General features: G+C 40.9%; 2 long non-coding RNA genes across 3 annotated transcripts; one reads left to right on the top strand and one right to left on the bottom strand.

Moving 5' to 3' along the window:
- Nucleotides 1–21,623: 21,623 nt before the first annotated feature.
- LOC308192087 lies at nucleotides 21,624–51,174 on the top strand. Its single transcript, XR_013948539.1, has 3 exons — nucleotides 21,624–23,018; nucleotides 23,590–23,708; nucleotides 51,062–51,174. It is a non-coding gene; the product is annotated as an uncharacterized lncRNA (long non-coding RNA).
- LOC308192086 lies at nucleotides 47,089–59,650 on the bottom strand. Of its 2 annotated transcripts, none has more exons than XR_013948537.1 (3): nucleotides 58,959–59,650; nucleotides 57,006–57,547; nucleotides 47,089–56,303 (listed from the first exon to the last, which is right to left on the bottom strand). It is a non-coding gene; the product is annotated as an uncharacterized lncRNA (long non-coding RNA). The 2 variants fall into 2 exon arrangements; XR_013948538.1 differs by having other exon boundaries at nucleotides 53,145–56,303; nucleotides 57,353–57,547; nucleotides 58,959–59,636.
- Nucleotides 59,651–72,089: the final 12,439 nt, after the last annotated feature.

The following is a 72,089-nucleotide window of genomic DNA, read 5'->3' as shown; positions in this document are numbered from 1 at the left end:
GGATTAATTACTTTAGACAGCTAAATAAATATTTATTTCCCCATAATAGTCTTCAAAAATATCTGTCACTGTTTCACTACCTAACAACGGCTGGTAGCGACAAGTGGGATCTTTTTCAATGGAAGCTGCTTTTTAATGAGTGTTTTTCTAGCAGGAGGTTTAATCTGATGATGCTTTTGGAGTGAGGCCTGGCCTATCCCAGTATAAACTCCATTTGATTAACAAAAGGCCTCATTTTTAAACTGACCTAGCTTAGCTGATGTTAGTTGATTCTTTTATTTGGCTCAGTCTTATTTCTGAGTCAATTAGCATTTAAACCAAGCTCCCACCCTTCATATAAACTCCCAACCACCCAAACCAAACAAAGCCACACTTTTGCCTGCTTTTAGGGGCCACTGAGCATCTATAAAACATCCTAATGTAAGATTCTTGTGTTGCCAGGTCTTATGACTTAGGAAATTCATCTAGTGAGTCTGGCTGATAATCATCTGGGCCATAATTAGATTAGGTATCTTCCTGACAATAGGTGCCTGCATTTCCACTTGTCCCCACTGCCTTCCCTGGGAAAGACCTCCTACTTGGAGAGAGGGGCAGGCAGCGAGCTACAGTACACCTGAAATAGCCTGAAAATGCAGAAATCAACCCAACCATGCACCTCTCTGAGGTAGCTCCTCTCTCTAGGATGTCAGGCAGCAAATTCCTTTTTATTTCCACTTGACTTCCCAGTACTCTTTCCCTTGGTTGCTGTCCCCTGGGATGCTGGGTCCCTCTTGGCTGGGTGAAGAACAGGGCATGGGATTTGCTTAGTCCTGAACCATCTGAGCTGGGGAAATATTGTCCTGCAGGCTGTCCCATGGCTGCCACTTATGATATATCTCTTCTGTCATCTCTCCCACGGCCATAAGTCATCTCCTGCTCTACGACTCCCTCACCTCCTGTGCTATCCGTATTGCTCCCCGTTCTTCCCTCAGGTCAGGTAATCACACACCTCCCATGAGGCACACTGGGCACCAGGGTGACATTGTGTGCATAACACCATGTGTTGAGCAATTCTGGCATGCGGGGCAGACACCATGCCTCGAAGAGAGACGCAAGTATCACTGCCATACCTTGAGGATGATGAGGTATGGCTCACGCTTTGCTGTGGTGTGAGCCTGGCAGCAGCTATAGTCATGGTCTTGGTGTGGAGGTGGTGGAAATGGAGCTAGCAACACAAAACAAATCAGGAAAGGTCTGAAATACCTATGCTATACCATACGGATGAATGCGGGGCAATATAGGTGTGTTTCTGTGTCTGGTCATCCAAATGCCGTTGCCTGGTGAGCAAAGATGCCACGCAGGCTTTTGAAGTTTTGTGTGAGGAGAAAGGAGAAGTAGATGAAACAGCTGACTGCCAAACACTATACATCTGAAACAGTACTATACATCTATTTCAGTCAGTTGAATCACACTCTTGAAGACCTGAAAAATGTGTGAGACTTTTAAAATGGTAGTAAGAAAATTATTGATTTGGTGTGTAGTTAATTAAATAGCAGCTGGTACTTTTTGCAGTTTTAGAGGATTAATAAAAAAAAAAAAGCTTTGATGACTGAAATGTTGGGCCATAATCAAAGAACATACACTAAACAAAAATTGTTTAAGATATTTTACAGTGAAAAAGAAGTTCTGCCTTTGTTATGAGGTGACATGAAGCAGTTGCTAGCAGCAGCTAGCAGCTGCAAAGGAGCAAGAACACAGGCTGTTCTTCTGACAGATGACGTGCCATCTTGTTCTCATGTATGTCTTTCGGAAATCTTTCAAATGCCTTGTTTCAAATTAGTGGTAGTGATTTGAAGAGACTTCGTCTAGCACTGGCAGTGATCCTGCTTTCAGAGGTGTTTCAACTCCATGACCTTTAGAGGTCCCTTCCAACCAACATCACTTTGGTAACATAAAACACTCAATATTTAATGCAGGTTTCCATTTCCACTGGTTTCCAGGTTGCTGCAGGCATTAATGGGCCAGCCTGTGTTTTTCAGGAAAATAAGGTTCTTCTTAGACCACGGAAAAAACTGAGCTGCTGAAGCTTCTTCAAGATCTAGTTTGTGCAAGTTTTCCCAACTGCATTAGTAGGAGAAAGAGATGCCAGTTTGAAACCTGCATAAAAGCTATGGTGTGGAAAGGGACCGCACCTTGTGCTACCACAAACAGCAGCAGTTTCTGCAGTAATGCCTGTACACCTCCTGCTTCTGGCAGAAGAACTAGCCCAGAGAGGGGAAGTTGTGGCTTGTCATCCCTGCCTTCACAGGGACAGGCCCAGGTCATGTCCTCCTGGGACAGAGGTGGAGCATGGAGATAGAAACGAAGGGAGCATGAGGAGTAGATGGACGTGTTGTGGAGGCTGGAGAGGGATGGCCTTGAAACATGTGAGAAAAACAGTCTCAGAGAGCCAAAGTCAAGGGGAGTCTGGGCTTGGGGAGGAATCGACACGTAGAAAAGCCGAGTGAGGATAAAAAGGAGAGTGAGAGAGGATGATGGTACATCCTTCCCCACCTTGGCCTTGAGGGAGGAAGCACGCTATGGACGTAAGATCTGCACATGCTGAAGGGATGGCAGACTACGCAGAGCCACCAGGCTGAGAGAGGAGGTGGGAGAATGGGGAATCCTCAGTGCAATGTGAAAGGGGGAGAGGGACCGATAGGTACCTTGTTGCATAATGCATGATGGGCAGCATCTCTGGCAGCCAGACTTTTTGGAACAGCAAAATGTGCAGCCCCCAGGGTGTTCCATGGAAAGCAGGATGGGACTATATTGTAGTGATGCAACCTGTCACCTCCCCTGGTTTTGGGCATGGGATAGAGAGAAAAGAGTTTTTTTCAGGAGAAAGGGTTCCAAGTCACCTCTCTTCATCTCCATTCCCTCCATTCTTTATGTTTGTTTGTGCTGTCACAAATAGATTTTGGTTGGTGTTTTAATATTCATTCTACGCATGTTAGGGTAACTCCATCCCTGATTGAACTCTCCTGAATTGAGATCATTATTAGAAAATTGCTTTAGATAAGCTCGGACTGAGAGATGCTTTCCATGTTAAATACAAAGCATCCCGCTTCTAAGCTGCTGCATGTTTTCTTGAAATGCAAACATAGGCAGCAGGCACATCGTTGTTAAACTAATTAAAGTTTAAAGAGAGACCTTTATACATACTAGTCTAGCTAATTTGTTGTCACAGGATCATAATTCATTAAATATATTTTCTATTGTTAGTTAAATTAATAATAAGCAAAACAGAGCATATGGAATGTGTCAGCTGATAAGTCAAGATGGAAGGAAACATTGCTGAGACTTTAAGTCGTGCCTTCTTCTATGCAGTTCCCTTTCTAGCTAGAAGGTTGCAATCTAAATAAACATGATGGACTTTGCCTGCAGATTCCTGTCTGGGCTGGCAACTGCTGCTTAATGGAAATTCAGACCTCTGTGTTAGAGAGAAAATTCAGAGCTGATGTAAACTGAGGAGAAGTTGACCAAATGTCTGGGAAAGAATAGTGTAACTTGCAACGGTTAGATTTAAAATAGATGCGTGAAATGATTCACCCCAGGACACCATATCTGTTTTCATTTCTACATGTCTGCCTCATCTCTCTTGCAGGGATGGCTCAGCTGCTCTGGTAACATCAGCTGAACTCCTATGTATTATAATACAGTATTTAGTGAAAATCCCAAACTGCTGCCAGCTGTGCTGCTCTACCTCAGGTACAACTTCGTGAGCCATAGGAGCCACTATGCTTCTATGCACTGGCAGTAGAAAAGTCTAAGAAAGAGGCAGATCATTGAGGTTAGGAGCCACAGTGCAGTAACAGGATTAGGTGCTCCCACAGGTGAATCAAAACTGTCCAATGTTGCATCCTGGAGCACTATGTTCATTTCTGGCAGTAGTTTTTAAGTTGTTTTTAGCACAGGGTAAATGCTGCCTGAAGCACAGTATCTGCTAATGTCCCCAGGAACTAGGTAGGCTTCTGTCCTGGGGCTGGCGAAAAATAGAAGTGATCATCCTGTGAGTACAGATTTTTGAAAGTGGTTTTTATTCCTACACAAAGTCAAGCCCTCAACAAAAAGCTATTTGATGGGTACTGGGTACCAGTCCTTCAGAGAACACTGATGTGTTGTGGGTTTGAAGGAAGCCAAAGCTCCAGAGCTTTCTTGTATTCCTATTTCACCTCTGGTCAATATATCACTATTTCCTTGGCATGAATAGTCCTCTGGATTCCTTCGTGGATTCTTGCTCTTGAGTTTCAATTTTTGATGTAGCAGGGAAGTGGACATTCAGAGTCCAAACACTATAGCTTCCAGCCAGCAAAGACTTATGATTTCCCTGTAAGTCAGACTGAATGAATCTAATTACACTCTTTTGGGTATTTTCTTGATAAGGGAGCTCTCCCTGAGCCATCATTTGGGAGCATGTAACTGCCTATCTCACCTCCTTTCCTTATCACGTTAAAACAAGTGGTTCCGTGATTGTGTTGCTAATCAAGATGAGGGTCCTTGTGGATTTGTGCTCAGCAGCTCACACTCTTTGCAACAGCCTTGGCTGTCCTTCCCATGCCCCTTCTGCTGCTGTTGCTGCAATAAGTGTTTCAGATCCTCCCAGCATCTCCTAATTCCCTTTGGCTCCTTTCCTCCCTCCCATGGTCTTAAGCAATCTCTCCTGTCCAGTCATCTGTGTTGTCTCCATTTCTACCCAATGTCAACCGTTGGGACTGTGCATGGTTTGAAAGCTCCCATGGCTGGGTTGCAGCAAGGTGCATGGGGTTTGCTCACAGCCTGGAGGGTGCTGCTGGACATACTGCCAAAGAAGATGACTAATGGACAAGCTCTGCCTATTTCTCCATCAATGGAAGTGTAGCAGTGATCTCTTTTCTTTCCCAACCTTGGAATTGCTCCAAAGTTGTAAAAATGTAATATATTGTTGTGGCAGCCTCTTTGTCAAATTTGGCTGGAATCAAGGACTTCCTTTCATATATCTCCCAGAAAGGTAGGCAGATGGGCAGACAGACAGCGTGCTTGTTTAAGCCTATATTGCTCTGGACTGCCAAAGACTATAGACTATGTAAGAGCATCACTTCTTTCCACTACAGTTATTTAGTATGTCCACTGGTATTTTGCCAGTGTCTGGGAATCCTGATCATGCCATAGAGGACTCAGTATTGTATTCCTGGGGTGTTCAAGAGTTTATATTTTTCCTCCCACTCCCTCCTCCTAATATTTTCCCACTGAAATGAGCTTGGCCAAATAAGTCTTTCTGTTTATAAAACACTTGTTTAAAATTTATAAAATAAAATAATTTATAAAGCCACCAAATAGGGTATTGTTTTCTCGGCCTGAATCATACTTTCTTTCCTCAGTGAATGGGCCTTTGTGTTTTAACTGAGACTAGACATTGGCCCCAAAATATCTGGTAACTCTTGGCATTTTGTGTTAAATGAAAGAAGTTGTTTAAAGGACTAGTAATAGTAGAACAAGTAAAGCAATGACTTCATTGTGTTGCAGCTTAGTTTCTAAAGTATAGTTAGAAATACAACATAGCTTATTAATAGCCAAAATTGTGGGTAATAAAAGTTGGAATAGAAACGATGACTCCTCTTCAAGGATCTGGGAGAGTGTACTATCAGAGCTGGAAGCTGTCAGTGAAAAGAATCTTTTTTTTGACTAAAAAGATGTAAAAAGTATACTAAAGAGAGTGTCTGATTCCTGATTCTGATAGCACTGTCACATGTGTACATGATGGATGTGATTAGCACTGTCAAATATAGACACCAGTTAATGTTCTCTTTAATTAGCATTGGAGTGTGGCTCACATTAATGTGAGTGAGAGCTCTGCCTTGTAGAGGGAGAGGAGCAGAAAATGACCAAATGGGGACTGTAAACATGTGTCCAGTAGCAAAAGAACAATCTCTCTGCTTTTAAGATACTTGAGCAATAACATGCCAGGGGATGAACTGTGGCAAGTGCATCTTAGTAGGACAGGGAAAAGGAAGAAAATACCTCCAGTCAGATGAAGGATACTATTATTTTGCATTGGTAAATTAGTCATTAGGAACAGGAAAGGTAGAGACACTCGGGTTTTAGCTTTACCTTGAAGAAGTAGGGATGAGTGTAAATTGTTAACAGAGGTTATAGTCCAAGTTTCACAGTCTTTATTCTTTTTTTCCGCATTAAGTCTATCAGTTTAGCCAACTTGAGTGACCTGAGACATCCAGCAGATTTTCTGTGGTCCCACAGCTCTAGCAGAGCTGTCATGGAGATGACTTGAGTGCCAGAGAGCACCTGCAGCATCTCTACGTCATGAGCACAGCTTACTGCTCTACTGTTGTTAGGGGGATTTTGTCTATCTGAGGATTACTCTCTGCCTCCCTCTAAGAGCCAGTGCCTTCTCCTGGGTGTGCAGCACCCATCTATCTTATTCCATGGGCTCTGGGTTAAAGCCAGCATCCAATGGAGCTAAAGGCTCCCATTCAATGGGAGCAGAGTTTGAGTATAGCTAAACTCTCTCAGCCACTGCCATCCTCACTACACCTCTCACTTTTTAGATAAAATTGATTTAAAAATGTTATTAAAAATATTTGTAATGATATTTAAAAGTAAACAAACACAGTCTGAATTTCAAGCTGAAGCAAAACAGGAAATGTATTTTGAAATTTAACTTACTGGCCTCTCAGACTTTGCCACTGAAAATTAAAAGAGAAAGTAATTGTTATATTTGCCCACAAAAAAGCATTTTCTGACAAAACCTCATTCTTTACAGAAAATGATTTTTCTCCCGACATTTTGACCAGCTGAAGTTTCAAAATAAAAAGCAAGATATATGGACTTACAATTTATTGTTTACTGCCCAGTAACATATACTTCAAATGAAAAATAAAAGCAACCCACAGCATGTAGAGTGCTGGGGTGGAAGAAAAAACAGAAAGAACTGACAGGCATAGGATGAAAAATAATTCATCATTCAGCAACGTAAACTGACAGATTTTCTCTCTAGCTTACAAGCATCCAAAGCCTTTTGTATCTCCATTTTCACCCATAGACTTTCATTCCAGATGTTGCAAGTTAGCACTTTAAAATTACTTCTTTGCGTATTTTGAAACATTGGCTACTAGAAATGGTTGTTCCTTGAACTTGTGAGAGACTTGGAAGGTCACAGAATGATTTCATGGTCCCCCATGAGTCATAGTACAGTTACAGAGGTGTTTTACAAATTCCAAATCAATAAGGTTATGTTTCACTACAGAGGGGCAATCAAAAAATGCCATAACCCTGAAAAAGAGCAGCGTTTATTCATTTGTTAATAGAGTTGTACCTTAAGTCAACAAATAGCTCTTTATAACTCCTGGAGTTATGTTACAGTTAAAAACCTCATGATCTATCTAAATTTTAAAATTAATTTTCATTAGGTTATTATGTATGTGAATATCATGGCCTTGGAATAAAGGAGCACATTTTTTTTCCTGTTCCACTCCAAAACACAGCCTCCTCTGTACTGCCAGGACTAAAGGGACAACACATATATGCAAACTCAGAAGTAGATAATAAAAAATACTGCAGCTTGCTGTGCCTTCTTAGAATTTCAGAGTATTGCAAAAGAATCTCCAGGCAACTATTTTGTTAAAAGAGCAAACCCTGAAGCTGCTTCTGCATGAAAAGGTTGAAATGTCACATCTGTTGTTAGTTGATTAGCAGCCAAAGAAAGATACAGAGCTATCTCTTTTTCCTTTTCAAGCCCTTCCATATAATGTTTGCTCACCTATCATATTAGTAGCTTACAGTTTATAAGCTCGCTCTCTGTCCTTGTTACTCGTCATCTCAGATTAGAATATGGCACAAGAGACGGAAAGAGGAGAAAAAGGAGATGGAGATGGGGAGAAGGAGGAGGAGGAGGAGACAAGGTAGTGAAAGGTTGAGATGGAACTGAGACTGCCAGAACAGGATAAGCTCTCAGAAACACAGCATACAAGGAGTGGTCCAAAAAGACATATCTGTAATGATGGCAAACAGAAAAGAAAGGTGCAAAAGCAAAAGGTTGTTATGTTTAAGACAGCAAAGCGGGAGAGTTGAGATTTGTTTAGTAACCCAAAATTGATTTAGGAATAGCAACCAGATGAAGAACATTGACCCCAAGAAGCATGAGACTTCTGAGAGATCAGCTATATGTAAATAGAAAGAGTGATACCTCTGAAGTGTTCACAACAGAGTTGAGAATGACGTGAAAGAAAAAATAAATTTAAATGTTGTTCTGTGCTAAGACGGTGGTGCTCTATTTCCATAGAGCAGAACCTTTTTGGAAAGAATAAACTGTAACTAAAAAAAATAAAATTAAAACACATCTTCAGAATAAGGAAGAACCACTTTCAGTGATATGTACAAGAGATAGCTACCCCCAATGCACAAATATTATCTCAATCAAAAGTTGGCTTCTTACTGTGCTTAAACTAGCAAGACCAAAAAATCATAAACTAAATAGGGAAGACAATATCCAAAACTTCAAGAAACTGGTTGAAAATAGACAGTAGTTGTGTTGAGCAGGCACGTATAACTTCTGTTCCATAAATGAGGAAACCGTGCTTTCTCACCGTGGGCTTGATGTAAACAGCTTTAGCAGATTCACTTTACAACTGCTGTCACAAATGGAGTACCTGCTTTAGTGCTGCAAATATGTCAGCCTTACTGACTGTTGGTGGAGTATATTCCTTGGAAGGACAGCAGCTCATATGCCTGGAGATTGTTTTCCAGATGTTTTTAATGTTGTCAAAGTAAGCCAACAAAAACATGAAGTAAGAATGACTGATCCAGTTGTCCTGTCATAGATATTCCTAGAAATCTCTCTCTGGAGCTGAAATGAAAACTTGGAAGAGTTATTTTGGCTAAGTTAGATAGAATGGAAACTATCAGAGAGCTTCCAAAATTAGTTTATTCCATAATAATTACAAAAGAGGAAGATGAATACTTCCCTGTAGCTGGCAGTCTGAGCAACAAAGCATGTAAAAAGGGGAAAAAAAAAACGCCTAGCCAGGGAATGATTTCTGGGGACCACCGGATACTTCAGCAGTGTTCTCACAGGGTCCTCTAGAAAGAAAGGGATCACACCTGTGCGGTCCTAATGCACCATTTAGAAGGCTCCAATTTACCACATGATTTGGAAAATGCTTTTTTAAATCTCAAGAATTTCCCACAAATATACAACAAATCACATGAAACTATGAATTTAGGTTGAAGATAAAAATGATAGAAAAATGTTGGGCTTTGGTAAGCTCTTGGAAGGGATTCAAATTAGGAGGGTTGAAATGCAAAAGACAAGAATGTGAGCTCAAGGTTAAAGAAATAACCAACCTAGGAAAAAAGTAGCAGGAAAAAAGAAAAAGAAAAAGGCAAAAAAAAAAAAAAAAAGCAGAGGATACAAATAGATCTGGTTACTAATACGTCCCCGTACATACATAAAGAAGGCACACAGAAACTTACAGAAAAGGCAAATTTTGTTAGAGAGTTTATGTTCAAACACTTCTAAACCATTTAAACTGCTATCTGAAGGTCTTTAGTGTGTAAAAATGCATAATGGGCATGGACCCGTAATCACAACAGGGACTTTCTGAATCTCAAATAGTTGATAAAGAAAGAACCTGTCCTCAGAGTGTATGATAATAAGCACCAAACAAAGCTGGCAGTTGACACTTCTAAGCAAGGCCTTGGGGCAACACTTTTAACAAGGAATGGTGATCACTGGAGACCCATGACATATGCTTCTGGAGACCTAACTGAAACAGCATGTCAGCATGCACAGAAAGCATTGGAGGCTCTGTCTTCAGTGTATGCATGCAAAACAAAGGATCATTGCTTTTATATGGAAGACCAGTGCTAGCAGGAGCTGATCACAAGCCATTAGTGGCAATTACTGAAAAGGGTTTTGCAGACAGATCTCCTAGATTGCAAAGTCTGCTATGATTTACAACTCAAATATAAATCTGGAAAAGACTTACACAGAGCAGACGTTCCGTTCAGAGCTTTCAATGGAACTGAAGCAGTACAGACACAGGAGTATGATGTGCATGTAAAAACTATTAAGAAATTTTTACCTTCTCAGGCAGAATGTCACTGTACAGACCTGCCACTTCAGAAAGCCAAAATACTAGATAAAACATTGCAGGAGGTAATACAAACTATGTATCTGAGTGACTGGACTGCACTTGCTGGTCCTTCAATAATAGTGAAAGAGCATTTTATATAATACAGGGTATATTTTCTGAGCATTCAGTTGCTTAGAGCAACTTTCCAAAACTTTGAATCAAGTTTACATAAACAGAATGCATGCATGATATCCATGAAGAAAATGCAAAGTGTACTATATTATATTTGTAAACATTAACCGTGGGTCAGTGCAGACAAAATAGCCAGAGGAAGAAAAAAAAATGTTAATTTCAGAAATGTTTGGATATTAAAAAACAAACAGACAAAAAAAAAAAAAAAAACAGCCATGATGGTAATTCCAGAAACTCAAGATTCATGGTCCACAGCTGAAAGAATGTTTTTTATGTTTGGTGTAAAAAAATGATACATTTTTTTTTCAGATCATTATTCCTGATATCTAGAAATAACATTGCTGCAGGAGTCAACTGTTGAACTTGTGATTTCACATATAAAGACAGTATTTGTCTGCCATAGCACACAAACCATGTTTATGACAGATAACGGACTACAATTTGCTTATTAGGCATTCAAAGTGTTTTTTTTTGTTTTTGTTTTTTTTTTTCAAAGAAGAGTTTTAAACACATTACTTCAGATTCAGAATATCCACTACGTAACAACCTTGTGGGAAAAACACTTAAACAGTCTGGTAACTTCCACTAGTATCCCATTTTAGAATTTTTTAATAACAGAACAGTGCTCTGGATGTTGAAACTTGTTCCGCAGCAAACTTGGATTAAGACTCTCTAAGAGTATAGTCAATGTTAAAGTGAGGGATGTCTAACAGCTGTGAAAAAAAAAAATCGAATAGAGAATGTACTGTATTAACAAATGACGGGAATGAAATCTTTGCAATCCAAGACAGCTAGGCTGCATTTAATGGCAAAATATTTAATGGCACAAAATACTGCTGTCATGAGGAGTTTGTCTCTCTGATGAAGTTATTAACAGAGCAAGCAGCACTGATCCGTTGGACCAAGAGGAGGCGCTGGGTCTTCCCAAGGTGGGAGGAGATAGATGCCAAATCTCAAAGTTGAGTAGAAAATAGTGGCTTCCAAGGAACCCATGAAGCAGACAGCATCAATGGAAAGGATCAAGCAAAGACCCACAGGGGGAAAACCATGGATGTTTCAAAGCCATAAAATAAATGAGGCCATCTTAGATACTAATTGATAATGGGATGTATGTGTTGTAATTTAAGTATATATATATATATATATATTTTAACCTTCGGAAGGGAAAAAATACAGATGTAACTCGGTAACCCGTCCTTGGTGAGTTTGGAGTATAATATGTCCTGGAGGCCTCTTGTTGGGAGTAGCAGATGTTGTCTACCAAGAGTTTGAGAGAGGAAGAAAGGCAGAGAGGCCCATTTTAATAGTCTTTGAAAAGACTCATCACTTTGTAAATTCTGACACAGAGTGGAAGTCCATACACTGTGCAGACACACTTATGTCTGTTGATATGCAAGGAGATTCCTAATAATAGGAAGAGCCAACACCAATAATGTCTGCTTCAGTTTTACACTGGGCATAATGTTGTCAGAACAACATCAATCTGATATTTTCTGATAATTCCCTGGGCTTCAGCTGACACTTGTTCAGGATATCTGGAACAAGAAGATTTGAAGAAATGGGCTTGATGTTCTGAGAGAAGATAGAAGAAAGAGATTAAATATACTTCAAGAAAGGGCAGTTTTGAGAGAAATAGTGGGGACTTTTATGTCAATCTGTGCTGGCCTGAAATCCAGAGAAGTTAAACTCCAGGTCCTTGAGAAATGGCAAGGACAAAACTAAAAGGAACTCAGGTGGCTCTTTGTGTTTCGGAGCAACTGTTGTGAGGTGGGAACACATTAGTAATCTGTACCATAGCTTTCTTTTTATCTTTGGGAAACCTGTAGAAGGCAGCAGTCTGGATGGATCTCTAGAGACAGCTTAACTTTCACAATGAACAGTTTAACAGAAGTGACAGCTTAGGTAAAATAGTGGGGGAAAATAAACCCAGAAAGGAAAGTGTCTGCATTTTGTGGGTGGGAGAGAGCAAAGAATCTTCAGTGTCTGTGAAAGTCTCTTTTAGCCATGATGTATGCAGTCATTGGTGTTTTGCCTTCAAATCCATGTTTTTTTTTTCTTTTGTCAGGCAGGTTTTAACCTCCCAATTTTTGCAGCATTATTTCTGATTTACAGAGATGTAAGAAGACAGAGGAGGCTCTTTCCTGACTGATAATGTAGAAAATTATCCTATATCATAGCCATCAAACAAAAGATTTTTTTAGCAGTGTTGCTTTTACTCTAAATTATGGCAAACAAGAATGGCCACAGTTTTTTTGTTTGTTTGTTTGTTTTTAATGTAAGTATTGCACATTTATTTATGTATTTATGTATTTTATTTACAGTAGATATTTTATGTCTTGGGGCTCGATTTGTAATTTCTAATCAGAGAAAGGAAAAATAAGTGAAGGTATTAGAGGGGCTTATGGGGGTTAAGAAAAGTTTTAATGGAGACGATATAGTAGTGCTGAGAAATATTCAGCAACTCCATAACATTCTTGGACTGTTGTACATGTAACCTTCTTTATGAATAATTTAACATGTATGTGTGTACTTATACATATATACACATATTTGTGTGTACGTATTTATTTTATTTTATCAGCTATTCTATTTTATATTTTGTGCAATTAAATAGAAGCAGCACACTCTAAGTGATATTTACCGATAATGTCTACAAACAATGTGGACAAATCTCAAAAAATGCAAATTCCAGGGCAGATTTCAAGGCTATTGCAAGATATTGGTTAATTTCCAGTTCTTTCTGTCAGATTTTTCAGGTTCTTCACGTGTTCTAATGACATTCTATCCTTTAAAAATAAAGTTTCACCTGCATGAGATGTTCGATCAAGCTTCAGTGCTTGCAGCAATGCTCCATTGACTGAAATGTATCTCCACATTGTGAATATTTTGCATTTTTTTTTTTTCCAGGGTAGGGAAGTGGACACCTCTGCTCCTCACACACAAAAAATGCTAGTATTTCTCACTCCAGTACCTGTATCTCTGAAAAGTGGCTCTCACTGCAAAAAAAAAGTGCAGTGATAAAATGGATGAATGTCTCTTAATTTGCGTGCCCAAATAAGATATAAAAGTACCAAAAAGTGAAGAGAATATGGCAGCATACACATACATTCAGGAGAAAGTGCTCTCCTTTCTTTTAGATGTGGCGACAAACCTTGCAGCTCTCATCTACAATTCAAGAATGAGATATCAACCCACACCTGAAAATTCAAAAAAGCATAATCCAGTGACAGAAAGGAACAGAAGCACACCTGTGTCTTTGCTGTTTGTATATATATATATATATATATATATATATATACACATATATATATATGAAAGAAGGCTGTATTTAGCATCTTCCTGCCCACTGAGGTGTGCCTTGCAGGCTCTAAAGAGTAGTTTCAGAACAGAAAAGCAGGAGTTATCCTTTGGAGTCTTTATGTGTCTTTCTCCTGTCCACAGTGTAACTCTCCACATGCTAACTAATGCCACTAAGGAGGTGGGGGCTCTGTAAAGATCATTCTGGTTTCTATTGTTCTCCATAGTCACAGGAAAATGAACACAGCCTCTCAAAAAGTTCCCTCCCACGGGAAGATACTCAAGGAGAGAAAATTGCTATGAATTTGCCCTCTACTTCAGATACTTGCTCACACAGTTCTGAAGTTGTCAAATGTTATTATTACATGTAAAATAGCAAAGGTTTGATAGTGCCTCTTGTCCCCTGGGACAGGGTTGTCTGCATATTGCTGATGGGGCTTTAGGCACCTGTGTAGGCATGAACATTACCTGACAACAGCAGGCACATCTGGAACACTGGACCTAAGCAGTGCCATAGGATAGTCTCAGACAGAGCTACAACTTCATGGCCAGCAGCCAGAGCGCTGAACTGCTCTGCAGATGTTATGGTCTGAGGCATGTAGGGAACAGCTGCACCCTGGTCTGCATTCTGTAGCTGGCTCCTAGAAAACCACCATGGCAGTGCCTGCCTTTCCAGGGGAAATAAGTGCAAAAAATCATCTTTGCATTTTGTTCCAAGTGATCAGAGAAAGAACACAGTTAATTTTCTGCCCATCATTCTTTTTCTTATTTCCTTGAATCTGACATAACATGCTCATGCTCCACATGCTTAGAAACTGGCTGGGCAAAGAAACAAATTACAATTTGATGAGGTGGGAGAAAGGAAGAAATTCTGTTCCTAGTTGTTTGCAAAATGCTCTGTCCCTTCCTAGTTCCATTATGGTCCAACATTTTTCTGGCAAGCTCTGCAGAAGGGCTCACTTGCTGTGATGCTTTGTGTGTCACACCTACCTGGCAGGTACCTGCTGCAACGGGGAACGCAGAGATCTGCCTTGGACTTCTGGTTCTGCTCATGTGCTTGAAGAGAGAGGTCCACAAAGAAGAACAGTTCAGGAGATAAGGTTGGCTCCAGACCCATGAAATCCTGGTGACTGGACAGAAAGTTTTCTTTTAAATGTGGCAGGCATCTGAATGTCTCCGTATGAGATTAATGGGGACCAAAGCTTTTGCAGTCTAAATCAGCATAGTTTAGTTAATTTTAATGTTGTTAGTCTGATTTTCAGCAGAAACCTTAGTCCTAAAAAGTATTTTCTTGTATATATGGATCAAGGCCAGAATAAAATGTTATTTGTGCCTCAGATCAGGCCTTGAAGGAATATGAAGGAAATGAAGGGGGAAAGGCTGGATTACAGTATTCTGCAATGAATAACTTTGCACACATCAAAAACAAACAAACAAACAAAAACAAACAAACAAACAAAAGAAAACCCGAGTCCAAGATAAAGCAAGTACCTGTATAACAAAAGTGTGCTGAAGAAGGATGTATTAAATAGCATCAAGTACATTGCTGAAGCACAAAAAAGGGAAGAAGAAAAGCCTCAGCCCTAACTGGCAGCAAATAAAAGGTTGTTAACCACATGGAGATCTGTCTTTGGGCACTGCCAAATTGAAAACTGGATGGAACACAATTTTGAAGATTATAACTGGAGAGATGATTAGAGGCATGGGGGAAGCTTTTTCAAGGACTTACTAAGGAAATGGGATTGTAATTAGAAAAGGAAATGGAATCAAGAGAAGATTTCTTAAAGGTGAGCTGAAAAGGCTTTTGTAAATAGTAAAAACACGTTCAGAAGCCACATTGACATCACAACATTGCTGCAAGTTCACTTGTAATTTTAAGCCTGCAAATGAGTGAGAAGTGCATTTTAAATCTAATTAGGTGAAAATTTGTTTCTCTTTTGCAGCTCTCTCAGAAGCGGAGTGTAAGATTCCATGCTCAACATGAGAAAATTGAGATGATCTCTCGGCCCTGGGGTGGCCTGATGCAGCCAACACTTGCAGATGTGCTTAGTTTCATGTGCACATTTCCCCACTGATTTCACTGATTTGAATTTGAGCAACAAGACTGGAACACCAAGTGAACCTCGAGCTCTCTTTTCAGCCCTTGCTTCTCCTGTAAAGATAAAGCAAAGAGAAGAAAAGATATCTGAGATTCTGATAAGTTATAAATTAAAGATTTTTATAATTAAAGATTATATACTTATATAAAAATATAAAAATCTTATATAAAGATTATATACTTATATAAAAAGGTACTTTTACAGCAGCCATCCAGATCACCAGCCTACCCTGAAGGTCCAAATGTAGAGGTAATGAAGAGAGGTGGAGGTAAACTGCAACTTATGAGCAGTTCAACAGCTGGTCTTGCATGGGGACTGCATCACACAGGACATCTCCTCCCTGGAGCAATAGGACTTCACAGCTGTGGGCGAAGACAGACCATAAGGGGAACTGATGCTGAAATCCCCACTGTCATCTGGGATGCAACGGAGCCAGCCCTGTCCATTATGAGCCTTGGGTTGCTCTGCTCGTCCTTTCTGGTTTGTGCTGAAGATAAGCATCTTGGGGAATCAAAAGCCAATCCATATATTTGTCTGGACAACAGCTGGGGAAAAACAAAACAAAACAAAACAAAACAAAATCAGAAAATGAGTTTCCATGACTCTGCCCTGGTGAATTTCACATCTTAATAGTGGCTTTAGTGGTCCATGGGATCTGCATAGGGTGTCTGCCCTAGAACAAAAGCTAGCTTCAGAGATTTGCAGGCTGGAGAACTACTGTTTTCATGTAGCTCTAATACAAACTCTTAAGAAGTCAGGGTGACTGCAGTCTGTGTTCTTGTGAGGGCTGTGACTAGTAGTGGTCATGAGAGCATGTCTTACAGGTACACCACAAAGAAAGCAAGATGAAAAGGCAAGCAAAATCCATCAATAAAGTCCGCAAAGCATCTCCAGTTCATACTTCATTCACCTCACCTCAAACTTGGCTCTTCAGGTACTGTTGGTGCAACAAAGACATTTCTTATCAGAAAGCAAATCAGTATTACTTGCCCAAGTACACCTTGCAGAATTCTTTCCCCCGGGCAGACGTACAAACGTGTTGTTTCATTGCATAATAGAAAGATGGAGGGGAAGGGGGATTTTATGCTTTTTGGCTTCAGCTGACATGCCTCTGTATTATCTCACTGCAGATTCCTAAAATACATTTGGGATAAATTATGGGACTGAATTGAAGTGTGTAAACGTGTCCACAGCAAACACATTTCCTTGTGGAGTGTATTTGTAGTGAATATAATTATTGTTTGAGTTCAAAGAAAAGTGCATTTTTATTTGCAGTATCCTGCCTTTGGGGTGGGGAAAACTTCATAATTCAGTGAGTCTAACACAAGAGCAAATATTGGGAGGTTTAGGATTGACATGGCCTATCTTGGGCATATCTGGCCATGAACACTGACCTCGGCAGGCAATATCAGACCATCTCTGAACAGGCTGTGTTGTCGACATCGTCTGCTGAGGTACCTTGCAGAGATACTAATTGGGTCCTGGAAGCAATATAGTTATGGCAGCATGTTGCTGTGTCAAGCTAATTAGCAGTGCTTCTAATGAGCGCAGGTGTGGTAGCAGGTTGACATGGCTCTGGTGCTTCCAGTCCAGAGTGAGCCTGGCTCCTCTGCCCAGAGCTTTGTGGCATGGCAGAGCTGTTGACTGCCTCACATTGGAAGGGCATTGAGCCTTTCAGGGCAAAACTTGGTTCCTTTGAAGTGAGTGGAAGATTTTGTAACATACATGTGTACATATAGTGCCTTAGATTCTTCATATGTGAAGCTGGGCATAATGAAACACACCTGACTTTGCAAATCACTTCAAATCCACAAATGAAAAGTGCTGCCTGATGGCAGTGTCAAAGTATTTTGTAAATTTTTATTCTTTGTTATCATTCTTTTCTTTGCTATACAACATGTGTGCTGAGACAGAGGTTGTGAATTTGAACCTGACAAGAAAAAAGACACAAGGTAGAAAAACATCGGAAGGAGAAGCAAAAAGCCACTGAGCACTGAACAAAATATGAGCTGAGTTTGTATTATTTATACAGTTTTGTATTCTGCCTACTGCTGAGCACATGAAAGTTGAATATTCCTTGTGCTTTGGAACAGGGAGAAAGTAACAGCAGAAACTGAAACAGGATGGTTGGAAGTGCAGGTGGGAGAATAATTTATAATGGATAATTTATTCAACAATTTTTTCCTCTTATCTCTTCACAAATTATTCTAAAACAGATTGCTGCTTTCTCAAATTCACTTGTTATGTGAAATTATTTACTGAACAATTCTTTTAAGTTGTTTGTGAATTTAAATTGTAGAAAGTTGCTATGCTTTTGATTTGACAAAAAGGTTCCACTGAGCCTGCTCTGGTGAGCTGACTGGAGGGATGCCTCCTTCTCTGGACTTTATCTGCCTCCAACAAGCTCCATGCAGGTTTGGGTCCTATTCCAGTGGGGCAGCTTCCTAGAAAGGAGCTAAATCAGCATTTTTGGCACCAAGTCCAAATTCCTGACCGTGTTGTTTCTTAATGTTTTCCAACCCAGGGAGAAAAAAAGCTCTTTTAACATTTAATGAGTGACTCCAAAAGCCTCCTGCCCAAAAGACTATTTTCCAGCCATTTCATCTGCTCTGACAGAAGTCTAGTCCCCCTTTCCCCAGCCTGTGCCTTCCTGAAGTCTTTCAGCCTTTGCAGGCACAGCCACACCATCCCTGGTTGCTCTGTTCTTCCTCAGCCACCCTTTACTCCTACCACAGACAATTGTCTGGGGAAGTTTCTGAGACCCCTAGGAGCCAGAAGCTGGGTGGATTGGATGTAGGAGTTGCTGAACGTATTGGTCTGATGATCCTGGAGAAAGCATTCGAATAAAAACTTTTTTCTCCCTGTCAACTGAACTGAAGTTGTTCCTTCCCTTATGGTACAGTACGAGGAGAAGAGGCTGTTAGCGGAGGCTCTAACCATGTGGCTAGCCCACGTGCCAGGTGGCTATTTTGTCACTGTGCCATCAGCATCCGAGTCCCCTTCCCCTTAAAACAGGAACATTTGTGCCCATGCTGGCCTGGGGGTACATCCAATTTTCAGCAGTTGCAGTGAGGGGTAGAGAGGTTTTCCTGTGTACACGCTATTAACGATCTGTCTGCAGAACGTGCCAGTTGCTTCCCTTTGTGTGGGATGGTAAGAGATCAATTAGAGCAAGAAAGTTCACAGCCCACTTAAGAAGCAATATTCCCCTTTTATCTCATCTCTTTCTCAGATTTCTACCCTTTTACAGCTGTGTGGCTGGTGTGCTAAATGCTAATGTGAAAATACTTTATCCAGTGCCAAGCAGACATTCTTGTGGAAATGAGTTCTCCCTTCTCACATTCGCCTCCTGCTTTCTCACCTCCCTATCCTGTTGATCAGATCGTCCCTTGGTATTTAGGGACAATCTTTTCCGTACTTGGATGACTGCCCAAGCTGAGAGCTTGATGCTTTACCTGCTTAGTTCAGAGCAGGTTTGCCAAGTTTCCTTTATTTTTACAGGCAGGCAAGGAATTAAATTGAAATAGTTGAGTTTTTGATCACAAAAAGAGGTAAGTGTTCATTATTGGATCAGCAACTGAAATGGCTGAATAGACTTTGCTGGATAAAATATTCAGCATTTTTTTCCCTTTCAGTCATTCACATTTGTTTGTGATTTCCCTCTGCCCTTTTAAACTTGCTCTTCTCAGTGATTATTAGTCTAATTGTATCTAGTCTACTTAGGTTCTTATATTAAGCTCATCACTGTGGTGTCTGAACATCAGATCAATGCCATGTAATTACAGTCACACAGAGCACAATCAACAATTATCAGTGATCACTTTTCAGATCTTGCAACAAAGAAATGTTATCTGAGACATTGCTGCAGGATTTCAGATTTCCAAATATTTGCACTTCTAATTAAGCAGATGGAAGACCTGCTGGTAATGAGAAAGCAGGTCTCAGAACTTCTTCCATAGCTAATTTCTGCCCAGACCAAAATAAATTATGCTGCAACAATTCTTTTCCAAGGTAAATAACACAACACGCCACTTGGCAAAGTGCCCAACAACAACAAAAAATCCAAAGACGTGTTTAAAGGTATTGCACTCAGTGGGAGATTTTCACACCACAGTAATAAATGCAACACAGCAAAAACCTACAGCTAGCAGAAGGGAATGCCTTCTTATCTAACTGCTCTGGAGGATATTTGCTGATCAATCCTATGAAAGGATGATATGCTTCTGTGTGTGTCCAGGGGATGAAATAACAAGCCTGAAGGCAATAATGCTCTCATATCATGTTTGAGAATTTTACAAATACAGCATGAGGCTCTGTGACTCAGTCTGAATGGAATTTTTCTTAGCACATGAATTTTACATGATATTTCAATACTAGTTCTTTTGGGCAGCTTTCCTAACGCAGTGAGATGTTAGCTTTTAGGTGCTTTTTTATCATATTGGTAAATACCCTGACACATTTTCTGAAATGTGTGAGGAAGACTAACAAACCTGAAAATTTGAAAATTACAAGGATATTTGGTTTGTCTCATTTTTACCTCTGCAAACTTTCCTGATTTTTTTTTCTTGGAAGAAAGCATCAAAGAAAAAAAAAACAGTTTAGTACATTCTTCATATGTTTTCTTTTCTTTCCGTTTTTTTTTTTTATGGTCTCACCTTAGTCTTCAAATTATGCTTCTGGTTAAACAAATATCCTCATGTTCCAGATTAATTAAAAAATATCAAATAGATAGGTAGCTTTTTTGCTTTTTAACAACAACAGAAATCCATTTCTTTTTGTTGTTTTCAGATCTCTAAAAGCAACAATTCTTGTAATTATCAAATTTCCATATAGAAAACTGGTATGCATGTGGGGGTGTAATAGCACAATCTGATATTCCTGTAGCACCAGTTTTCTATAAATAGGGAAATCTGTTATTTATCACTGGAACTATTCATTAAAATAAAAAAATATATATATACAGTATGGGCATCTGTTCCTAGATCTTTAGTTGATTGACAGTTTTTAATCCATTTACTTAATGCTAAGTGGAACTTGCTGGAATCGTAGCCTTTTTAAGGGATCTTTTCAACTTATTTCTGATGTGTTCGTATGCCCTTTCTCATGATCTTTGGAAATTTATCAATGTAGTTATTTATTTATTTATTTTAAAGCTTTACTCACAGAGTCAGGTGAGTACATGGAAACTGAAGTACTTTGTTTTTAAAAAGTGTTTTTTATTTTATAGAAGAAAGTTGTAAATGTGATTCTATTAAGGATCGAAAAGAATCTAAAATGAAAAATATAATATATATATATATTTCTATTTGTAAGACATTGGGGAGTCTGGCAAAAGGTTTTTGAATATTTGGATTTTGTAACAATTTTGTAACAATATGCTATTTTGGATATCTGCAGTACTGTTGAGATTGTACTGACCTTTGCCATAGCATTACATATTATTAGCTCTTTATGATAGGGGCTACAAGGGGGCTATATCACTTCAGCATGTTTACTGCACTTTTATTTTAAGCATAAACCATCCACTGTTACTGATGGAGGTACCTAAGGACAATGTGTATAGGGCACCTATGTGTTAGCATTTGTGTTTTACATCCATGTCTTAAATCCTCATCTTAACATTTTGTCAAGGATTTTCATTGCTGCTGTCTCAGTACAATAGCCAACACCTCAGCAGTGGAGCAGCACTTACGTTGCAGACAAATCCAGGTGAATACTAGCAAATATTATAGAATATTTTCGTATCTTGATAATTTCAAGGCTTTCATCCTGCATTTGTCCTTTTAATTTCTCAGATGAAAGATTTTAAATCTGCCTGGCCTTAATGTCTGTATTTGCTGGTGTCAACTGGCAGACAAACTGGGAGAGATTTTGTCCCTCCACCTCTCCCCTGCTGATTTACGTGGATGGGGGTGTTGATCACTTTCTGTTGTCAGCATTTGTTTTCTTTTCTACTTGAGGCATATCTTAAGTGTAGAGTAATAAATAACATAATTCCAGCTCTTATGGCTTCAGATGGCACAGTGCCCTCTGCTCGAACTCTTTGGAGAGGGAAATACTCCAGCTTACCGTCAGAGTTTCATTTGCAAGCTTTACTTTACCTTAGTCTTATTTTAAAAATTTCAAAGCTTTGCCTCCACAAATCAGGTTAAACTGTACATTACAAGGGAACTGCTTGACCTTGAAGCAATCCTTTTTGAGGCAGAGGTGACGAAGGGGTTGGCAGGCAGGATTTATTGTGCTCTGAGGAATGCAGAGGGAGCACATGAACATAAATATACAGAGAAACAGGAGCGGGAATCACAGATGGATCTGGCAGATAAGGCTTGGGCCTGTATCCATAAGTAGGTCAAAAGTGTGATGGTATCATCTCCAATGGAAATACAATTCAAAATCTGGTTTGGATGGTATATGATGCCAGACAAGCTTCATTGGACATATGAAACATTATCTCCATTATTCTGGTAAGACTGCAGAGTAAGTAGGATAGTCAACATATATTATAGGCTTGAGAAACTTGGAGCAAAATATATAAGGTAACTGGAAATATTGCACAGAAAACCCTCCCACTGAACAGTGCCAAAATCATGTGGGGCTGTGCGCTAAAGGACTTGAAGAGCTGCTCACTAAAGCCAGTAGCAGCAGGAGGCGGCTGGTGGCAGAGTTATTTGTCCACTGAAGAATACATGGACCTGACACGTATGAGCTGACTCCGTTGGTTCTTGTTCCGCAAAGCAAGAGGAATAAAAGAGAAGCATAAAGGTTGGATGTTTTTAACAGTTAGTCCAGGCCCTTGCAAAAAGGTGAGAGTCTCCTTGTCAAGGGTGAGTGGGAGATGTGTTCGTATGCACATTTAGGGAAACAATCTGTGTTTGCTGGATTTGATTTTCCAGTGCATTCCCTAAAGTGATTATCTGACATTACTGTGATCAAGTCTTTTAGTGCTCTAGCACTTTTCTTACTAGGACAAATGCAGTGAAAGTCAGAATCCTTTATTATTATTTTTTTTTCCCAACTTGCTTTTTAATAACTTGTTGCCAGGTAGAAACCCCTAACAAGCCCTCCCCATTTCTAATCCGATTCTACCCCCTGTGCTGGCTGCCCATCTTTGCCTTCTGCGACTCTCTGATCTCTCTTTGGTCTGCAACTCTGTCATCCTTCTTTCAAGGTCTTCAGGGTTTCAGCTGGCCCAGAGAGAAAGGGAAAAAAAATCATGCTGAAAACGTTGAAAGAGAGTAGTAGTGGAGAGAAATGAAAGGAGATAAGTAGGCGTGGGAAAAGGAGACAGAACAAGCACAGCTGAAGAGTCAGAACAGACTACATATTTATTTTCTTTAAAAAGGTAAGTGGTTGTGTTTTGAAAAGCTCCTGCTGTTGTTCTTACCAGCAGTAAAGCCTTTTGTTTGATTTTTTTCTCATTTTCCTGACTCTTTTTTCCTTTCTCTCACTCTGCATTAAAGGTTTAGGATGTGACCTTTCAGAACATGGCTGTTGGATTTTGGGGTCCTTGAATGATAGTGGCTTATTATGTACATATTTGCATAATGAGTTAATTAGGCATAATATGTGGTTAAAATTAACTACACTGCACTCTTTTTATAGGAAGTCAGCACAGTTTTCTGCCAAAGTGTCTCCTTAGACATCCTCTTGGGGGCCTGTTAGGATTCCCTGCCCACTTTCAGATGTCACTAACTTCTGGTGATTAATTTGTGAGCTCTGATACATTATATATGCAGAGTATACATATAACCACCTTACTATGGAATTTTAGGATTATGTAACAATGTCAGTTTATATTTATTAAAAAAGAGGGGAAGATAAATTCATTATTATAATAAGGAATTTGATAATGTGATTAAAATTCATCCAAAATGTGCATAAATAATAATAATTAAATCCATCTTTATTTTTAGTGGTGGACTACACATAATGTTCATTTGGCTCCTATGACGGGTGTGTTTCCTGTCCTTCCTGTTTGGAGAAGCAATGCACCTGTGAGTGGCAGCCAAGCTCATGAAGTGTTTTCTTATAGGTATGTCCAATTTGTGATGTCTATAAACCTGTGTAATACCCGTCACTGTGGATCTGTGCTCCTCAAGGTGCTCCATGTTGACCCTCTTAGGTCTCCCCATCCATGCTGAGTTTGATTTCTAGTACTATGTTCATGGGATAAGGCAGGACACAAGTTATTGTCTTTTCTTTAATATTGTCTCTGTACTTTGAAGTTGGCCCTGCTTTGAGCAGAAGGTTGAGCCACAGACCTCTGGAGGTCTCTTCACACCTCAGTTATTCTGCAATTCAATGGTTATTTGTCCAGTGACATGACATCATTGAGTATTGATGTACTTGCCATTTCAGCAACCATTGATCGGAACAAGGCAGCAGACCTAGCTTCTCTGAAGCAGAGCTAAAGCTCCTATATTGCAGTTCCTTTTATGTATGATAATCTATTTTCCCTTAAAGGGCAATCTAGAACAGCAGATTCTGTTGCCCTTTCGCACATGCAGGCTTACTCTGCATTTAGTACGGTATGAGACGTATTCCACTGTCTCTCCCATGGCATTGCATTTCCAGTGTTCTGTGTGCCAGGACTTTACATTACATTCACCTGCTATTATATTGCCTGCTCCAGGTGATGTAAGAAGAGCTTTGAGTAAAAGGAAATAACTTTAGCAGTGTGTCCCTTCCTGTTCCTGATCATACACCTGGCTAATTTCCTATCACCCCTTTGTCCCACAGGCATCTAAAGCTCCTCTTGAAAGCACTGGCCACTGCCCAAGACAGGATGCTAGACTAGATGGAGTGGCAGCCTAATACATTTAAACAAGATTTAGGTAAGAATTGAATCCAAAGTAGAATTTAGAAAGCAGCCCTAAAGGCATGATTGCTATTTTTTCTCTATTAAAATCCAGAAAAAGAAAATCTGCTTTTAGTTAATTCTCAGTGTTCAATGTTTTACACGGCAGGAGAAATAAATGACTAGTAACCAATGCCTGTATGTGCCACAGAGGGACACAAACACAACTCTATATGTTTATTTATACAATAACTGCTTTCCACAGCCCACTCTCTGGCCTCAGAACCAAAGGTGGATGAATCATGTCCTTTCAACACAGTGAAATAATTGAAAAAATATAAACTGGATTATGTTTTTTTTTCTTTTTTTTTCCCCCCAAACAATATATCACTATAATTATTAGCCCCAAATCTGGAACATATGTGTGTCTTCTGAATGAAATCAAGCAGACAAAAGCACGGGTCATGGAACAATAGTGTGTAGTTGCATAAAAATTAGGTATTTGCCATCCACTTTTAAAAAAGCTGTTGTTGACTTTGTAAGCATGTTGACTTTGCATCACAGGACCTTTATGGACAGGTTTAAAGGTGTGGTCATTGAGCTGCAGTTAGCTGCTTAGAGAAGCATAGAAAAAATTCATGAATGGGACAGGGTGAGATAAAATCTGCAGTGGCTCTGAGGAAGACTAGTAATATGGATGATTTTTATATGCCTGTTATATGTTTAATACAGTGTTCAAGTTTTTACTCAACAAATTCTGATGGGTGGGTCTGGGGGATTAGGAGGTTCTTTCCAAAGAATTTTATGGCTACTGGATAAAGCAAAGATTTTCCATTTTTCTATGTGAAAAAAAGGCAAGAGATGAAAAGGATGTGTAAGAGGTGAGTAATTCCAGCAGAATACTTTGGAGAAGAGTAGTCCATGGAGTTTCTTTCCATGGAAAGCAAATGTATGGTTGGCAAGATCAGGAATTAGTTGGAAAATTTCTGACAAAAGTGTTTTTCATTAAAACGTGTTGATGGATTGAGATGGACATCTTTTGTGGAATTGCACCACTTCTGATAAAACTTCCATTGCATAAGATTTTCAAAAACAGCGTGGAAATTTTTGTCTCTTTTTCACACTGGGATGATAGAAATCTTTTCTCCTGCTTTCCTCAGCAGGTGTGCTGTTAGAGCTCTCATCCGCTTCACGTTCCTACTCTGACTAATTCCTACTTCAGATGTGAATTTCATTCTCCTGTTTCATATGTGATTAAAAGCATGTCTTCTGCTAGGACAGTTCCATGTTTCACTTAAAAAAGGGGAAAGAAAGGAGGTCTATAGCTCAGTGCCTGTGCAGTTAGTGGTGATTTTGATTCCTTATTCTCCTGTTTCCTAGTTACTATTATTATCATAGAAACCTAGGAGATTTCTGGTTTATCTCAGATATTTTTACTGGGCAGGAAAACCTTTTTTTTTCCTTTTTTTTTTTCTATTAACATTTGAAGAAGTTCCAAAGATGCACTGATTGAACAGGATGTCCCAATGTCCTTTCCTCAACCCTCTATATAAAGCATAATTACTCAAGAAAGCCTCTCTATCTCCCTAGATAAAAGAATGGAAAGTGAATATTTTAATAATATGGGTCTGGATACACACATGCTTCCCTATGGTTATGTGAATCTGTTCAGAAAATTGTGTGCTTGAGAGAGATGGAGGGGTAGTGTAGTCAACTGCATCACAGGGAGATAACCCCTAAGAGACATTTATGAAGGAAAAAACTGTGAGTAAGAAAAGCAGTTTTGCAGGAATCAACATGGAAACAGAGCCTGCTATAATCATTCTGAAAGGGACAGATGTTGGCGTTCCACCCTCAGCTTGTCTGGCCTATTATGTCTCTGAATGCTGAAGCTCACAATGTTTTTTTTTCCTCCAATTTCAAAAGTGTCAGACAGGAGACAGTGCCAGTGAAATACCTTATACTGATCTCTTGTTAGCTAACTGCGGTGTTTTGTTCCACGGTTACATGTCTGCACAAGCCGTCATTGTGTCAGTCATAATTACCACCTGTTCAGTGGCTCCCTTCAGGTTTCATCACCTTTGCAGTATTAAGCAGCCAGATGCAGGAAGCAGAGTTGGCTGCCCTGGAGCAGCAACCGTCAGGCTCAGGATTTCAGGGGATAATTGCTGCCTGAGCACAAACATCTCCCTCCTCCCTGCATAAAACACCCAATCCGCTCCTTTATTTGGCAGAGATCAGAGCCTCATCAAATGCACCTTTTGCCCAGGATAGGAAGATAGACCTTATCTTCTGCAGGGGCAACTCAGTGTGGGCTAGATGGGGGACTGTGCAGCTGCATGCCACCATGTGTCACCACATGAAAATGTGGGCCAGGACTCCTTACTGGAAAGGGGCTACACCGTTCCTGTAAATCCCCTTTTATCTCTTTTGTAGAAGGTATCAGCTGCTTCTGGCGTGGACGTCTAACATCCTAGGAATCTCCTGCACTTGGGGACTACTTCTGAGTAAATCTTAGGAGTATCCCTATCTAAATGTGCCTCAGCCTTCAAGAGATATGCTGTGGTGGAGGGACAGATAGATGAGTCCCTGTTGGGGCCAGTCAGGTAAAAAGAAACGGAAACGCAAAAGTGGCAGGCAGTTGAAGATCATTCCTATCAGGCTAGTGTGTGGTTTCAAATGCCAGTTGCCTTTCCTCCCTTCCCATCCCCTGTTTACTCTGTTTTATAAATTCAGCTTTGGCTGCATGACCCAGACCAGCAGGCATGCCAACAATCATGTTGCATTTTGTTCACTGCTTATGACTTCTGGACAGTGTGCTGCTGTGATTGTCACACAGTTTCACTTAAACATATGGCACACGGAGACACAAATTGCTCCAGCATGCAGCTTTCCATGATAGATTTTTACATACCAATTGCAGATGCTGTTTGAGGCTGCTGAGATTGGCGTGGTCCAATCCTGGAAGCAGTGAAATTTTTCTGTTCTGAGAAGTACCTGGCATGCTGGGTTTCTTAGGCTTAATTAGGAAAGCCAAAGATGCTGTCAGACTTTTCTCAATCCAATAGAAATGCTACCAAGCTGGGGTAAGTACGTGTATCATGTCAGAAAGACAAGAATGACAACAAAAGCTTTAAAATAGCAGGAATAAAAAGTGTTGAGAGAATAACTGAGGAGAAAAGAAGCTATTTCATTTGTATCAGAAATAAGGAGATACTTAGAGGTTCAGAATTCTATCATTCTGTCATTATACTGGGATGTCTGAAGTATATTTACCAATACAACATATTTGGGTGGGAAATTTTCCAAGGTCCTTCTCTTATATGAGGTATCCTGAGATAACCTCACAAGAAGAAAACATACAACTGTTGAATATTAAAGCGAAACAATCAGCATAAAGGATTCCAAACTACTGTAAATGTTCCTCCTCATTTACATGTTGAGCGGGACAAGCATGAGGAATGCCCTTTATTTACTCTCTTCCTCTAAGTTGATTCCTCTTTAGTTTTGAGTCTGAATCACAGAAAAAGATTTTAAGGGATTTTACATGAGTTTCTTGCCACTAAACTCTGAATTGTCATTCACCATTGACAAGTTCTGAGTAGAAGGAATTAGTTAATGGTCATTGTTAGTGCTTTTGATGATGCAGAACATGGCACAAATTTGAAGGAGGGAAAACCTGGAGGAGAAACTGATTCTAATTTTGTGCAGACATATTGCACTCTTCAAACTCACATATTTTCTGCCAGACTTGCTGGATTTGAAAAGATGTAGGAAATATGTTAATAAAAAATATGCAACTTCACCAAACTCTAATAAAGAAGAGTTAATCATGGATCTTAAAGCAGAAACTTTGAGCAGCTGTTACATTTCACCAACTGCCACTTGCAATACTGTTTCATACTGCTAAACTTCATTGGAGTGAGTTAGCATATGTAACATTAGTTTTGGATCCACTGGAAGCTAGGTTGTGGGAAATCTCTAAAATCTCTTGGCATTTTAAGCTTCTGAAGTGCTGTGATCCACCAGGATGTGCTGTTACATGGGTAGGGGTATATATGTATAGTCAACAGTGGCACCACTCTTCATTTTCCTTGGTCTCTTGACCTGTCTTCAGTCCTGAAACTCACTCATTTCCCTACTGTCTGTTCCTCACTATCTCTTTCACAAGTCCTTTGAAACAAATGTAGTTTCATTTACTAATGTGACTGCAAAGAACTGTTCCTATATAAAGTCACCTCTTCACAGCTGGCTCTTCTTCTTCCAGCCATCCCCTGCAAGTACAGTTTTACCCTAGTCTCACTTTAATTCCAGCTTTGGAACAAGCTGTGAGCTTGTTCATGAGTGTTATTTCACTTAGGAAGTTATTATACCAGAGTAGGAATTGACTCAGTACAGCGATAGAAATGGAATGGACTGGAAAAGAAGAAATTAGTGACTAACAATTGCTAAGGTGTCCTACTGATCTAAGTAGATTTCATAGCTGAAAAGCCTCGAGATAAGTGTGGACCAGAATCCCAATTGTGAGTATTCTCTATCTCTAGGAAAGCTCAATCTGAATCAGAACTTAGCTGTTCTTTTCTTGAAATATATCAAAACCACTCAATGAGACTAGTACATATAAAATGTTTGTAGTGAACGGTGCTCCTATCATGGGACCGTAGGAAACTGTAATTAAATATTTCCAAGAACCCTCTTCCTACTAGTTAATCTGGAGTATGCTGTATACATACAAAACATTATTCTAAGCATTTTTAACTTGCTTTTACCAAGAACTCTGTTAGAAATTCCAGGATGGCTCTGAATGAACAGGAATTGTTTGGAAACAGCTGGATGTTAGTGAGCCAAACCAGACCTGGATGCTGTGAGCTTGACTGTATGACATGCCTGTGTTTTCATTGAAATCTCATCAGGACACTGTGTCAGACAAATGTGTTCCTGGAGTACAGGTGGCAGGAAAGGCTTGGCCATATGGAGAAGCATTGCTCTTTCTGTCTGCCAAAAGCTGTGCTAGATGCCCCACAAAACAGAAAGAGGATTTGCTGTGGCCTAAGGGACTTGTTAACTCCATTGGACATAACATAATGATGGCAAAAATGTTTTTCTCCATTAGAAACAGTAGAAAAAAAAAGTGGTGTTAGGAAAATAGTGGTCAGTATTAAGTGAATAATGCAGTTACATAAGGAAAGAGCTATAGGAAGGCCTTACCAGTATTGTGGCAAAAATAAAGTAAGAACTTGCCACAGAACCTCTGTCCTCTCTGTTCTTTCTGAGCATATCAGTAGCAAGATCATGCCTATTGTAACTCTTACCAGGAGTAATATGATTCTCTCACTTTTGAGCTGGTCTCTGGCCTATGATGCCCTCTGTGTCACTCACAGTTACGCAGTAACTGAGTGAATCTGTATCTCAGGCACAGCAATGAAGACAGTGACCTGCCAGCTTTTCACTTCTACCCCCAATCTAAGAGGGATTTATTTCCTGATAAGAGTGTAAAATTTGGAGAAAATGGAGTTTAAGACTTGTCGTGTTGGATATCACCCTTATTCTAAACTCAACTGCATCCCAAAGATAGCCTGGATAGGCTGACCTGCCCCAGACATCCCTCACGTTGTACCACTGCACAGCAGTAACTTTCATCGGAGGGATAGAGTCCATTAAAAATCTTTCAGGATAGCTAACAGGACTTCCCTGTTTCGTCATAACTGCCTGAGTGGCTGAAGGGAAGATGGGATAACACTCCCAGAGACTGTGACTATGTTGTTTCCTCATACCCATCCCAGTGCCCTCAGGGAAGGGGGCTTGCCAGGAGCAGACGAGAATGCCTTGCAGCTTCTCCAAGTAAGTGTGATGATTTTTTTCAAATTGCCATAGGTATCCAGCTCATAGCTGCTTAGGCTCCAGACTGAATGAGTTGGCTTGGCCCAAGAGAACTGCTATTCTTCCAAAGAGATGTATTCACTGCTGCTATGACCAAACTGGTGAGCTATGCTGGCACATGTGCAAGAACTGTGAGCTTTGGTATCAGTTACTGCTGTAGCACCTCAAGAGGTCATCTGTACAGGGCCCACTACACCTAAGCTGACCTTGAAAGACATTTGTGCAGCCTGTTCATAAGAGCCACCAGGAGCAGAGATTTCACATCCCCTTCAGCAATTGATTTTTGTGCTAACCTCTCTCTACCAGTTCCCTGAGGTATTTTAAAATGCTTAATCTAAATCCTTAAGCCAATAATAGCTACATGGAGAGAATCCAAAAATAGCACTGACAATGGGTGTTAATACCAGTTCAGAAACCTTAAGCCCTGGATTGTCTGAATACAATAGTTTGGTGGTCACGCCAGATTGGGCCCTTACCAGGAGAGTGCAAGCACCAACCAGCAGGCAAAATTATGTGACGGCTTTCCAGGGGAAGTAAAGCTTCTCATCACTCCCACATGTTCCTAGAAGCCTCTTTGATAAGTGCACGGACAGAAAAAGCTGTGAGATTTCCTCACAGCAGTTCACATGGGAAGTTTTGGACCGGTGTAGCTCAAGGGAGCAATGTGGGGATGCTTGGGTGTCTTTTGAGCCCTGTACCAAATAGCAGAGGGGAAGGACTTTATTTGCCACGAAGGTTAGCTACTCACAGGGGGAGAGTTGTTCTTAGGTGGGAATATTGTTTCTGGTGATTACATTAGTTCACCTAGAGCTTACTAGTGCATCTCCACAAGGCACGGTGTAGCACCATGTGGATGGAGGTGTGTAGCTATGCCAGTGTTTTCTGAATCAGCAACCAACCCAGCAGTTTAATCCAAGAAACCTAATTTCCTTGCTAGACATAAACAGAGCCTAAATCTGGTTAGAATTAACTAGGTGAAGTCTGAGCTCTTTTCTTCACCTCCATGGCATTTTTCTGTATTTCCCAAAGGGCAGATAAAGTGTGGTTCTTCTCCCAAGTCTCTCTAGGCTGGCAGTCATGCAAAAAGAGATTCTCATGTGCTTACAAAGCTTCCCTCTTCCAGCTAGTTGGGAATATGAGGAAAACAGACTGTCTCAAAATAGACCAAGACTTCCATTTTCCATTCTGACTGAAACCACTACATGTGGGGAAAATAATGTTTCCCCCACTCACCTTAAGAACAGCTTTTTGAGGACTCTGCTTTCTCAGTGATTTGGATTCAGCTTGGCTGAAGCACAGCGCAGGGACAATATTTAATTCTTCCTTGCTATTTTCTGTAGCTTTGATTCACTGCAGTGTAATTTTGGAAGCTTAATCTAGTTTCATCAGCCATGACTGGAGCTAGAAAACAGGGCAAGTTATCAGAAGATACAGCAGGGAGATAACTAAAGGAAGTTTCATTTGGCACAAATTATCAGGAAATCCTCCCGAAATCAAGCCGTCAAGGAAATGATGGAAGTACATGATTTCACTAAAAATGAACAGGCACATACACCATAACACATACGCACAGATACACAGCCCTTTTGCATCTCTGAAAGTCAGCTCGCTTGCTTTCTGGGGCTACTACAAATATTTTACTGTATCCTGGCTCCAGCCCAGTCCTCTGCTGTTGCTGGCAGCCATTTTACATCCTCCCTGTCATAAGTTACATCAGAGCAGTGCATTGCGTTTTGTTTTTACTATGCCCTGATCCAAACCCGATGCTTGGGAACAGTTCAGGGTCTGCACCCAGGTCTGAGCACAGCAGCTGGCACATCTACCCCTCACGGGCCATTACAATTTATTGCCTGCATTGTGGGAGACCCAGCAGCCACCTCCTGAGGATGGCTGTGCTCCCAGAGAGCACTTTGTGCCACCAGCAGCTTGCACAGAGAAAGCACAGGCAGCCCATGCCTGGGGACCCCAGCACCGGGGGAAGTTGGGTATTAAAGTGGCAATTGCCAGTAATAAGTTTGCAAAATGATTTCCCTCGGGCATTGATACTGCTTAACATTTTTGCAGCCCTCAGAGAGCTGAGTGCCCCCAGGAGTCAAGGTCAGCTTGCAAGAGGTGCATTGTAGAGATTGGGACCAATAGGCTCTGACTCCATCTACAGCTTCTCTGTGTTTTAATAGGGTATGATTTCTGGCACACCTCAGTGCATCTAACTGTTGTCACTCTTAGAGCACAAGGACAAATTGCTGGCAAAGAGGGCTGCATAAAAATGCACTTGGGTGCAATAGCTATAGCAGTATTTCAGGCAACTTCCTATTGTACATCTTCAAGAGAGAACGTAAGTACTTGTGCTTTGTAATTGTGCATCCGTATCACTGAATATGGATAGCGCTAACAACTGCAGTGTAACATGTTGACAACTATGCACACATAAATATGTATTGCTTTTCAGGCACCACCCAGGCAAAGAGAAAAATGCAGTTTTTATTTTAATTTCATTTGCAATGTCTGAGCAAACAGTTACAAGACTTATAAAGAAAAGTGGGAGTCCTAATTACTTAAACATCAATTCAAGACAAAAGACCTCAGATCTCTAAGTCCCGCTCCCTAAAGCATTCCTATCCATTGCATTGCTCAGATTACACCAATTACATTTTTTTTTTTTTAAAGCTATTAACTCTTGAGCTCCTTGGTTTGTTCTCTATGTCTTTTGGATGACTTTTCAAAATTCAGATCATTCCAAAGTGAAAGCTTTAACCATCCTTTAAACTGAGATTCCTCTTTCTTTTTGACATCAAGACCTCTCTCTTTGATAACTTCAAATGCTTCTCCCTCTCTGCAGTGAGAACTTAATTCTCACCAATGGTTTTGCTTTTCTATCAAACATAGCAGTAGTACCCTGAATGTTGTTTATCTGCTTTGTCCACTGGTTGTTTTCTTTTTCTTTCTTTCCTTTTTTTTTTTTTTTTTTATAACTTTTAAACTATTTAGATATAAACACCATTGTTATTTGTTCAACATTGTTGTGCAGGTTTTTGTTTTTCCTAATTATGTAAAAATACACTTGCTTTTAAAACTCAGTTAAAGCTTCCTTTATGTGTTAGCAGAGCTGTACAATGGAGGTTTTCATCCTGTGCGCTGCTTTCTCAGACTGTGAAACAAATAAAAGCCAAGCTTTTGCATTTCATAACCTTGAAGTTCTCTGAGTAGTTTCACCTCCAGGGCTGGGTAACTGAATGTTTTCAAGCAGCTTAGAAAGGAAAGTGGGGAGGTAGGGTGGATGGAGGAGAATAAGGCAGTAAACAAGAATATGATTTCAGATTTTCGTGATTTATACTAAACCGAATAGCAGCAGGAAAAAGTAGAGAAAGAGAGTCTGTGTACATGATGGAATAGTTTTAGAATTCAAGATGCATATTGTATTAGACTTTCAACATGAAAGGGCAAATGCATTTCTCACAACATCCCCCTTTTTGTTAGTGTTTTTCACCCCATCCCTGTTCTAATGATACTTGAGCCTTGGCAGACTGAAAGGAATGTGTGTAGACCACGTTATCCATTGCTGGGGCATGGCTGGAGATACAGTATAATGTGGCAACTCTTCTAAAACTTCTCTGCATGGCCACACAACAGTTTTGGGATAGACCTGAGAGAGAGTTTTACTGGAAAAGCAGATGAACTGGAATGCAGGTAGTGACTCACAAACGATGATGAGCTGTACACCACTGCTAGGATCATGGGGCAGGAAAAAAGTGATTGCTCTCATTAAATCATCACCATCCCCTCCACACCAAGGGCTTTTTTATTATCACAAGTGGTCAAGAAACCTTCTGTTTTCCATATCTTCTAAATAATGGGTCCTCTAGCAGTACAGTAACTTTTCAGATTGCCCAGGCTCTCCTGCTTTATTAATACCAATTAGAAAAAGGTCCATCACATCTAGAACTGCCAATACTGCTTTCTTTATCAGGCAGGTTTACCTTAAAGGCTGTTGCTCCAGCACTGACCTTTTCTGACCTTGCTTAGCTTATGCTAGTTTTAGAACTGCAGAAAAGTGAACATAAACTTCAATAGGAGGCAGATTTTCAGAAAAATTTGGTAGCTATTTACACCTTGTATACACAAACTCCAGCCCAGACATGCAGATAGCCCTCGATTTGAAATGATACTTATCTGAGAGCTTGTTAATAAAATAAAATAAAATAACATAAAATAAAATAAAATAACATAAAAAATAAAATAAAATAAAATAAAATAAAATAAAATAAAATAAAATAAAATAAAATAAAATAAAATAAAATAAATATGTATAAAAACTGTGGGTTAGGGAAAAAATCAGACTTTGGTTAAAGTGAAGCCAGAATGTTCTTTAAATTTATCACGTTAGGTGTTACATCATTGGAGGAAATTTGTTTCTGGCAAAAAAACACTGGTGAGATAAAGTTTCCATGGTTGGAATAAACTCATAACATGCTGTGTTGTATTTTCTGTCTGTGTTAAACCCTCTTCATGACACTCATCGTTTGAAATGGTTCCTTCAGATTCCAAGCCAATTTGTTAATGACTGTCTTCATACAGTGAAGTTGGTGGAGGGTGGGAGTACGTTATTAACCTTGCTTCTACAAAAACTTTTTTTTTTTAAAAAACTGTGTTTGTTTGTTTGTTTGTTTTTAAACTGTTATATTATGTGCCTATTGGACAGTGCACTTGCAGATATAATCTGCAAAATAGCAGCTTGCAAGCAGAAACTTCAAGCTGCACAAGGGCACAGTTCTCTGTCTATGACTTTCAAACACAAGCCTATTCTTCAAAGAGTTTGAGAAGAAAGTGTAGGCACTAGTAGGAGAAGCTGTTCATTATTCCTTGTAATTTCGGATACACATAGTGGAAATTAATGGCCAGTGAAATGCACCCTGTGCAGTCTAGAGTTCTTCACATATTTATCTGTAGCACATTTATTCACATGAATAAGAACTATTAGATTCATTTCACATCTCTGGGACAAGAAGGCACTCCAAAGTTTACAAGATTTGTCTCATGTGTGGCCTGTTTCCTTCAGGAGTTCTGCACATCAGGACACAGAAACAAGGTATAAATTTTAGAGTTGGGACTTACATGGAAACACCACGGCTTTTCATTTAACTGACTTCAAAGATGTCATCTGCTCCCGGACAGGATGGGCCCAGTCTCCTTCACCAAAGGCATCATAACTCTTTCCCTTTTATATAAGATACTTTAAAAGTGCTTTTAAAGTGCCATAGTCTGTGACTTTTCACAGGAGGAAGAATGAGGATCAGGGACCAGTCTTATTTTGTCATTTTGGTATTTTGGTATTTTATTGATGATATGAGGGCAGGAGGATTTGTGAACACATAAGGGTTAGATGGCAATATAGAAGAAGCTGAAGACTTTGGTGGTCTGGCAAAAGGAAATATGTTGACAATTATAGTGCAAGAAGGCTTATTTAATTAAGAAGTAACAGAGGAATTTTCTTCTATAGGAGTTTATTCGTTAGAAATGGCAGAGGGGAAGAAAAACCTCTGTGCACTGGACAGTTTATTCTGAGAATATGATGCAATACAGCTATGGAAATACAAATTTGTCTGGGATGTCTTCCATGCAGTATTTTTGATAAGAAAGTGCAAGGTATTGGACAGTGCATATGCTTTTCAAGAATAGGAATCTAGAATAGAGCCAGTACACAGCTATTAGGATGATCAGTGCCCGTAAATCTTGGTTTGTGAGAGGAAACATACTCAGGTGGCTCAGTTTGTGAAGGGCTTCATGTAATGCCCCTGACCTTAGAATTAAGACAGGATGCATACCTGTCCTTGAATAGTGGGCATTATATTGGGCTTAACGTTAAGTGCAAAGCATAATGGAACCTCTGTAAAGGTAAGAGTAGGAGGGATGATTATTATCTTCAAATTGTTTAATCTGCATTTAGTGAAAGATGATTAGAAAGGCTGCCCATTCAGTAACGAGTTTCTGACTCTTTTAGTTAATTGACTTATGACAGATAACATTGAAAGAGATCTTTTTGGTTCAATCCCACTTTATACTACAGTTTGTTTCAAGTTAAATAAAGTTTTCTCTGAATATTCATATGCTGTAAAATATTAGTTTGTTTCAATTTGCTTGTAAATTTTCAACTGCTTGGGCAGTCAGTTGAAAGTGATGGAGTTTTCTAAGACACATACCTTTAAACCTCTATATCACAACATGTTGTGATGCTGTGGACTGAAAGTACTCTCCAGGCAGAAGAAAACAAACTTGTCATATTTTAATTCTAGCACAAAGTTCATTAGGACGAATGAATTCTCAGACTTTCTAAGAACACAAGGTGTGTAGCAGGAAAAAAAAAGGCAAGAATAGCAAAAGTTTCTTATGTAATCCTCACTCATTTGCAGACTGAATATTTAGGATTGCTTTTTCTCTCCCTGCACATACGAATGATGAATTTAACATGCACAAAATCAAAGGCGATTGAGAGTACTCCATGCTGATGGCTAGTGTTCATGTGCACATGATGCCTGTTAGATACAGAGATAATATTAATATTGCTTCATGTTTCCCAGCTCCAACTCCAATCACTCATGCTCCTTTAGCCTGTACCTGCAGTAGTACACAGGCTGTATTCTATCAAGTGCTCCTCCATTTTTTGAAGAAAAGCCATGAATTTGCTGGGGTATAAAGGGGTACGAGAGGTCTTTTCTTTTGTAAAAATCTGCTTCAATTTGTCTAAACAGCAGATTTTTGAAAATTGTCTCATTTCATTCACATTATGCAATGTTTGCTCCAAGATGCTGAGTTTGCATAGTCCAGGCAGCTGACAAGACTATATGCAGGGACTGAGTACAAAAAGCAGCCCCACTGCTGTGCTAATAGCTAGTGTGCCAGCACCAAATGAGATGAAGAAATAGGCACTGTTTTATGGAGATGGATGAGAGCTTCAGCTACCTGGGAAGTAGAGGAACGAGGCCCAGGTGTTAGAGATCAGGCTTGGGAAAAGCTTCAAGAGCAAGGGGGCACTCGCACAAAAACCTGAAGCAAGCTCAAAGTTCTTCAGTCTTAGCCTCTTGTTAGCAAATACCTGTGAAGCTCACTGGCACTCTTATAAGCTTCTTTTCTGTCCACTGCCTGCCTCACAGAAGGATAGCAGCTTACTGCTCTCAGGGTCCCCATTAGCTCCAGGAATGGAGGCTGGTGTAGTGATATTACTTCATTAATACGGTGCCAGAGGATGGAAGTTCCCTTCCCTTCCCTGCTGCAAACTGAAAAGAAATAAATACAACGTGAAGGTTGAGAAAAATCAACTGGTCCAAATTAACAAATATATTTCTGAAGGTTGTTAAGTTTTAGATTAGCCTCTTTCAATACATGCTTTCCAATGCTGTCTTCACTTCTGTCATGACAAGGGATCTAAAACTGCCACCTCAGCAGTGGAAAAGGGCTTAGTGGAGCCACGGTCATGTTTATATTCTTGCTGATGGTAAATCATTGGATTCTGCCAGTTGAAAACCCCAAGTTCTGTAAAAGGAACCTTTCTTGTATGTCAAACAAGGGAAAAACTTCAGGTTGTTGTAGTTTCAGGCACAATTTTTTAACAGGGAGAACTGCATCAAATTTATCTAAAATCCTACTTACCCGGTCTTTACTCCTTCACCAGGAAATAAAACTGTATATAACATTTTCTTTTTCCCCCTAGAGATTTAAAATTGTTCAATTAACATTTTTAGTGCAAATTTTAATTCCTTCCTGTTCCCAGCAATGCACGCAGAGTTAATGAGGTTTTCCATGTCCTGTGGAAAAAGCTATCAGAGATTGTCTTGTTTCTCATATTGTCTGAAATTACAGTAATGTCCAAGGGCCCTCAGTAAGCTGAGTCCCCTGTGCTAAATCCAGAGACTGCCCCAGCCTTCTCCACCCCTTGAGCTGTGACTCCCTTACTCACCAGATACTATAAAAGGACTTCTGATATAAATAATGGATTGTCCTAAACTGAAATATAATCAGCAGAAATGAATCTGAATATTAATGCATAAAACATGTATGCTCGTCTCTATTAGCTGTCTACAGCTGTCCCATACTTTCACTGGCCTGTACTTTCACCTCTACCACAAAACGGGCAGACCATCAGGGAAGTATTGGTGAGGTTGAAGTAGTCTTAATCGCAATACATGCCCAGCTAGTGGGGAGTTATCCTAGATAATGCTGAATCTGAACGGTCTCCTCCACTCTCAGCCCTGAGCTGTTTACAACAACTTTCTGTCTCCCTTCCAGACTGGGGGAATTCACCCAGGTCACCAGCACTACCAAGGGAAGATCAGGCTCACTTCGTGTGATGTTGGTTGGGTGAACGCTGGATCTAACCGCACTTATGTTACTGTCTTTATGCCAGGGAAGAAACTATGCTACTGAAAGGGAGATTCTCCTGGGATCCTGAACTTCACTTCTCAGAGGCCATATTATTCTAGTTGCAGAAAGGGAGTCAAACACTACCTGTTTAGGTTGATTGCATGAAAAGCTGGCTTTCATGATTACATGAAAAGCTATGTACAGAATACAATGCAACAACAGAGAATAAAGAACCTATTTTTAATGTAGGTGTATGAACATTTCCTTCATGGACTTGTACAGCATCAGGCTTGACTGGAAGTTCACCAATACTAACATTTTGGGTAAACTGCCCTCTCTTATATTCCTGATAAAATCATAAACTCTATCACCTCTTCAAGGCCTTAATTATGCTGCTGCTGGAGAGAATATCTTCAACAAAGAAACCCAAACTGTATAGTGAATACCAAAGCTAAGGTTAGGGGTCTATAACAAAAAAATCTGAGACAAAGTCATTCCACATGTAGTGGTAATTATTGTCTAAAAAAGCAGCACGAACTCAACCATTCAGAAGGAGAGCATTACAGAGCTCTAGCACTGCTATAAAAGACACAAACAGTATTTCCTGTAAGAGAGAGAAATATCTGCTTGCACAAACACCAGCTTACTCTATCATTTTAGACAGACTATGTAAAAGTAGCTATCACCACTGCTGGCTGAACGCAGAAATAATATCCAGCCCCTGAAAGCAGTCACTTTGTTCAGTGTAACATGCTACTCAGAGAGTTATTTTCTAACGATTCTGAATAAGTAGAGAACACAAATCTTACTTAATTTGTGGCTAGAGGTAAACTTAAGCTTGGCCTTACAGCCTGAGTCAATATTTGTCCTCTGTCTTCCTCAGCCTTCCTAAATCAGCGAAGACAGAGACTATCAAGAGCATATGGGATGCCAACCAGGACATAATCAGCAAAACATGGGACATTCTGAGCATGCAAGGCAGATGATCACTCAGAAAGACGCCGATGTCCTTATGCCTATTCATTTATCTACTTGAATCAAAGGAATGGAGGAGGAGGGAGAATGAGTATTAGGAAGGGGGGAGGGAGTCTAGGCATGATTAACAATAGGTGTGAGACAGGAAGAACTAGATTAAACTGATCCATATGCAAATGATCTGAGTCTGATTGCATCAAACCATGCACAGTTTAATGAGTATGGTGAGATGCCTTTATCTCTGCTAGGATGTGTTATGAAAAGGAGGACTGCTCCAAGATAAAACACAGTTTAATAAGAAGGTTTTTCATTGCGGGGTTGATCTGCATTTGCATTTCTCTCTCTGAGACACACAGCTTTCCTGAACCTCCATTCCTTTCAAAGAGATTAGTCAGTAAGCACTTATGTATTGTTGACACACACCTTAGGGCATGGAATACTTAACATGGATGTGAGTTTTAGTGTGGTCCTTCATGACCTGGCTTAGAAATTTCAAAATGTGGAATAAGTGGCAAGCTCTTATTCTTCTGCTTATCTACCCAGCACTCTTTGCCCTTCTGTTATTTTGAAGCTTTATAAAATCTTTTCGATATTCATACAGTATGATACAGAGACAGAACTTACCTTCAATACTTACAGCATTGAGGGCCAGATTCAGAACTGCATCACCATTGTGACATGGTGATAACTGCAGCTTCTGTGGAGCTAATCTGATTTTATGCTACTGTAGCTGAGGTCTAGCCCTCTATTTCAAAAGACTGTGCTAGCTTCTTCCAAGAGGCTGCCTTTGTATACTGAACAGGGTAGCTAGGCACTACCTTTGCTTTGTCTATGCTTACAGTCACAGATGCAGATGAAATAAAATAGATGCAAGTTTTTCTTCCGTGTGCTGACAAGCCAGTGGGAAATCTCCAATGCTTTCAGGAAGATCATAGGAAAATAGTTGGCCAATGCACGGCCCTCTGCTCATAGTCCAGCAGCCATGTTGTTTAGTAGGTGTTAGTCTTCATCATCCAGCTACAATTAATGTTGTCATTAGCAAAAGCACTGAATCAGAGCAAGCTGGGGGTACCATATTTTTGCTCTGAAGCATAGCAAGTAGTGCATCTTCTTCCATGTTGAACAAGTCTGCCATTGTTATAATATATTTTTGATGCTGTCTATGGATACCATGTCCTTCCTCACTCACGACAGAATATTCCCATTTAAGTGCCATGATCTTCTCTAAACCCTGTGTGCACACTAACATCTGTATTCACACACTATGTATTTACACAAGTAACCATCCTGTTGCAGATAGAAAGTATTTCAGTCTCAAAATGCCGATGCTGAATATTAACTCTCCAAATAATGGAGGCAAATAAATATCAATTGTCATCCAAATACTTTCATGAAGTAGAAATCCCTTGCCACAGCAAATAGAATTTGTCTCTGCAACAGGGTTCTATGGAACTAGGCTGGGTGTTTAACAATGTACCTTCTCCACTTCAGCTTCAACTGATCATCTTCATCCTTATATCACAAAGATGAGATGTATTAATAAAAACAAGGCATTTGAATAAAAACATTTCCATTGATTTCAGTAGAAAGAACCATGGGCCTGAGTACCTTGAGGACTGGGAATCCTAACTTGTTATTGTATATCACACCATTATTTACATGGTTGATCTTTTTCCAACAGCAGACTGCTTCATGTCTTCAGGAATTTCTCTTGGTTTATATTCCTTTGAATACAATATGTGCTTACATAATTTCTTTCAATTGATTTGATTTGAGTTTCAATTCTGCATCTTTTAGCTTTCCTGACTTATTCTGAACTCTTTTCAGCTTCTTTGCATTTCATCATACATTCTCACTCAGCAGCTATAGAGTCCTCTCTTATCACAGGTTATAGTTTTTCCTTGTACAGCCACACAATCTTTCCTCAGAGACCAAACATCCCACAACAGCAGAAGGCTGGAGCTTGTTAACCCAGTCACAAAATGCAGTTTTGCTGGTAATTAGAAGAGACCTATGTCTATCCTAGTTTACTGTTATTTATTATCATTTATGGTACCACAATGCTGGGGGTTCAGAAGCAGCCTGGGTAACAGAACAACTCAGTTATTTGTGGTGGTGACCTTACATCCTCCTGTACCAGGTGCACGCTCAGGGCAAGGTGTGAATAAGGTAGGCTGGAAGTAGGCACACACCTCCTTACCTCTTGGCATGTGCTAGAACCCAGTAGGGACAGATGAGAAACAAACAGGACAAAAAGATCTTTCCTGTCCCAAAGAACTTACCCTTGAAATAAAAGACAAATAGCAAATACTGACAGGTGAGAGATATAAAACTTTAATGGGAGACATTAATTGTTCTTAACTTTAGGGAACTAATTTGCTTGTCAACGTGATAAGCACAGTTGCACTGACAGACATTGTGGTCAGGCTCTTATGGGAGCAGTTTGAAGCCCTTCTAACAGTCCCTCAAAATATCTTATTTTCTTCATGGATTAAATGGAGAAATTAAATTGCTAATGTGGTGATTTAAAGTTGGATGCCTAAGATTAAACAATATAAATATTGCCTTTCCTCCTCCCCCACCCACAGGGATGATATGTATGAGTCTTTAGGTGGTGGTGCCAGAGGGCTCCCAAGCTTCATTTGAAGGAAAGTGTTTTAAGGTTGAATTTGAAGAGAAGGGAAACTAACTTTGTGACTGTGACAGGGAACATAAGTGAAATCGTGGAGATGGGTGTCAAGAAGTGTAGTGAGTAGCTGATGGAGGCTGGCACCACCCTAACTGTGAGGCACGATATGAAGCAACTATAAGAGATTCCGCCTATATCTTAGGCATGGTTCCAACCCTCCTTTGATTAGGTGTTGTCAGATGTCTCTTCGAAAGCTCTGCTCTTCTAAGGGTTAATCTGGGCTGGTATAAGCACATGAGTTCACATTGACATCCTTTCCCAGCTGTCTTTTCAAAGTAACAAACTCATCATCTTGCAGTGAAACACCTGGGGTGAAATCCTGACCCCTCTTGTAAGCCACTATTACGCATTGGGTTTCATTGACAAGATCCAATGATTCAGTTCAAAGCATTTTCACCTTTTCACCTCAGAGGGCATCCCAGTTCCAGTGGCGGTCTAGCATTTCCCTTCCCTTATAGGTGGGAAAAGTGAGTCTGCTTGATTTCAGTTAGGCCACTTAGCAGCTATTGAACACCACTATTAATATCCTTGCAGTCCTTTCCATTGTCCAGTTACTTTTTCACTTTTTAAACACAGGTACTGCCATTCACTACCACTTCAGAGTTGTTATGAGTATTTAAAGCCTTGGTAACTTTTTGAGCGTTAGTTGCACTACGGTTGTGAAAAGGGTCTCATGACTACAGTCTGGGATGCGTAAGGGCTTGGACACTGCCCATGAATTAATGGTAGGAAGCAAAACCACCACAAACATCTGTTGTTAAAGCCATCAGATTTTTGCTTCTACATTTTACCTGTAATTTTATTCTGACGTCTTTGTCCCAGGTTGTCATTTGTACTTTTGCCCCTAGGATCAACACTGGAGTATGTGTTGAAAGTTGAGAGCAGGTACTTATGTAGGCTTTGAGACATATCTAAATGATGTTTAATCTCAATGCCCTTATCACAGCATAGCTGTCTCTCTTTTTTTTTTTTTTTTCTTTCCAACTATCTTTCATTCATATTGCTGAAAGAACTTTTAATCTTTATGCAACTTCCTTTGCTAGGTCTAAATCACTTTGATATTCGGCAGCATTGATTCCACTTTTCCCTTCTTGATTGCTTAATATTAGGAAATTTCCTAAATAATAAAAATTATGTCCATATATGCAAAAGTGGTCATGAAGCCTCCTTCAGCACTTTATTTATTATATTTGGTTTCTACAGGATTTATATCAGTCCAAATGAATTCTTTAGAGGTCTGATCCAATTTCTGTTTATGTCAATGGCACTTTTGTGATAGATCTCAGTGGTAGTGGGATTTAGCCCAAAGCCTAGTGCATTTAAGTCAGTTCTAATCTGAAAGGTGTGTAATAAAACCAATTACTTTGATTTTTTTTAATTTTTTTTTTTTCTGGGAGTACAACTGAGTCACAGACTTTCATTTTTCTTTTTAAACCTCAAGCAACTTCATGTAAGGTGGGTGACTGTCTTCCTCTGCAGTCACATTTAGAATAGTGCTTTGGACTTTGGACTAAAATAGAAGTTATTTTCTGTAAAAGGTAATACTGTGGCAGTGTTGAATGGAAACCTAAATATAAAAATAATTATCTATTTCTACTAAGTCCCAGTAATAATATGTGTACATATATGTACAAATATATAGGGTCTACATTAGTGATTTGAATACAATTTTTTTTTCTAACATGACAGTAAAGCAGCACTTGCCCTCTTCATCCTTAGCAGATTCTTTCTTGGGCTGAGTCTTGATGTCTTTTAAAATCTAGGCTTCTCAAATAGCAGATGTGATGGGATTTTTCCATCTATCTATCTATCTATCTATCTATCTATCTATCTATCTATCTATCTATTTTCTGATATGCTCATCTATCCAATAGGAATTGAATTTAGACCACCAAACAGTTACCAAGTGGTAACAACTTTCAGATGATGTCAGTGTGGGCCTGATTTGAACTGGTGAGCTAGAGGTGAGGCAATAACCTATTAACCATTCTTTCGAGCCATATGCTCCTCAGCAGTGACAATTTAACAGAATTGCCAGAAAGCTCATCTATTACAATAACAAATCATGTGTCCAGCAACATCACTGTTTTATACTTAATCTGTCTTTGCTTCTCCCCTCATTTTCCCTTTCCCCTCTGCCCCTAACAAATATAAACACAGAGACTTTCCCCTTTTATAAATACAATGGATGTTGTTGTCAGTTCAGATAAGAGCAAATGCCAGATAGGATGGCAATATTTTCAGTCCTGGCAAATGCAATCATAAGTTCAGTTTATTAATATTGCAACAGTTGCACTAAATGAGATCACTTGGATAACAAAACATTTATCAACAAAACGCTGCCACCTACTGAAGTTTTGCAAACAGCCCAGATGATTGGATAAGATCACAAATTCACTCTGTCACAAGCTTATGGTCTTTGCTCAAATCGTTCTGAGGGGAAAAAAGCAAGAATGATAACCAGCAGAACAAGACAAGACATCTCTTTTATGCAGTCTGTTCAGCAAGTGTCAGGGTAAATCCTGGAGACCAACCTCCAAAGAAGGAAGGAGGTTTGGCTCTTTTTGCTCAATATGTCATGGAGTTTTCAAGTACAGCAGCCAGGGAACACTTCCTATCAACTGCTTTAGCTTACAGCAGCCCATTATAAACTTACAGTTTTCTTGTCATGCTGATCTTCAAAGTTTCCATTCAGCCCATAGCAAACTGAAAGATTTTTCTTGCCAGCTTTTTGCGTTCCTTCACCCCAGGTTATAAACGCTTTCTAAATAAATATAAACGAACTCTGAGTTATTATATCAAATCTTGTACACTCTCTGTTCTGAGATTTCGGCCAATGTAAAATTTTAATTGTTTCAGTACAGCTCCACCAAGCATGCATATGGAACAAGGATAAGTACTGCACACCATACAGAGAAAGAGCTTTACCTACCCATGTTTCATTTCTTTGGTGTGTATCAATGGATGATCAGATACATAAAGGGCTGGCAAGGCTTTAGGTAGGAATTGTGCCTATTTGCAACTGTAGACAGCAGTTCTACACAGTGTGGTAACCTCAACTGTCTTTTAGGCAAGAATGTGGATCCCATTTCCTAGTGTCTTGTGAGAACTGTTTTGGAGGTTTAATTATTAGTAACTCGTAGAAGTATTTAAATGAAATCCAAACAAAATTACTCATGTTGAAACCATTTTTTTATCATTATTATTATTTTTTACCCTATGAATAGAAAGGACCATTTATGCTAACCAAGAAAAGCAAAGTTAAGGATTCAAGACAGCATAATTTAGGAATGAAAATCTCATTACGATTATTTCATGCAATGGACGACCCGTCTTTACCCTTGCAATACTATTTAGTGGCATATTTTTAATAATCAAAAAATTAATACATACCCCTGGAACATCCATGAATGCTAAAATTATAGACAAGTCACAGGAAAAAGTGACTGATCTTTGACTACAGTAAAACAGGGTGTTTAAACGTGCATAACTTTAAGCATGAGAGTAATTTCATTGAAATAAACAGGACTACTCAAACATTTCTGATTTTGCAAGTGCTTCTTTGCTCTACTAGCTTGGGGGCTAAGAATGGATATGCTTATTTAATACAGTGTTTATCTTCTAAACCTACATTCAGCATTACTGATTCCTTCCCTTTCATCAGGCAGAGACAAGGAGTTCTCCATTTTTCTAGCCTCCTTCTGGGCCAGTTTCAAACTTCATTGTGCCTTCTTATGCATTTGCATTTTATATCCGATGTAGAAAATAGCAGCTATAAAACCATACCCTGAGTCCTGAGGGAGTGAAATGGATAACTTGAAAGGAAACACTCAGAGGTTTGTCTAGATTAGGGGACGTGATCAATATTATGCTGGGGCTGTCTCTTCCTGACCTAATTCTGGACCTTGTTGCACTGAGAAGCATTATCTCCTTTCTTCTTTGGATTTAGCTGTTTGCAATTGCCCTTTGTTTCCCTTTCATGACTGTGACCAGATGTATTGACTAACCCTGGCCTCATTCTTTCTTCTTAATTCTGATATTGCCCTTACTGATATGATGGCATGTTTTTGTTTAGTGTGGAACATGAATATATGCTCATTACTGGACTGGAGAATCCCACTGGTGACAAGGCAGACCCAGAATCCTTAACTTGAGTTGGCCATGCTGCTTAACTCTTTTGCAGTAAAATTGAAATTTTTAAGTCCTCAGTTGGTTTTTAAAACTGAATTGTTCATGGTAGGTTAGTTATGCTGCTGTATCTGTCATGTGTATTGAGTGCTGGCTCTACCACCTTCCTTGCTGTGCAAGGAAAACCCTAAATCCCCACTGTGGGCCACCTGGAGCTGACATCGCTGGATATAAACCCTGACTAGTTTAGGTAGGCATGAGCTTTAAGCTCTGCTTTGCTGCAGCTGTTCTTCAACACAGAGAAACTTCAAAGGGATTTGACTCCACTCGGGGACACTGGAGCCAGCACATCTGCTAGTTCCTATGGAGATGAAAGCGAGTGTTTAATGCACACCATTGCCCTGACCAGTTTGCAGGTGCTAATGCTGGCTGGAGCTCTTCACACTGGCCTGTCCATATTTTACTTTTTCTGTGAGGGTTCATGGTTATTTCTGAGCTCAGACCTGTCTCTCAGTGACACCATGGCCCTCTAATAGTGTCTGTACATTGCTTCTTCCTCTGGTACCATGGTGGCAGCTGCATGTTTTCCAGCGTGAGGCTGACAGGGCAGGCTGCTCCAGCCCGCTCTCAAGTGCAAGACCATTATAAACAGTGCACCTTGAAATTTACCTTCATCATCTGGAATAATAAAGTAAGATTCCTGGCTACTAAAGCAGTGTACTGACTTCAGCCTGAATTTTCTTTCACCTTTGTGAACTCCCATCTGAGAATAAAGGTCTGGGAGACTGGGAAGGGGTTGCCTCTTAGAAGGTCTCTGGGCTAACATGGAGCAGGCTTCAAACACAGATAAAGCAGACAGGGAAACAAACACGGACAAGAGCTAAGGCACATGGGCTGAGGTGTGACTTCAGATGAGGGAAAGACCTGCTGGAGGAAAGGAGAGGAAGTGAAGGGACGTTGGTGGCCTGGAGCTTTCTCAGTCTACTTCAGCTCTGCCTGTGTTCCCACCTTCCCCTAACTGCTTGCCTGAAGAAGGGGTGAATGACTCCCTTCACAACCCATGTGAGGAGCTGGATGGATGGAAAGGGCTGCCGATCTGTGGCTCCCTATGCCTTGGTGATGGACCTGTGATTTCACAGAGATCTGGAGAGTTTTCTGATAAAGCATATCAGAAAAGTGGGAGGGCATGTTGACTTTTGAGGACTATCTCTTGCTGTGTCATGACTATTGATCAGTATTGTATCTTCTCTTACACAGTAGTGAAACTCTGTGAGAGGGCACTCCGTTTGTGACAGAAAATGGCCCAGAGAAGAACCAAGGCAACACAGGATTCTGAAGAGAATCTGTTGGTAAAGCTAAGAATATAACAGTGATTTAGGGTCAAAGTCCCACTGCAAGCTTCTGAGGGAGTGCTTCCCCAGGCCAGTGCAGACCCATGTGAGCTGCTTGCTGGAACAGGCGGGGTTTTTCAGCCAGGCTGCTCAGCCCTCCCATGAAACACTGCTCATGACACCTCATCGTGCTCCCTCATCAGGTGCTCCAGGGTGACCTACAGGCCCACCCTGAGGTATGTGTCCCTGCATACAGGCCTGGAACCAAACAAGTGGGTTTGTAGATAGGCTTTCAAGCACAACCTGGAGCCGAGCAGGTTTCCTACTTTCAGAGTAAGTTGAGGTGAGGTGGGATGAGAGTTTTGACACAATAATTTTTTTTTTTTTTTGGAGTTTGGGGAGGCAGCAGGGTGATGAACCAGGGCGTGAGCTTCTGCATCCTGAAGAGAGGGGTCTCCCGTGTTGTTAGCAAAAGCTGCAGATACCAGGCAGAATTTTTGCCCTTTCTCTGACCACTGCTTTGCTTTTCTAAACCACTGGTGGGGTGGAAGGCACAACCATGTGGAGCACTGGGCAGCACTGTCCTGTTTGCATAGTGTTAAAATAAATGCCTATGTGAGCCACAGCTCTCAGGTCAGAGAATATCACTACAGCAGCAAGTCCGATATCCTGGATGCATAGGCACAGTTGTCATCTGAGTTAACAGCTATCGTCTGTGGCCAGTTTTGGTTTCCATGAGGGTTCCTGGTACCATGCTTGCCTCTAATTTATGGGACTTATGCACTCTGTAAATGAACATCTCTAGTGTGTTGGTGCTGTTCTGGACATGTGGCCCTGCAATCCTGTTTATTCAGCCCATCTGACTGCAAGCAGTCAGAAACTGCTTACTTGGTATCTCTAACTTGCAACTCTGAAGTGAAGAAAACCTGTGGAAAATTCATGACTGTCCACCTCTTGCTATACAAATATGCAAGCAATATTTAACACCAAAAAATTCAGTCTGAGTTTTAGTAACTTGTCAAGAGAGTTTATATGTTAGGGGACTGCTTTACTCATCTTCAATGAAAAGAGCTATTTAACATTTTAGTCCACCCAGATACAGTTTTGGAAGGCATTGCATCTAGACATTCTCTCTTGCATCTGACTTGGATGTTTTACATAACTTTCTGTATCTGTTAGGTTTTCTAGTCATACCTATTAAAGGAGTTGGCCACTATGTTATTAAATTTGCAATGCTTATTAGTTTACATTTTTGTGGTCAATAGAACTTTACCAGTGAACACCAGAGCATGATCTTGTCTTATGTGTGGACATTTAGAGTGGAATACACATGTAATCACCATGTATACTTTTAGCACAGGAGATCCTGAGCTTTTCCAGTGCAGAGGCAAGATAGGGAGATTCAGACATACGGAGCTTGGCTGATCATGGCTGGTGGGAATAGCCCCTGGGTGGCCCCTGAGCAGAACAGCTTTGAAGTGTGTAACTACAGAAGCAATTCCAGGTTCTCACAAAACTGGTAAATAGGTAAAGTTGTCAGAAGGGTTTGAAATCCAAGAGCACTGTCACACTGCCTTTTGCTCTTAAAGGCAAACACAACTACCTCTTAAAATATCTGTAAATGCAAATTCAAATTTAACTTTTTAAAAGGCAACAAAAACTTCTTGTTGTATGACCTTCATAGATAAAGGAGAAATCCTCTATCATAATTTTTAAGATAAATAATAAACTACATGCCATGAGCATGGCTTTTTTACTTCTAACATTACGTGTTTTCAGGTCCTCTAAGATGCTTTTAGAATGTGTATAAATTAACTCCAAATATAATAACTGCAAATATTTCCTAGCTAATGCTTTGATCATGTTACTTAAAATTCCATTTTATTTATCAGCAATGAAATGAACAACACTTGTGCACCTTTACTGCCCTTTGTACATTCTCATTTCTTTCTGAATGGAGCATAACAACAAACGTGGATATTGATAATCAGAAGCTATTGCAAGCAAGATGTATATCTCATTTCTGGAATCACATTACACCATTATAAGTTAATTTCACATTTTCCCTCGAAAGAATAACCAGCATTAGTCTGGTCCACACAATTGATTCAGTGTCACTCTGTAACAAAGTCACAGACATCCTTCTGCAGACTGTATCTGTTTTTGTTCATTCAGATAGTTAATCCATAGCAGGTCAAGGCTGTGTCCTACCAAGAACGTATGAAATGTCCTATGTGGGGGGTGAAGCTATTCCTTTGTGAGTGCAGAGGTCCACATTTGGAAGGAAGCAGTACAATACAACAGGAGGAAAGGAGGCTGGGTCCTGGCTGAGAAAGCTGTGAGATGCCCCAGCTCTTATAACACCAAGGAACGAGGGCCTAGGAATGGCTGAACAAAGGTGGCCAGTTTCATAATCTTTGAGATGGGAATAACATTATTCTGTCTTTTTCATCATAAAGTGTGGCAGTACCCATCTTGCTATTTGGGGACACAGAGTTTACTACCCACGGCTGCAGAGAAGCATCACCACATCAGGTAAAGCAGCTCAGAAGCTGATGGCAAAAGTCCTGCTTGGAGTAAGCCAACACGGTGCCATTGGTACAACATTAATTTGCACCGACTGTCAGGCTTTCCTGTGCATAGGACTGTACATGTACCATTTGGAAACCCAAACCTTTCCGTTGGATTTCCTGTCTCTTCTCATTACAAATGTTCCAACTTAGCTACAACAACATTCATATTACTTTAGTGAGGCGTTTTGTTTACACTGTGCCCAGTTTTCAGCACTTGGCCCCAGATGTGTTTGTTCCCATTTCACGAAGCCAGCGACTGAGGAATGCACAAGCCAGGACTGTAACTTCCCGTCTCTTTGGCATGTGTTTAAAAGTCACACTACGCAGATTTAATGCTGGTGGATGGTAAAGAGATTAAATTCTCAAGTGCCAGCTCATCACATCAGGTTAACACAACTCCCACTGTGTTGCTGAATTTACATGAGTCCTTTATTACGGGTGTGGGGAGAGACGGTTGAGGAGAGTTTGAGAAAAAAAAAAGGTTTATTTACCAAGACAGCAAATAAGGAAATACACATTTTAAACTGTGAACTGTCTACTTTGAAAAGTTTGGCATTGTGCCTTGTGTGCTGTCTGCCCTGTCTGAAAATTACATAACTATGAGTGTAAACTATGTATGTGTGGATGTGTTTTTATGTATTTGTGGTTTTATTACAGGCAGCTCAGAAAGATGCCTGGAAGAACTGAACGCCAGTGGAATCTGCCTGGGTGGAAATAATGTTCATGCACTATCTTGCTAAGGAGTTAGTAACCCACAAAAGTGCCAGGAGCTCATTAATGTGGTATTCTCAGACTTTGCTTTGTCAAGATGGGGAGAAGGACACGTACTTCTGTAAATGTGCTCCCTTCCCAAATTAATGGCTCATGGGACATGACCAGCCTTGCAACATTTCGGCTCACCATTTCTTGGGAAGCACTAGTGGCTTTCAACTGTTTTTCATACTGAAAGCTTAAAGGGATAAAAAAAGCCAACAACAATATCTTCTACCCCCTGCCTTATCCTGCTAACAGCTCACTGTTGGGATGGGGAGAGGTGGTTGAAATGGCAGAGCTCTTCTGGTCTCCACTGGGAACATTGCTTAGCCAGAGGACAAGATGTAGGGCTTTGACTGAGGAAAGCTGCCAGTCAAGTCTGGGTTCATCTCTTGCATGTACCAAAGACAAATGTGCCAACGGATGCTCCTACTTATGCTATAGCACTTACAGTATTTGTAAACAATTAAATATAATGTATGTATATCCTGATCCTTCATTAATCAGGAAAAACCAACGTTAGAGGAAGCATCAGGGGCCCAGTTCTGTTTTCCAACATATACGCACCATAACCCCCATTAATTTGAGATGGAGTCATATGGGTGTATCCTGAGGGAGTGATTACATCCTGCCTCAGCTACAAGTGACCGAAAAAGGGAAAATAATCGGCCCAATACTGGTCATTTGGACAATGTGTATTTGATGTGTCGGAGTCATTCCAACCTTCCAGTTACCAGATGTCCGTAAAAATTCATAGCAGGCTATTAAATTTAGCAGATCCCATCTTAATTAGATTAGCTTCTGCTCAGCATGACAGCAGAGTATTTCACTGATGGAGGATTTATAAAGATTTCTGGTGGGAATTCTTTATGGAAGATGTAGTCTTTTATCCAGTGGGATTTACAAATGGAGAGGGGGGAGGGAGGAGAGGAAGCCCTGATAAGGACACACAAACATTGTCATGGCATGTTAAAACATAAATGGGAGCTTTTATTTTATGGATGTTCTCTTTTTATTTCTCTTTCAGAATATGGATAGGTGGTGTGAGTGTTTTTTGTGTCCTTGCATTATCAGGCCCAGCTAACATAATGGCATACGGGTGGTGGAAAACTACAAGCAAATTCTTGTTGTCAAATTCCCTCCTAAAACTAGCACCAGAGGAGTACTCAATGTTCAGTTGCCTGTCAGGTCATGAGTTATTTTTTCACCTACAGGAAACAGAATTGTACAGTTTGTCTTGGGCTGATTTTATGTGTTGCAGTCTGGCGTCTATCCATTCATTGCCCTTATTTCTTTAAGGTCACCGCACACACACAAACAAACAAACAAACAAAAAAACCACTAAACCCGTTTTCTTATTATTTGTGCCCCAATGCCAAGGACTCTCTGTTTTTTCCTGCACAGATTTTTATGGAGGATATATACTGTTAATGGTGACATTGGTGTCAGTAACAGAACGTGAACAGCAGCAATGTCTGTGCTCTATTCCCAGTGTGTAGATAACTTCATAAAGAAAAAAAAAAAAGGTGGGTGGAGGGGAGGGGAGATCTGGATAATTTTTCTTGTCATTTGATTCACCATTGAAAAGGTCACTCCCTGTAAGAAGAGACAGTCTTCCCTCTGAGATGTCTGGGGGAGGAGCAGAAATGGCAGAGCCAAGATGGGGGGTACTCCTTGCCACTGTGTGGCTTTTGTGAGGTGGCAAAGCAGCCCTTCTGAGCACAAGGGCACGCAACGCCCAGAGAATGCATGCTGGCGGCTGATAAAAACAGAAAGGGACCATCCTTTGCTCACGCCGCGGGCTGATAGCATTCACATCATACACCGTTTGTTACTAGGCAACTGATTAAATATACGTGCCGGTCCTTCAAGCAGTGCTTGCAATTAATTAACCAAACCATTTTCATTTTGACTGTCTTCCGCCCTCCCCGCTCCACCACCAGCCACCTTCCCAAATGCTGACATCTGACATGAGTGCAAGTGATTTGAAGCTCCTCCTGACCTGTAGTGTAATAAAATAAAGAACGGATCCTTTGTATAGTAGATGTGGTCTACATCCAGGCAGTGGACACCTCTGTGCATCCCTGGTGGGTCTAGCTAGCAGCTGGCATACAACAGACATTTTGCTTTGCTCTGCCAGGGCCAATGTAAACCAAACTGCAAAAAACTGCAGGATAAAGTCCAGAAGTTCTCCTGGCAAATCTATTTGAAGTGCAGTTGTATCGAAAGATGGAGGATGGGTGTCTTTTCTTGCTTTTAAAATCGGGATTCTTTACTCCTGAAGCAGTCATTCTCAAATCTAAAACTACTATGGAGCACGTTTGTGTGAATACATATATAGATACATATGTCCTGTGAGAAATATAAATATTTATATACCTACTAAGATATATGCGCACAGTGTTAATGGCCAGGGACACTAAGTGCACACTTCTCTGTGCTAGCTATTACACCGAGTCCCAACAACAGACAGTCCCTGCCCTGCTCAGCTCACAGTCTAAATAGCAGTGGCAGGCAAAGTGGAAGAAGGGGTCTGGACAGCAAAGGTTGTTCAAAGTCATGCAGGGGGTCAGCAGCAGGGCTGGGAATAGAAAATGGCTTTTGTCTTGAGATCAGATTCTAGAATAAAAAAAGCAGTGAGTCATCTCACCCCAAATCCTCCCTCTAATTTTGTAATACAGTTGTCATATTAAAGTTGTATGAAATAGACTGGAATTACACATGGAAAATGGGTAACTACAAGGATCCTGGAAGATCTGACTGTTCCTATTACACTTGATCAAATGCAACTGTCAGCTGCTTTGGCAGAGATCACCTTTGATGATTAAAAGGAGAGGACTACATTACAAGAGGGTTTGAGCACGAAACCACTCGCTGCAATCCACAATTAAATAGGAGAGGCTATTGTTCTCTTTCTGACCGGGAAGAGAGTTACAAATTTATTGGAGTTCACAGGCTTGCTGCAGAGCTTGTCTTTAACAAAATTGTACCCCCATTTTATATCAGAGCTTCCTACCCTGCTCAAAACCTCGAGTGCATTAAAGAAGCAATTTAGGGTTTATTTGAAGGGGGAAAAATAGAATGTCGAGTTGTGTTTCTTTTTTTCCTCCTTCCCGCTGGCTTTCTGCAGGGGAGGGAGGGATTTGAATCAGCAGATTCTCAATGGTATTGCGGCCTATTGGAGCTGGGTATAAAATCACTAGAAATGTAGAAGAAGCAAATAATGAAGCACAGATTGACAGACAATTCAAAAAAAATTTTTAAAGCACCGGCCAGCAGCTGATTTGGTGTGAACTGTCTGTGGAGCCATGCCGCTTTGCGCTGCCTGACTGCCGTGCCTTTGATTCAGAACCGGAATGGCTTCTCTGAAAAAAGCACTCTTTGGGTTTGCAAATCTCTTCTATGAGCTAAGGCCATTTTTCACTGCTAATGGGACTAGGTTATCTTGGCCTGCTCTGGTCTGATCTTACCTTGCCATTTTTTGGACTGTACTCTGATATGAATAAAGAAGGGTTCACAAACCCACAAACCCCTCTTACAAACCTCGAGTGAGCTGGGCAAAGCTGCACCGTGGCAAAAGCAGCCCCCCAGGTGCCCTACTGCCTGCCACAAGTGCTGATGGTCTGCGGTGGTGACAACCACCCTGAGGATGGAGGAGCAGGCACAGGTTGCTCTTTATGAGGTGTCAGACAACGTCCCCCTTCTCAGAAGGTGGCTGGCTGCTGTCAGTAGTCCCATTAGAGCCATGTACTACTCTTTAACTTTCACTGTTGCTTTGCTGACCTTTGAATGAGAAAAACATTAGTGAAGAGCAATTTTATGCCCTCATAAAGAGTTATGTGTTACCAGGCAGTAATGGAAGCACAAACCAACCTGGCCAAAAGATCTCAGCCTCCCGTCACTGCTTTCTTTAATGGTGCTGCTTCATCGCTAATCTACCTGGTGCCTGTCAATGGCTGGAAATCCCACCCAGCAGATGTGAAGGTTGTTCACAATGCTGGTGCAGACACTGCTCCTCCGCCCTGTTAATCCACGGGGCAGAGGGAAAAAATCGGAGAACACCTGAGTATCTTACAGGTTTCTGCATGCTGTTCCTTTCCTCTTATCCCTGTAGTGATTTATATTAAATTGACTTGTAATTATACCCATGTTTCTTCTTTTTTGCTATTCTAGTTATTCTTGGTTGTTCCATGCCTGTATATGGCCTGTCGCTAGCCTGGCTTTTTCTTCCACCACAATGAGACAATAAATCTGGTGAGGCTGGACAGGAAACCCAGCTTGCCAAGGAGAGGCAGGATGAATATCTCCTTGAGACAGTCGGAGGTTTCATTGCGTATTGTCCATATAGTCTATTTCAAGGAGTGCCCAGGGCAAGCCTGGAAAAACTTTTGTGTTTGCAACAGTATTTCTCTCTGGAAAAACAGAATTATTTATTTTTTTAAAACCCACCATGTATCTTTTGCACTTTTTATGTGAGTAGAATCCTGTACATACAAAAGATGTCTCGTTTCAAAATTTCAGCCAGGGCCTGTGTTTTAGAGGCAGAAGATAATCACACAGAAATGCCTTGCTTCGAAAGCCTATGTTTGCTGTCACTGCTCTCCTCAGCTGACCCAGTGTGGATATGTGCTTTTTCCTCAAGTGGGAGGCAACTTCTACATTCTTACTGATCCAAACAACTTCATTAAAAACACTGAGCAGGCGTTATTAGTACTTTCTTGGCCTTCTAAGCATGTCTAGGCTCATTCATGTTTATGCTTCACTGCAGACACTGGTGAACTTGCTGATCGCACATTCCACCCTGGTGCTTGTTCCCGTGAAAGCAGCAGAGATCTTGAGACATTGGGATATGGCATCAAAACATAGACCAACTCAGTAAAATAGCAGTAGATGGCATATCAAGGACACCGTGACCACTCTGCATGTTCCATATGAAAATACACATTCTGGAACTTTTTTCAAAGGATCATTTCTGTAAGTATTCCCAGTATTTGTAGTCCAGGAAGATCACTTCAGGCCTTGGAAAAATGTTATCTTGTGGTAAGAACCTTACAGTGTTCAGACACAATATGATCTTACTCTGCTTGTAGTGACAATGAATGGCATCCTGGCACACAGATGGAAAATCTCCATGCTTGAGAAAAAACTTGTTTCAAACAGAAAAGAGAGGTTATCTTAGTTGCTGCTAGTGTAAGTGCACTCAGAAGCAGAATCCTTTGTGCCTTATTATAACTGGTTACATTAATCACTATGTCTTTCAAATTAACTGATGTACTGACACATGGGCTAGTTTGTGAACATTAGGAGAACAAATGGATCCTTGGTCATAAGTACACGGGCAAACAACATCACCAGACATACACAGCCCTGTGAGTACAGCATCACTCAGCTGTGCTCTCTCACTTGCACACATACGCAGTCAAGCTCCTTAAGGGTTTGCCAATGCAATGTAGTGTTGAATTATACAGGCTAACTCTACAAGCAAGCTTTGCAAGAATTAGCTTGGGGACTGGAATTAGTCTAAAAGCAGTAGCAGGATACATTAGCTCGCATGGCTGAGTTAGCCTGTCTGGCTACTGCTATGATTAGATGGCTTCTGATACCCAGGCTAAGTCAGGAGAGATATCCTGGGTCTTTCAACATGATACGGCAGACCATGGCTCTCTCATCTCCCACCCCTCCCCAGCCCCCAGCACAGTGCACTTTGCAGGCATAGGCTATACATACTTGCATTCAAGATCTGAGTTCTTAATGGAATAAACTGGCCTAGCTTCACAGAGGCATAGCTGCATTGATTTACATTGACAGACTCCTGGCTGAGATGTTTCGGTCTGTCATTAGTACTTACCATGCTCTACCCATCTGGGGGGCTGGTCATACTCTTATTCCTTTTAATGATAACTCTGCTGCAGTCATCTTTTTTTTTGCTTGTTGCTGTTAAGGCCAGCAGGCACTATTATGGTCTTCTAGCCTGGTCTTGCAATGATTTTAGCTTTAAGGGATAATTTTGAATAAGAGTGCAGAAGAAGCAGCAGCTTCTTTACCCTGGCAGCCGTCAAGGCTCAGTCCCTCACTCTGCTTCCCCCATGTTTCAACCTGCAGAGTGCTATGCTAATTTTGCTCACAGCTTCAAGTCATCTGAATTTCCGGCTGGCTTCAACTTAAGCTGTTTTTATTTCAAATAAGGTAAATTACCAGCTTCAGTCCAGGGCTCAGTTTCCAAGCTTCCGTTCTGCCGGTTTTCAAGCTTCACTTCCAGCAGCTCTGCATAATCCCAGAGGAACGCATGTCCTCCACTCCTCCTGTGCCAGGGACACGCCGCTCTGCCTGGCTGCTCTTGGGGCCTGGAATCCTCCTCTTCCTCCTCCCTGCTCTCTTTGGGCTTTTTGTCTGAAATAAACACAAGTTATTTTTTTACCTTTATTGAAAGTGCTTCTGCTAAGAGCTGCTTGCTAGTTCCTGGTCCCCCCCTCCCCTTCTTTCCAGACTTTACAGAACCTTTCACTGCAGGAGAGGAAATTGTACCCGTGATCGTCATCTCCGTGAGTCATACCCCAAAGGGGCTCAGAGCTCCTCAGTAGGCCAGTGGTGTCCAGCCTGCCTTTCCTGAGACTTAGGTGGCTTGTGGAAAATTCAGTAGTAACAAAGCTACGATGGTGTGGAGGCTTCTGAGTAATCCTAAGACTGTGGGAGAAAGCAAAACCAACAGCATCTGTGGACGCCAGCTTCAGTGGTTTGCCATGGGACCCAACTGCATACCCTGCCAGACTTCTCTAGGAATGGGGAGAGGATCAGGAAGATGTCAACAGCTCTCAGAGCTCCAGCCACTATAGCGCACTGCAGTATGCTGTCTGTGTGTGTCTCTGCAACCAGTCACCGCTGTCTGAGAGGTCATCCATCTCTGGCATTGTGCCAAAAAAAGAAAAAAGGAAAAAAAACTGAGACAGTCTTTGTCTGAAGGGCTCACATTCGAATTCATAATCCAGACAACAGGTGAAGGAAAGGAGAAGAAAATAAAGTATAGATACGTGGGATGACATGCTTGCGGACATATAGCAAATCAAAGCTGGGACATTAGTGTCCTGTGCTACATTAAGTGCCACAGCCCTGTGGAGCAAGTTACTGTATGCTCCAGCTTCAAAAACTTCAGCAAGCCAAACATAAACCAAGAAATACCTACCTTCAAGAAAACTGCATGAGGCACCATATTATAGCATAAAGGAATAGCATTTCTTTGCTTGTCTTGTAGAAAGCTGACATTTTCCATGCTGTGCATTGGCATTTCCTGTGATATTGCCACAGGCACAGCACTCGGATTGCTCAGGAGCACATTAAATACAGCTTCATAGATATGACTTTGGACAAGAATCTCTTCTTTGCATGTGGAATGGATAGGCAAAGCATCATCGGATACAGAGGTCATGAGAATCAGCAAAACATTATTGAGGTGCTCTGCCAGAACATCCAGTTGATGTAGGTAATTTAACGCTCATTTCTCTATTATTTCCTCAGAAGTTAGCATTTTTGTGTTGTTTTACTCCCAATTTATGTGGATTACGTTTGACTTGTTTCTTCTTTTATATGTTTCATTTCGGAATGTAGGACAACTGCTACTGTGATGGGTTGATACCCTCCAGTATGCAAGCACCCACACAGCCACTCTCTCACCCCTACCCCACAGTGGGATGAGGCACAGAATAGGAAGAATGAAGGTGACAGAACACATTTAACAGCTAGATAAAATAAAATGAATTAAAACAACAACAACAACAACAACAAAACAACTTAAGTAATCACTCACCATCTCTCACAAGCAGACCAGTGCCCACCCAGTCTCTGATGGCACTGGCAACCCTGGAAGTCCCAAACCTCCTTCTTCCTCCTCTACCCCAGTTTTCATCGCTGAGCATGACATTATATAGCAGGCAATATCCCTTCGGACAATTCAGGACATCTGTCCTGTCTGTCCCTCCTCCCAGTCTCTTGTTCACCTCCAAACTATTCCTTGCAAGGACTGGGAACAGAGTGGGAAAAAGGAAAAGATTTGATGCTGTGCAAGCACTGTTCAGCAATAGCCAAAACACTGGTGTGTTATCAAAACATCTTAAGCCACAAACCCAAAACACAGCACCATAGAGGCTTATATGGAGAAAGTTAACTCCATCCCAGCCAGAGCAGTACAGGTACCTCATTTAAGGTACCTTTCTTCAGAGAAGGTTGTACGTGTCTCTGAATCAGCAGACTGATAGACTGGATAACATGGTGAACATGGAAGGAGGATGGTCCGTTGGATGTGTGTACATTTCTTTGTTTTCACTACAGTGGCTTCTTGATACCTAGCTTTTAGACAGCTGAAATGAACCGAGATGAAATTCATTCTTTAGTGATCAACCCTGAGTCTTTCTCCTGTTCTCCTGTATTGGTTATTATGTTATACCTACCAGTGTGGATGTTATCTGTCCCCTAACAAGTCTGACGTAGCTTATCATTTTATGTTTTAATACAGTGACCAAAAAAACATTTGAAATCTTCCTTTTTTATAGTTCTTCTCAGCACTGAGTCCTAGAGATTAGTAACATATATTTTGTCCTAGTAATGTATATATTTACTCAGTAAGCCTCGGTTTTGGATGTTTCCTGTCTGGATCCTACCTTCTTAGATGCAGAGCACAGCATCTCTGCCTACTGTTAAAAATGACTGAAAGACTGAGCAAAAGCTCTAACTTGTGATAACTGTCAGCCCCAAATAAATATTGATTTTAAGTGTCAATTTTTAGTAAAGATAGATGTCAAAGCCCAACAAACCCAATTACAGTGCAATAAAATATATTTCGTAACTCTAACTTAAATGTGTGCCAATGCTTTTATAGCATAACGTGGAAAGACAGAGCATCTACCTGGCCTTCTTGGTACAATATATCTAGAGAGATATTTATTAAATTTATCTGATATATATTGTATCAATATAGCCAACTATATTGTATTTCTGCCATAGTTTACTTCACTCTTCACTTTTCTGGCTGCTTTTAATGAACTTTTAGTGTTGCTTTTCTCAGCTCAGCTCAGAAAATGCTGTTTCTATGTGTGTGTGAATGTGTGTGTTTCTGCCTTCGCTGTGGCCAGTAACCTTTGAACTAGTTGGCCATTTCTAACCTGTTTGGAAGCAAAAAGGTCTCAAATAGACTATCTTCCCCAAAATTTAATCAGACCAGGCAGCTGTTCATGGCCTGCTGACAGGAAATGCTGTGGTATGAGCTCATCTCTTTTAGATAACAGTGAACAGCAAGAGAGCTGTGCTGACTACCCTCATCTCAGAAAAAACTCCTGCTGGAGGCTGTGCCTTTTGAGCCTCGCATGTACCCAAGCACGAGAGGCAGAGCCCGAGGACACCCAGCCTCACCAAGTCCCTCACCAGCCCATTTCCTCGCTTCTCCTTTGTGACAGGGTGGGCTGCAACTGAATGTAATGACCAAGGCAAAAATAGATTGTGCTGTCTGCTAAAATGATACCACAGGATTATATTATTTTCTTTACTGTTTTTTAAACTCTTTTTCATAAAGACTGATGCCTGCCTTCTTTCCCAACCACCACTGCATAGTCAGCAGCCAGTTTCCTTGAGCTGTCTATACTGATGTGTTTTGAGATGTTTAAAAGTAATTCAAAACCTACCCAACTGCATGCACAGTTTCTAGTGTTCTCCACATAACATTCTTCTCTTGCCTGGGTTTAATTTCATCCACTATCTCTCTTTTCTTCATTTTATCACCCTCTGCAGTTTCTCATACTTCTCCATCTGACCCACCTACCTAATTTTGTGTGACACAAACTTTGCCACCTTTGCTCTTCACCATGGTCTTCAAATCATTAATAAATATCCCACGCACACATCTTGTTTTTAATCCCCGCTGCACCCTACCCATAACCCCTTTCCATGCTGAGATGGACCATTTGTTCCTACTCTTTGTTTCCGCTCTCTCAACCATGGGCTTTTTTCTCCCCCTATCCATGCAGGACTTTACCTCTCACCTTGTGGTTACTAAGTTTCCTTTACAGCCTCTTCTCAGGAACTTTATCAAAAGCCTTTTGAAAGTCTAAATAAAATATAGCCATTGGTTGTCCTTTATCTTCTGTTTTGTTAACTCTTTCAAAGGCCTCTAACATGTCGGAGACACACAGTTTCTTCTAAGACAGAAATCATGCTGGTTTGTCCCTATCATATCACCCTCATCTATAGCACCTGCTTTATAGCAATCTTTAATGATTTCCCTGTACCAGGAGTGTGTTGCTTAAGAAGAGAAAGCAGAGGGAGATACTCGTCTGTGGAGACTTTCCCGAACAGCCTTCTAGCTGGTTGGTTTATGTAGCCTTTAAGCCCTGAGGTAAGGAAACAGGAAAACAGATTAATAGACATAGCAATCTCCCCCAAGATACTTTTAGATAAACACAGCCTTGGGCATTTAGAAAGTCGGATTTACTACACCTTAAAAGAGGTTTGTGAAAACCACGGCTGTTTTATTTTAAAGTATGCAGCCAAAGGCATGCACTTCTTTAATCTTTGCCACTCTTCCCCGATAGACAACCAAAAGCCCAAGTCCCAGGGTTTAGAAACAGTTGTGTATAAACTGGAAACAATCTCAGCAAGTCTTTATAACAATGAAGATCTCTTTGGGGGCACTGAAGTGGATTTGAACCGAAGCCAAAACACATTTCCAGTGCACAGGCTGTACAGAAACAGACACAAATGCACAATTGATATTGGTAGGGTAATACAATTGCCAATATTTTCCTGGAAAAATGAGAATGCAGACAGTGATGTTTGAAGGTAGGTGTGTTTTATGCTCAGAATAGCACTGAAGAGCAAATCCAGGCCTCCACATTTGGCTAACGCTCTGGGTCTGATATCCCAGCTGTGACCCCTGTTGCCTGCCAAGTGGCATTGCCAATGTCCTCACTTCAGTTCCCTGGCTTTCTGCATCACAAGGTGCCAGCACCTCCTCCATATTGTTGGTGGGTAACTCGCATGTGCCCAACTCAGGAAACTCAATGGTAAGTATTTACTTTTGAGTGCTGTTGGAATTTTTCATTCATGCCAGCTCAGCCAATTTTTTTGCAAAGGAGGGTTTGCCATTCAGGTTTCATCTCCTTCTTTATCCCCCCCCACTCCCCCCCCCCCCACCCCCCAGAGGCAAGACTGCATTGTTGTTGATTTGCTTCTGAAATGGGAAAGGAGGACTCATATTCCCAGCCACTCTAATTTTTTTTTTTTCCTGAGAGATCCTATTCAGTCCCTCCCCTCACTTCCCAGAAAACTGGTAAGCACTGTAATCAGAACCTTGACTCCTCAAAAGGCTCCTTTTTCTTTGAGTTTGTGGTCTAGGCTGTTTTTTACATGGTGCACCAATGTAATGGACTTACTTTGTTACTTGGTGAAAAGATGCAGGACTAAGTTTAGCTCTCAGTGTTGTTGTGTTGGTGGATTTTTTTTTTTTTTAAATATATATATATATTAAGATTGTTATATCCTCCAGAGCATTCTCAATTCTGCAAGGAACTGCAAGTCCCTCTGGAGAGGCTGCGGGCATCTGGACAACTATAAACCCTGCACTGTTTATAGTCAGAATTGCTGAAATGGGTATATCACCCTTGGACTATAGCATTTGGCTGAGAAATATAGGATTCCCTTTTTGAGAGATAGTTTCTGCCACAGATGTACCCACCTGCACACACAAAGGGACTCACACATACAGAGGCAAGTTGCTGATGTTGTATGTTAGGAGCTGGGGCTAGCACTCTAGCAAAAATCATCCTGATTTGTGATTTTTTTTTTTTTTTACTTTTTTCCTCTGCCTGAAGCACAGTTTGCTCATGCTTAGGTGATTTACTAAAGGCTGCATAACTGTTTGGAAATATGCAAGGCTGTTTTGGCAGTACTGGTGTAGATATTTCAGTGCCCTGCCTCAGATTGATAGTGTTTCTCAGGGAAGAGAAGGCAGCTCTGGAAAATGTTTGAGTTCAAAAGGAAGAAGAATCTCTTTAATCACTCAGGCTCTCAGGAAACCCAAGACCCAGTGGGACAGTCTCCTCATAGTCGAGACTGTCCCAGAAAATCAGTGGCATTTGAAAGCAAGATCACAGCCAAGGAAGCCTTTGCAATACTGGAGAGGGCCCCAGCGAATGTGAATGAAATGGCTACTGCCTCTGCTGCAGCCAAAAACTGGCAGGATGCTTGGGGTTCAGTATTTCAGAAAGAACTTCATATTTAGCAACACCTCCTTTTCTGTTTGAAATATCTGGGAGGGTTTGGATCAGATAATTAGTATTTAAAACCAGTGTAACTCAAGGATCTATTTAAAGTCTTCTCAGATAATATTTAGGGACTGATCTTGCAATTAGTCTTCCTTCCTTCCTTCCTTCCTTCCTTCCTTCCTTCCTTCCTTCCTTCCTTCCTTCCTTCCTTCCTTCCTTCCTTCCTTCCTTCCTTCCTTCCTTCCTTCCTCTTTCTTTCTTTTTCTTTCTTTTTCTTTCTTTCTTTCTTTCTTTCTTTCTTTCTTTCTTTCTTTCTTTCTTTCTTTCTTTCTTTCTTTCTTTCTTTCTTTCTTTCTTTCTTTCTTTCTTTCTTTCTCTTTCTTTCTTTCTTTCTTTCTTTCTCTTTCTTTCTTTCTTTCTTTCTTTCTTTCTTTCTTCCTTTTTTCTTTCTTCCTTTTTTCTTTCTCTCTCTTCTCTTTCTCTCTCTCTTTCTTTCTTTCTTTCTTTCTTTCTTTCTTTCTTTTTCTTTCTTTCATTTCTTTCATTTCTCTTTCTCTCTCTCTCTTTCTCTCTCTCTCTCTTTTTCTTTCTTTCCTCTTTCCTCTCTCTTCTTTCTTTCCTTTCCTCTTTTTCTTTCTTCTCTCTCCCTTCTTTCCTCTTTCCTCTTTCTTCTCTTTCTTCTTTCTCTCTTTCTTTCCCCTCTTTCTTTCCTCTCTTTCTCTCTTTCTGTTTCTCAATATACGTATCCTGACTGACTCCTATGAGATTAATTCAAACAGAGCAACTGCTGGATTAGACCTTAATCCCTTTTCCATCCATTTAAATCATCCTGAATGGTGAGGGATTGCGGTGTGTTCCAGTGCTGGCCTAAAACTCATTTTATTCTGGCATCTTTTTGTTGTTTTGCATCTGTTTTCTGTCATTTTTTTTCCTCCTTTGGCAAATTCTCTGGCTTCAGTTGTATTTGTAACTTGCAATCTTACCAATATGGTCTGGCAGTGATATCTGTCTTGAGGGGATCACTTTTCCCCCCTCTTGCTCTGTAACAGGCAGTTGATTCTTATGAAACATCCCTCTCCCGTCCGCTTGGCTTTGCTCGGCAGCTTCATGGGGTGTGAACCTTGAGTCAGCTCAGATTATCCCCTTTTATAGCTGGTTTTTTCCACAATGCCCCACCACACCAGTCGCTGACTCCCACATACGACGAAAAGACAGTGCCGCCCCAAAAGCAGAGGGCGGGCTGTGATCTGGAGGAAAGCTACACAGAAAAGAGTTTCCTCGGGAGAAGCGGAGGCTACCTCCTGGTGACCAAAGTCCTCCGGGGGGGGGACAGTGGGCGAAGCCCTGGGACCACCAGGCCGGGGCCCGGGCCGGGGCCGGGGCCGGGGCCGGGTCTCCCGCCCGAACGCGGGGTCGCGACGCCCTCTGGTGGGGGGCGGCGGCCACTGCGGCGGGTGGGGGCTGCGGCGGGGGCTGCGCTGCGGGAAGGGGCCTGGGGCGGCCGTGGGTGCACCCCCAGCACTGCTCGCCTCCGCCTGGCCGGGAGCAAGTACCGGGCGTGCTGATCCTGGCCCTGCCGGTCAATAAACCGGCCGCCCCTGCCGCCTCAGTAGATAGGAGCCCAAGTCCCTGCAAGGGATCTGGCCCGGACCCTCCCCACTGCCCCGCTGGTGTGTGGGGAGGACGTGGCCTTTGGTCCCCCGTGGTCCAGGTGGACCCGGCACTGGAGGTATAGTCACCACACATTGCTTCATGTGCCGCCTCACGGGGTGCTGCACCCTGCTTCTCACGCTTGCAGGCTGGAGGAAGACAGTGCAAAACAGCACTGGAGCAGCATAGGCACCCCCCGCTATCCAGGAGCCCCCATTAGCAGGCAATTTAATAATTAAAACACCTAGATCCTTCCAGCAAGAACAGATACCCTCATTTTTCTCTCTCCAGTTCTCACACATGACTTTCCTAGGTCATTCTCTGCTTTCTGTTTCGTGGTGTCCTACTAAAGCAGTAAGAGGTGAACGGTTTGAGATATGGCTGTTGACCTCTAAATTCTGGCCCGTTGAGGTCCACTTCCTGTGTGTTACTGACTTAAGCCATGCTTAAACCCACTGTTGGATTACCCAGGTCAGCAAGAACCTATGCATCAGTGTTTCAGAGTCAACAGAAGAGAAATGTCACGTTGGCCCCTCGAGCAATGTGCAGGAGGTAGTTACGGAGTTCGGAGCAGAAAGACTTTCTAGCAATGAGCTCCTAGAGTAGGGAGGGTGCTCTTTGGTATCTGGCGTCAAACATGTTTTGAAAGTGTTGTTTGCTCATTGTCACTGGTGCCAGCCCAGATCTCCGTTTGCCAGTGCTGGTGGTTTGGCATCACTGATCTAGAGCGAGATCAAACAAGGGGGAATACAGAGCCAGAGCCTCAGTTTATTTACCCTAGTGTGAATGAATGGAGACATGCCAGTGTTAAATGTAGGTAAGCAAATATATAATCTGCCACTTGGGCTCATTTTGACACTTAGTAAGAATATCTTACAATGCATCTTGTTGGACTACACTTAAAAAGCAAAGACTGTGTGCGTCTGCATTATCCATAAGCTTCTAACTAAAGAGAAGTATTGTAATCCATTAGCAAAATGAAACATAAATGTTGCCTAAATCCATATCCCCATTACCCTGGGTAACTTGCATCTCTGTAATTTCCCTTTTGGGGATTTTTTCTACCCTCTGGCAGAAAGAATAACAAGTAATATATGAAATACCCTAATTCTCTTAAATTGTTAGTAAGTGTCAAGTAGAGATTGGACTTAACCAAAATAACATCTTAAAATACATTGTAATGCACCAAATGTACCATTGAGCAGTGTAGAACAGCCTAAGATGATACATGTACTTTCAATATTCTTTTATCATGCATAAGAATTTTTATTTTTTTCCCCCATTGTTACATGCTGACAATGTGCTTAGTAGCTTGGCACAGCTGAATTTTTCTGAGGAACATTGAAAGAGGATAAACAAGAAACTCAGTCCATCAGGAGAACTGAGAGGGCTGATCTTTTGTTCCTGGTGAGGGGGATCAAGGTATATGGCATCCTATATTTCACCATTGCTGATTTATATGTGTAGCTGGGCCTCTGTGTTTCACAAACCAAATGAAATGGGTAACTGAAGTTATTCTGAGTTCAAAATTCCAGTTTTGTTCATTTTTGTGAAAGAAGTAGTAGAACTAGTTTTAGCTTGTAGCTGTAAACCACTTTCTTTTAGCTTGCATTTCAAGGTATGTCTTTTACAGTCTGCTTCATGCAACTGTGTTTGCAAATAGGCAAACATTACTTAACCCCCAGATAATGCTGTGTTTAAATGATTTAAACAGTTTGTTTGATTATTCATGTTGTATTTATTTATTTATTTATTTATTTTTTCTGCCGCCTTTCAAAATACTATATACAAAATAGTATATTGAATGAATTTACTACTGGCTATTGAAACAGTAACATTTAAGTAAATATTAAGCAGTGTTTACACAAGGCCATTTTTTTTTTGCTTCAGAAACTTAAATATTAAATCAGAAACTTGATTCAAAATGTCTCATTATCTAATCAAGGAAAAGAAATACCTGATCTCTGTCTGATACTCTGAATTTCAGCATTATTTTGCCTAATCTTGCAAAGAATTGCTCTGGACAAAGAAAAACTCAGAAAATAATTTCAACTGAATAACTGAGAAGCTCATGACATTCTGTACAGAAAAAGAAAAAAGAATATTTTAATTTAATAAGTTATTCACGGCAAATTAACCCAGCCATAACTGTGAAGTAACTTATTCATATGGGGCTTTGGAAAACATTAGCACCTAACTTGTCTTTCGTGCTCCTTCTGCATGAATATCCCTGCAGGATACACCTGGCTTGTTGCATTGACAGTGAATGGTTTCCAAGATTTTCCTTCTAGACCAACAGTTTGTAAACAGCCTTTCAAAATGCTATAAAAATTGTTCTCTTTCCCATTGGCCCCTGGATAATAAATAGAGGCAGTCCTGAACTCCGCTCTATCTCTCCTTCAGTTCTTCTCCTGATTTTGAAGTCCACGGTTAGAAGCCAGTTTCTCTCGGATTTCCTTCATGGCTGAAAGTCGTTAACAAGGACTTTATTACTGTAGTGGATGTAATGTGGGGGAAGAAATGGCTACTTCTGGCTATTCGCTGAAGTAATCAGTTGCACTAATCATACACCAGCAATCCCCTGCTACTACTTGAGGAGTTCCTCCAATTTCAGTATCATTTTCCCCCTACAGAATGAAGGATCTGGTAACAAAATGCATCATGTTCTCCAGCCATTTTATCAGGTTGTTGTTGGGTGACAGTGTCTTTGTTACACCTCACACAGGCTCTGCAGGATATTTACAGCCTTCCTCAACTTCAGAGCTGAGTCCCAACTCTCTGCACATATCTCTTACTCTTTGCTTGATTTGGGCTGCCCTACGTGTGAATGTCACAAGCGTGTTGAATGCAGTTGTGTTAGGTTATGGTAAGTGACTTTGGCTGTTGAAGGGAGCAAACCATGCTTACTGTTTTTAGGACTTGTGCTAATGATCAGAGACCATGGCCAGAACTGGGACTGTATTGCTGTGTAAGCTATGCAAATGTGAAATCAATTGTCTTCCCCGGTACAAAGGCTGTAGGCAACTAGTCGTTAGTTCAAATGAAGGGCAGGGAGGTGATAGTAAAGATCATTTTTCATTTTAATGTATGTCTTCCAGTTGGCTAATCCTATGCACTTTTTTGTCCAAAATATGTTTCATTTTCCACTTCCATATATTCTGTAGATATTGTGTAGCACAAGCTGCCACATTTCTGTCTTGCCTTCCAGGTGCTGCCAAAGGTAAATGACCTTCATCATCAGCATTTTCTCATGGTGGAGGGTGGCTGGGATTAGAGGAAATAAAAAATTGTAATGAACAGCTCAGTGTGACCATGCGGCTTGAGTCGAATCATGTTAGATGGCAAAGTGTATCCTTACTGTTCCTCCTGTGCAGCCGACTCATGTTCTGAAGAGGAAGGAAACCCTTTTTCTCAGGTGTGTTCTTCACCTTCACAAGGAGGTTTGCTTGGCCTCTTTTGCTCTCACTGATGCACTCATTCCCTCATGTTTTTCGTGTGTTCTCTGTGCCAGCAAAAGTAGTGGATTTCACAGAATGAAGACAGTTAGGCAAACAAGGTAATCACTGAGGATTTTATCAGTCAGTTCCTCAAAATTAAACTGAGCAACATTTATCTGGGAAAACATAGCATTGCTCTGCCTGGCGAATTTCCATTACTCTTGCATAATGTGGATGCATTTGGCATAGACATACCATGAGGTTCAAGTCTCAGGAAAGAATGCCAAGTAGTCACATCTGCTGGCTTGGGTGCCAGAGCAAACACTCAGTGTTGCCTGAGTCAAGGCTTATGCTTCTCTTGGAGTTCAAAAGATTAGTGGAAGCAAAATTATCTGTGTAAAGGAATTTTAGCTGAATATTCATATAGCTCTCAAATTTCTTCATGCTGCTCTGGGGTTTCACCGCTGATTATCACCCAGATAACTCTTCTCCCTTACAAGACCAGTAAGACTATATACTGGGAAAGCACTAGGCTGATGATTTAATGTGGCTTCTACATGAGAAAGATGTGAAATTCTTGTGTTGTATCACTTGTAGGATTTCACCTATTCTTAAGTCATGGTGCATGCAAGTAGTTGCTCAGACATCCAAAGAAGTTAAGGTCATATTTCTTTACAATGCCAAGAACAATTCTCCAGTGGGAGGACAGGCTTGTAGATTGCTCTCATTCACAACTGCCTTGTTAAGCTCACGTAGACATGTATCCCAAGGTAGACCTTCCATTTTCTCTTCCTTGGGAGCAAATATCTGAGATAACCAATCAACCAGCAATTAAATTCCCTATTTGATTTCATAACTCTTGGGGAATGGCTTGCCTTACAGATAATATCAACATTTTCCAAGGCTAAATGGGGCCTCACATCTCTCGACTGCTGTTTAATGCATAAATGTAGTTACACAGTTCAGTATGATAAACTCGATGCAGACAGTTGATGATGAGAAGGGAGATAAATTTTAGTTTTCTCTGCCAGTGGTAGCACAAGGTATCTGTTGCAGGGTTCTGGGGTCAATACAGAACTCAGTCCCCCATCCCACTCCAACAGCAGCAAGAATATATAGGGGTAAGACTGCAGGGAAGGTAAGGTTGGGCACTTGTCATAGTCCAAAACTGTACAAGATTCCCACAAGATTGCTGCAACTACCTCAAGATATGGATATCAGGGATTATTTTTAGGTTACTGAGTGCAGACTGAATGGTGTCACCACACCTCTAGACAGTCAAGCCAAATAATCCAATTACAAGAGTAATGTAATGTAGTCTGTTGTCTATTCTGTTGCTGTCTACTCTGTGTGATGATTTTAAGAGACTCTAGATGCTAGAATGGGGTACTGTAAGTTACATTTCTTAAATTTGGAAGAAACAGAGTTTTCACTGCAACAACATCCTACCCTTTCTGTGTCCTGCAGAAATCCCACAAACCCCAGCACACACTTACATATCATCTTTAAAATCAAACCATTTTAGCATAATCCAGCAACAGTGAAGTTGCCTTAATTGTACTAAATAGGATTTCAGTTATTTCTTATATTCATAATTGCTACATTTACAAGAGGTCTACCAGTCAGAAGCCCCTTATGGCAGGATTATTTTATCACATGGGTAGTTGTGGAAAAAGGGCAAGCACAGTCCACCTGCAAAGCCGCATTCTCAAAATAATCTTACAATAAGCTACACTATGAAAGAGCAGCCCTAAAAGCAAAAGCCCCCCACAAGGACTGTCCCTCAGTCATTTATCTGCACAGGTCTCCTGAGTATGAAATGCCACCATGGCTGAGCACAGAGAGCTGATTTATAACTGAAATGAAGCCTGCAATGGCTAAAGGTCTACATGAGACTGGAGAGTTTGTTTGCTGAGTTACTATGCAAATTTAACAATTAAATCTTCTCTCAGCTCCTGAGGGAGTGAGGGGGATTACTAAGGAGAAGGAATTTGACACGATGGAAAAAAAATAGAGATGAAAATGGAAGGATTCCCTGCAGTTGATCAGCTCTGCCCTGCACAGTAGGCATCAGAGCAGTTAGAGAGAATTACTACAGAGATTTCCAGGAAGATTTGTACAGAGCAGGGGAAATACAATGAGGAAATATAAAACCTCCACCATGTAAGTCAACTTTTATTTGTTTGTCTGTTTGCAAAACTGAATTATGAATTTATCTTCAAGGCCTCAAGTGAACTCCACACTTCTTGCTTCTGCATCCAACCAACTAAAAAAAAATACCTAATAACCTCAGAAAGAAAGAAAAAAATAAAAAAGAAAACCAAGAAACAGCAGCTCCCTTTGGTTTGACTGATCTGAGTCTTTAATTTTTTTTTATATATATATATATATAATTTTTTTTTTTTTTACTACCCCCACTTCCTAAGCTTGCTGGTTTGAACAAGAGACTTCTGTTTTGACAGCCTGTCTCCTGGGTTCCCCACTGAAAAGGCCAAAGCTCCCAGTGAAGCAGCAGTAGCTGCCTTTAAGCAGGAGACGAGCACTCCTTGCTTCCCTGTACTGCATGCAAATAGAGACAGATGCCGCTCCCCAGCTCTGCCAAGCTTTCCCGCAACATGCCTTCTGCACGGCAGTGGCCGGTACAAGTGATCATCCAGCAGCGTCTTCTGAGTGCGTTAATGTCTCTGACCCTGGCCCACTGATCACCCACTTCGGCAGGGGACTCGTCATCTATACAAACAGCATCCATCGAGCCCACAGCCCCCCGGCTGTACGTGACAGGGAGCGCTGCTTTGTGCTCTGGCTGCTCAGCACAGCCCGGTGTAGGGCAGCTGCCCCTTCCATGCTTGTAAGTAACACTTCCATGACAACACCTTCACCTCATTAGTTTTGTTTGTTTGTTTCTAAGATGGCAGAGTGTTTTCTAGTTTTTTAAGTATGCTAAAGAATGGGCCATCATATCTGTTACTAAGCTACCCACGGGGTAATTCAGGAAAAGGCTGGAGGTATTAAAAACAGAGGAGAGAGGATCACAAGGCAGAAACTATATTTACTCCTCCAACCTCCATGTCACCACCTGATCCTCTTCTGTTGTGCCAGAACCAGAGCCAGCTACATATATTTGCAGTCACACATGCACAAAGGTGTGTTTAATCAGAGCAAGGAACTCTAAACCTCCAAATAACAAAACTTCAAGCAAAGGCAGTCAAGAAGCTGTTCTCTTTCACCTTGTTGTCTGTTTATTATTTTGGTGAAGGAAAAAGTGCCTTCTGTCTGACAAGGGAAAGCCAGGTAGGCAGTGAACCCCAGAAGAGCTAAAGGGGGATGGACTGTATGGGAGTGGGGAACCCAGTGGGTCTTCAGGGCCGTCATGAAGGTGGTCTTAGGGTTGAGACATGTAGTGGTTTCCCAGGGTCATGTTGCAGGTTGTGAAGGCACCATCCACATCTCATTTTTGACCCGGCTGTGTCCCCCCTAGCCAGAGAGCTGATGATGCAAAATTGATATCACTATTAGACATTAGTGCCATAGATGGGGAAAAAACTCATAGCCATCTGGTACCATGAAACATGCCTTAGACTTGCACCCTAAAAGAAAAAA

This window comes from Anser brachyrhynchus, assembly GCF_964034855.1.
Source record: "Anser brachyrhynchus genome assembly, chromosome: 3".
Lineage (NCBI taxonomy): Eukaryota > Metazoa > Chordata > Aves > Anseriformes > Anatidae > Anser > Anser brachyrhynchus.
The sequence above is the reverse complement of the archived record's forward strand: the minus strand, read 5'-3'. Positions and strand labels throughout refer to the sequence as shown.